The sequence below is a fragment of the Perca fluviatilis genome, chromosome 15 (assembly GCF_010015445.1).
Source record: "Perca fluviatilis chromosome 15, GENO_Pfluv_1.0, whole genome shotgun sequence".
NCBI classification, from domain to species: domain Eukaryota; kingdom Metazoa; phylum Chordata; class Actinopteri; order Perciformes; family Percidae; genus Perca; species Perca fluviatilis.
In genome coordinates, this window is record NC_053126.1 from 3,282,862 (window position 1) to 3,354,950 (window position 72,089).

The 72,089-nt window shown below is 40.7% G+C and overlaps 2 protein-coding genes across 5 annotated transcripts in view; both read left to right on the forward strand.

Annotated features, from left to right (window-relative positions):
- The first annotated feature begins 746 nt into the window (after positions 1-746).
- Positions 747-38,525, forward strand: smarca4a (SWI/SNF related, matrix associated, actin dependent regulator of chromatin, subfamily a, member 4a). 4 transcript variants are annotated; one of them, XM_039824718.1, is made up of 34 exons: positions 747-956; positions 5,411-5,682; positions 6,356-6,478; positions 8,913-9,383; positions 9,925-10,023; positions 12,486-12,741; positions 14,466-14,592; positions 14,746-14,919; positions 16,172-16,345; positions 16,438-16,605; positions 16,696-16,746; positions 18,132-18,262; positions 18,516-18,579; positions 18,673-18,785; positions 19,309-19,456; positions 20,566-20,729; positions 21,569-21,635; positions 23,159-23,269; positions 23,360-23,602; positions 24,683-24,796; positions 25,355-25,462; positions 25,610-25,696; positions 25,797-25,843; positions 26,560-26,726; positions 26,837-27,000; positions 28,973-29,200; positions 30,453-30,530; positions 32,396-32,614; positions 33,795-34,057; positions 35,171-35,276; positions 35,654-35,755; positions 36,893-37,025; positions 37,423-37,562; positions 38,316-38,525. In XM_039824718.1, the coding sequence occupies exons 2-34, from the start codon at positions 5,451-5,453 to the stop codon at positions 38,346-38,348; spliced, it is 4,905 nt and encodes a 1,634-aa protein (XP_039680652.1). In that variant the 5' UTR covers positions 747-956; positions 5,411-5,450; the 3' UTR covers positions 38,349-38,525. The 4 variants fall into 4 exon arrangements, with proteins under 4 accessions (XP_039680652.1, XP_039680649.1, XP_039680650.1 ...); XM_039824715.1 differs by lacking the exons at positions 747-956; positions 5,411-5,682 and having other exon boundaries at positions 6,349-6,478; positions 28,973-29,239; positions 35,168-35,276; XM_039824716.1 differs by lacking the exons at positions 747-956; positions 5,411-5,682 and having other exon boundaries at positions 6,349-6,478; positions 28,973-29,239.
- Positions 38,526-48,142: 9,617 nt separating this feature from the next.
- ldlra (low density lipoprotein receptor a) overlaps positions 48,143-72,089 on the forward strand; it is a 26,192-nt gene continuing 2,245 nt past the window's right edge. Inside the window, exons 1-18 of the mRNA XM_039826329.1 lie at positions 48,143-48,349; positions 56,129-56,254; positions 56,390-56,512; positions 57,776-58,156; positions 58,408-58,530; positions 61,088-61,210; positions 61,353-61,472; positions 62,743-62,868; positions 63,899-64,070; positions 64,161-64,388; positions 65,610-65,728; positions 65,828-65,967; positions 66,834-66,975; positions 67,821-67,958; positions 68,104-68,493; positions 70,111-70,191; positions 70,328-70,491; positions 70,613-72,089. The exon at positions 70,613-72,089 is cut by the window's right edge and continues 2,245 nt beyond it. Of these exons, the coding sequence (XP_039682263.1) occupies positions 48,292-48,349; positions 56,129-56,254; positions 56,390-56,512; positions 57,776-58,156; positions 58,408-58,530; positions 61,088-61,210; positions 61,353-61,472; positions 62,743-62,868; positions 63,899-64,070; positions 64,161-64,388; positions 65,610-65,728; positions 65,828-65,967; positions 66,834-66,975; positions 67,821-67,958; positions 68,104-68,493; positions 70,111-70,191; positions 70,328-70,491; positions 70,613-70,669 (2,811 nt within the window). The 5' untranslated portion in view covers positions 48,143-48,291 and the 3' untranslated portion in view covers positions 70,670-72,089. The remainder of the gene's footprint in view (positions 48,350-56,128; positions 56,255-56,389; positions 56,513-57,775; positions 58,157-58,407; positions 58,531-61,087; positions 61,211-61,352; positions 61,473-62,742; positions 62,869-63,898; positions 64,071-64,160; positions 64,389-65,609; positions 65,729-65,827; positions 65,968-66,833; positions 66,976-67,820; positions 67,959-68,103; positions 68,494-70,110; positions 70,192-70,327; positions 70,492-70,612) is intronic.

Consider the following 72,089-nt stretch of genomic DNA (forward strand, 5'->3'; position numbering starts at 1 on the left):
GGGGTATGGTGAAGGGTATGTGATGATGTGGGGGGTATGGTGAAGGGTATGTGATGATGTGGGGGGTATGGTGAAGGGTATGTGATGATGTCGGGGGGCTATTTTAATTCCAAAGGCCAAGGGAACTTCATCAGGATGCATAGTATCCTGGATCCATGAAATAACTGGCTTTTAAAAATAAACATCTGCCTGCCTCTATGGGAATTTAACATAGGGGTGTGTATACTTATGCCCCCTGTATTTTAAGAAAGAACATTTATTTATTTACGATACATTATTCATTCACAAATAAAATTGGTGTCCTTAAAGGTTGGATTTTTCCTCATTTGTTTAATCAAGGCATTAAGATCAAATTCCAAAAGATGAATTTTTTTATTCCTCTTTTTAGTCAACTTCAGCACGGGTGTATTCACTTATGCTGAGCACTGTACATGCAGTATGGACTTGCAGTATAAGCTTTTATATTTGGGGATGGCAAATATGAGAAAATAGCAGTAGAAAGGGGCAAATTATGAGGTTAAGCACACTCACACAACTACAGGCTGACAATAATGACATATCAAAAACCTTATTTTTCTCTCTTTCGCTCAATTAATATATCACAGCCTAATTAAGTTAGATTCCTTTGCACGTAGGGCTCGTTTTCACATGAAAAGAAAGCCCTGCTAAATGACCATTCCTGCTTTCTTTCCCACAATACCCATCCCCCACGTCGGCTTCTCGCTCTTTCATTCCTGCCTGTTAACGCAGCCCTCACTGGGCATGCGGGAAGTGAGTGAGACGGTGGATGGGGGCGCTGCAGAGTCGCACAGGCCGGTCCCTGTGATACAATCTACCGAGAGAGGGGGGTGAAGGAAAAAAACCAACTGGGTCGGTTGCTCTTTGTTTCTGGCTAGGAGGAAAACCGAGAGACGTTGCAACCGGCGAGGATTTCAACATCAGCGTTCACCATCCGTGTAAGTCAGCTATAAATTGGGTTATTAGTTGAAGAGTTTTGTCTGTGTTTTACGCTGCTATTAAGAGGATGCGTGTGCTTGTATACGGTGTGGGCTTTTTTCTGTTGTTGAGAAAAAAGACCGACATTACAGTAGCGCTGCTGTGGCGCGACTGTGCAATGAATGGAAATTGTTTTTGGAAATGTGCTTAGAGCGGAGCACTGAGCCAAGGGTACGGGAGGCGCGTTGGATCAATCAGCCACAGCGATGAGGGATGCTTTAACCTTTCACATGTCGCCGCATCTGCACAAACATCTCGAAAAACAACACCGTTTTGTGCCTAATTGGCCTGGGAGAGCATGGCCGGCTAGGCTAACACAACTAGCTCGCTAGCATGCTAAGTACCGTCAGCAGCCAGCTTATGTTGTGGTATCAGTACGGGCTTTTACCTAGCTAGCTAGCAAGCTAGCCTGAGTCGGGCTGGTGCTCTTTGTCGCTTTACCAACAATTTTTAGTGTCGTTTTACGGTTGAACCAGGTGTCCAGCGAATGTCAGGAAACTCGTGTTACATTATGTATAACGGGAGCTTCAAATGATGGGTTTACTGTTTTCTGTCGGACATAATGTAACTATTAAATTCGTCTAGGCCTGGCTACCGTTGGTGAAGCTACCAATGCTAATAATAGCTAGCCTAACTGTTATTTGTTTGTAACATAAATGTAAACATTGTAACAGCTGGACCGACACACAGGTTTTACTTTGACAAACTGTTCTCTCAATATGTTTTTAGTAGTCGTCTGTGTTTGTATCAGCAGGGGTTGGAGCTAGTTGAATAGAGACTCGTATACATATTTTTTGAGCATACTTCTGACCCATAAAGTGACAGTTTAGATTCAGTTGTCCCCCCAAGGGGGGTCCTTTTGAGGGGGTCTCCAGCAAAAAGTCGAACTATTTAATTTCACTCTAACTCCATCCATAAGTAACACAATGGCTACACGTATGGCTATTTTGGATATGAGATTCATACACTTTCTTTAATTAATAAATAAATAAAAAATCTAAAAAGCAAAAATCCTGTCAGATGTACAAAATAATCTTATCAAATGGGGGTCCTTGGTCTAATTTGTGTCAGTTTTAAGGGAACCTTGATGTTTGTGAACCATATGTTTAGATGACCTCTTGGAGACTGTGTGTGTGTGAGAAGCTCACACATCCTTAAGTGGCTGGCTTGTTGCTTACAAGTCAGATATGTGGTATCAGTGATGTGAATAAAATGTTTTTTTTCCATTGAGCAATCTGTCACAGTTTGAATTAACCACGGTTAAGGATCGGGCATATTTGGAAGGATGGTGCACCACAAAGACATAACATTTTTTTTTTTTTATCAGTTGTGGTTTAGATGTTTTGGTTTAGATCACACAACAACATCAGGGGTGGGTGGGTGTGTGTGTGTGTGTGTGTGTGTTTTCACTCTGAAAAGCACCAAACGGTACATTTGAAAAACACTGTAGCATCACATTCCCTTTTGACTTAACATTTACAAATGGAGGTTATGGAGAGTTACTTTTTCAGTTCACCGGCAACTAGGGCTGCACAATCAATCGCAATTTTTTTCAAAATCGCAATATGGACTAGTGTAATATCCAAATTGCAGGCTGGGGTGCAATATTTGTAAATGGCAAAATATGTGTCAAACCATCCAAGTACTGTGGTGCTGAGACGTCCAAGCCTACACACCGTATCATACACTACGGAAAACATCTTTGTTTCGTACAGATCCTTGGAAAAAATCACACTATAATCATTTACATTTTTAAATTTTAACATTTTTCAATGAAAATGAGAAAAATCATACAAAAATTATATTAAAAATATATTTCTTCCTATATCGTGAATCATATGGCAATCACAATATCAGTCAAAATAATCACAATTAGATGTTTTCCTCATATCATGCAGCCCTACCGACAACGAGGGCTGCTCGATTATGGTGGAAAAAATCATCACAATTATTTTGGTATATTTGGTGAAGTCGGGATTATTTAACACGATTACTCATTGACTTTTGGAAAGATGTTGCATTTATTGAACTTAAAAGAAAAGTTAAACAAATCAACAGTGAAAACACCTTGATCTGTGACATAGAACTTTTTTTTTTCTCATACAGAACACGAGACAAATTAAGAGTTCACTTGCACAACGTAATGTGCAAAAGTATTTTCTCAATTACATTGTTTTTATGATCGTTAGGAAATGAAATGGTGATCAGAATGACAAATTAAACGCCATCCTGTTTATTCTGTTGATTAATGTTAGGTAACCTTGTTGTAGAATTTGTGCTTCTGAATAAAATGATTCATTCTTCTAATTTGGCCTTCTTAGCGATAAATTAAAAATTTTTTATTTAAATTTTTTTTTTTCTCCGATTCGGGAAAAATATGAATTACAATTTAGAGCACATGGTGCATCACCACAAGCCTGTAAACACAGAGGCTTCAATGAATACAGGAACTTAAGTACATACTGGCCATTTAAGTACAGTAGACTACCAAAAATAGTGACATATAACACAGAACTAAATCTGGCCCTGATACAGGCTTTATCTGGACTAAATATGGCCCTGATACAGGCTTTATCTGGACTAAATCTGGCCCTGATACAGGCTTTATCTGGACTAAATCTGGCCCTGATACAGGCTCTATCTGGACTAAATATGGCCCTGATACAGGCTCTATCTGAACTCATTTTAACATGTCTTTACATCAATAAAACATATTAATGTCAAATGCTTTCAATTAAGGAATTCAAGGGGGGAAAAAAGTCATTTAAAAATTAAATCGCGAGCAGGTGTGAATCGAGATTGCGATTTTATAACGATTTATGGTGCAGGCCTAATGCACATAAGGAGCAACAAGACACACAGACAATTAAAAGAAATCTGAACAAATAGTCGACACAGATTCTATTTGTTGTCTGACTCTTCTAAACCAGACTCCCATACACACAGCGGGAGTTTTACAGCAGTGTGTATTTAAAATAGGGCTGTCCTCGACTAAAGAAATTCTTAGTCGACTAACACTTATACGATTTTGTCGACTAATCGATTAGTTGATTTAATTGTCAGAGCTGTGCGCTTTGAGAGGTGGTTAAGACTAGAAAAGCACAATATAAATGTAGTTAATTAACCATCTGTAAAACTGAGTTTCTCCACAATTAATCCTGCAAAAGCACCACTTTAAATCTTGTGTTTACCATAAATGTGCTCAGAAGTTTCTTGGAATTAAGTAATTAAGCATGAATAAGCATAAATAAATAAATAAATGACTTATCGACTAAAGAAATCTTAGTCGACTAAGACCAAAACGACCGATTAGTCGACTAATGGACTAAGAGGTGGCAGCCCTAATTTAAAACGCACTGCTTTTAAATACACACAACAGGGCTAAATGTAATCATTTTGCCATTCTTTATATGTGTACTGTAAGCGTCGCCGGTTACTTATTTTTCACAGGATTGGTTTGAAATTTGTACTGAACATCCAAGAAACCTGTAGGATAATTTTCAATGTGTAAATAATTGTCGCTGACTGTTTTTACAGTAATCAAATTAGTAAAATATTTTTTTACCCAAACAAAGAATCTTTTAAAATATAATATCTCCACTAGTTTTCACTTTCTTGCAACCACATTTAGATTCTGTGTACTAAGTATTACAAGTTCTATCACATCTAGAAGTTATTTGGTTCCGAGCTAAAATAAACAACAAATTAGCACGCAGCGTGTTTGTACCAAGATCTAATAATGCTGCTGATTGGCTGTCTAACGTTACACATCGTAGAGACACGAAGGAACAACTCTACGTTACACAGAGACAGGACTCGCGTGCTAGGAGCTGGAAAATAAATACAAAGATGTGTGCCGTAATGTGCAATGTTGTCATTTCTTTTGTTAAAATGGATTTTATAAAATAGGTTTTGAAAAAAGTATCGTCCAGGAACTGGTATTGAAGTCACTGTGTTCAGTGTTTCCTCTAGGATTTTTTTTTTTTTTAGCAGTGGGGGCAGGTCCAAACACCAAATTTGGTTTCGGACTATGTAACAAATTTGAGTATGCAGCACAGGCTACTCCATAATTTGGAATTGAAGCAGTACTGCGGTGTAAATAAACAAACATGCATGCTTTTCTGGTCCCGGATGGATTCTGGACATTGCCTTAATTCAGGGTTTCTGCCGGGTCTTAAAAAGTCTTACATTAGTATTGTGTTAAAGCGTTAAAGCTACAGTGCATGGTTTCTGTCGTCCCCAGGAGGAATTCTAAGTAATGACAACAACACTGTAGGCACATCACAGGATACAGGCCTTCCTTGACCGCGCACTGTGTTAAATGTAGCGATATAGGTCTTAAATTTCATTCATAATGCTCTTAAAAAGGTCTTAAAAGTCTTAAATTTGACTCTGTTGTCCTCTCTCTTCACAGGGGTACTTTCTGCTGCCACACACTCCGTTTCCCCTGAGAGATGTCCACTCCTGACCCCCCGATGGGAGGGACACCTCGGCCTGGACCCTCCCCAGGCCCGGGGCCATCTCCGGGAGGCATGATGGGTCCGAGCCCTGGTCCCTCTCCAGGCTCAGCCCACAGCATGATGGGGCCGAGCCCGGGCCCTCCTGGATCTGGACACCCCCACCCTCCACAGGGACCCTCAGGATATCCTCAGGACAACATGCACCAAATGCACAAAGTACGAAACTGTTTTTTTATTCATTTCTGTCCCCTTTAGAGCTGGGTAGCAACACATTTTGATACCAGTACCGTGAATTCAATACTCCGGTACCTACCATTGACAACAAAAATTAACCATTAACAGCCACCGGCGTACATGGTAAGCCACAAAACGCCGTAAAGTCTACGACGTGGAACGTTAGACAGCCAATCAGCAGCATCATTAGATCATGCTGCGTGCTTATTGGCTCACTGACGCTGATGAGATTTACTCCCTAATAGGGCTGAACGATGTGGGCAAAAAAATGAAATTGCGATTTTCCTTCCAGATATTGCGGATACAGATTCTATCGTAGCAGATATTGAAAGATTATGGAATCTGTAAAATAAAATAATGGAACGTCTTGTGAATATCTTGAAATCAACATTTTTTTTTTTATTTTAAAAAACAGTAAATATAATAATGAAAAGAGGAATAGAAACCGCTATAACAAATGTTTCACCAAACACCCCCTCTTTCCCCTTTCCCCCCCCCCTCCTCTCTTTTCACCTTACAGCCCTACCATAACATTTAACTAACACCTATATTACACTATTCTTTTCGAACTGACACACAAGTACCAAGTACTAGTATAAACCGAATGAACACCGGCAAGAATCAATTACAGTAGACATTTCTTATACTTTTTAATCACAAGGAAGCCATGCATGAGAAGGGAATGCCCGACGACCCCCGCTACGCCCAAATGAAGGGCATGGGCATGAGACCAGGGGGACACAGTGGGATGGGACCCCCTCCGAGCCCCATGGACCAACATTCCCAAGGTAACACCCCATAATATGTGTGTTTAATGTATCCTGCGTTGCAAGTTCTAGAGAGATGAAACTGTGAAAGATGATTTTGGGGCATTTTTCAAGCCTTTATTTGAAGAGACAGTAAGACGGAGGGAAAAATGAGAAAGGGCCTGAGGTCGGAGGTCGAACCCGCGGCGCGTCAAGCACTCTACACGGGCCCGCTCCACCAGGTGAGCTAACCAGGCGCCCAAGAGATGAAACTTGAGGAGATACATTCTCGTGTTCTTACTATCTCAACAATATCTACCAGACCAGACGCAGATTTCGGGGCCTCGTTTTGGCTCCACTTAAACGCCCGCGCTGCTCTCTGGTGCTCCGAAACGGACGGTACAGGCAACAGAAATGTCACTGCATACGCGCGTGGTAGGTTTTTACATTTTTCTTTATTCGAGGACAGAAGACGAGCGGTCGAAGCAACACTCCAAAAAGCGATATTACAAAATTTTTGAATTTATAAATAGATTCATTTATATTACATTACTTAGGACCCCCAAGACAAATGAAAACTCATTTCAAGCACCAAAACAAATGAGTGTAGGATTGTTTTCACATGAGACTGGTGAAATATTTCTGCTTCAGGGCCAAATTATCATTGGGCGTCACTATACAGAAAACTGAGTTTGTTCTGAACATTTTGATGTTATATGCAAATACCCTAAAGAGAATTTAAAGAAGAAAGAGAAGAAAAAGGCCCTTAGACCTCCAGAGGGTTAACATTACACTTGGCAGCAGGTAACGTTAGCCTACTGTGCCACCTATTTTTAAAATAATCTCATCTTATTTTTTAAGTACTTTATCTTATTCAGGCACTGTCATTAAAAGTACTTTTAGGACTGCTTTAAAGGCATGCTTTAATTGGTAAAAAAAAAAAAAACACAATACCCAACCCTAGTCAAGATGCAGGGTTGAAGTTAAAATTAAGGATGTAACTGAAAAGAACAGGAAGAACAGGTGTGCTGTGTGTTTGAACCCATCCAGCGGTTTTCTTTTTTTGTTGGCCTGGCAGCTTTTTTAGAGCAGTAGGAGGACAACGGCAGGGACGGGGAACGGGGTTGTGGGGTCTTCCCCTTTCACAGAACAACAACAAAAAAAAAAAAAAGGAATGAGTGTAAGGTATGTGAATGAGGCCCAGGGGTTAAAATATTATCAAATATAAAAAATAATATATTTCATTATGAAAGTACTCTTTAAGCTCAATGCTTGAACAATTTTTTTTGCATACCCAGCATGCATCTGTTCTTTGTTTCCCTAGTTTTTATACAACTTTAAGTTACATTGTTGGAGGGAGCCTGAGACCCAAAATATTCAGTGACATAGACTGCTTTTGTAATTGTTGTGCATTTGACAATAAATAACTTGAAACTAGATCCTGAAATTAGCACGCCAGTGTAGGCACCAACCAAATTGCCTCCTTTAGTGTGCAGTATTGAAAAATGCCTTGTCATTCAATACCAGATTTTAATACCTAAGGGAGCAAATCTCATCAGCGTCAGTGGGCCATTAAGCACGCAGCATGCTTCTACCAAAATCTGATAATGTCTGTGATTGGCTGTCTAACGTTACACGTTGCAGAGACACGCAGGAAAAGCTACGTTGAAAAATAAATAAAAAGATTTGTGCCGTAATGTTGTAATGTCTTTTTGTTACAATGGATTTTATAAAATTGTTATCAACAAAAGCGCCCACTTCGTTTAAATAGCAAATGCACCTGCGCCCATCTTTGCGCTCATGGGCGTGCTGGTCTTACAGGGAGGTGTGTTCAGGTGCATTCTGGGAGTATTGCTATCTTGAGGTAATGGGAAGTGATTGCGCCATTGACCAACAAAAACCTGGTCTAAAGTCAATAACGCAGTGTTTCATTGTTATTTTAACAGCAAATTAGTAAAATGCTCGTGCATAGTGCGCGCACACTATGCTTGTTACACACACAGGGACGCACAGCAGCACACACACACACACAGGGACGCGCAGCAGCACACACACACACACAGGGACGCGCAGCAGCACACACACACACATGCAGAAGATTACAAATAAAAATATGACTGTGTAAATCCTCCATAACAGCAATGCTCCAAGGTCCAAGGCGCCTGGCTTTTAAAGGGAATGGGAGATGATCTCTGATTGGTTGATTGCATGTTACGCCCAAAACACACCTCTGATTAATGAAGACACTAAGGACAACCCTTTAGAACCAGGCGCCCGGCTCACAGAGACCCTTTTTACTGCCGTCAAACTAGCAAAAGTGGATTTGGACACGCCCTAAACACACCTGCGCCAGGCGCTCCACACCGTGTGCTTAGATCGTTAAAATAGGGCCCATAATCATATACAAAACATTGAACCACAATGCTTGAACAGTGTTTTTGACGTACCCATCATGCATCTGTTCTGTGTTCCCCAGGTTACCCCTCTCCGTTGGGAGGCTCAGAGCACGCACCCAGCCCTGTCCCAGCCAACGGCCCTCCCTCTGGCCCCATGATCCCCGGAGGTCCCTCTGGCCCCGGTGCTGGCCCTATGGAGGGCAGCGGGGACCCTAACCAGGGGATGGGTCAACCTAACCGCGGGGGTCCCCAGGGTCCGGGTGGACCCGGCGGCGCGGGCGGTGGACCCGGCGGTGCAGGCGGACCCGCTCCGTTCAACCAGAACCAGTTGCACCAACTCAGGGCTCAGATTATGGCCTACAAGATGCTGGCCCGCAGCCAGCCCTTACCAGAGCACCTGCAGATGGCCGTGCAGGGGAAGAGGCCCATGCCCGGGATGCAGCAGCAGCCGATGCCCAACATGCCGCCTTCTACGGGGCCCGGAGGTGGGCCTGTGGGTGGGCCTGTGGGTGGGCCGGGACCAGCTCAGGCCAACTACAACAGACCACACGGTGAGCTGAGGGAACCCTCTTGTGTGCCTCTTAACAGAATTGTATCCAAACAAATGTGTAACATAAACTTTAAACTAGGGCTGTGCAATTCACTTCAATCAAATTTTTTTTTATCACGATTTTGGCTCCTAACGATCACAAAAACAATGTAATTGAGAAAAACTATATTTTGGACATTACGTTTCGCAAGTAAACTTATTTTTCTCTTGTGTTCTGAATTAAAAAAACTACTTAAAATGGAAAAAGTATTAAGAAATTTCAACAGTTTTTGTTTTCACTGTTGATTTCTTTAACCGTTTCACTGTTTTTTGTCAATGCGTAATTGCGTAAAAATAGTCGTGATTTCAATATTGACCAAAATAATTGCGATTTATGTTTTTCTTTCTTCCCATAATGCAGCAGCCCTACTTTAAACAAAGAAAGCAGAATATTGAATGACTCAGCAGAGACACCTGGTGGCTGAAAATGAATTTATTATTATTATTACCTCTCCCAATATGTACCAATGACGTGAAAAATCAAACTGTTCTTCTTGTATTAGGCATGGTAGGTCCTAATATGGCGCCTCCTGGACCTGCAGGAGTTCCCCCAGGTATGCAAGGCCCGCCTACCAACGGACCCCCTAAATCATGGCCTGAAGGTAAACCCGGTGCTCGCCTCAGTCAGCTCTGTGTATGTTGATTCCATTCAGTGGTGGAAGAAGCATTCACATCCTTTACTTAAGTAAAAGCACTGTAAAAATACTCTGTTACAAGTAAAAGTCCTGCATTGAAAATGTTCAAGTAAAAGTATTTAAATATCATCAGGAAAATGTACTTGTGGTGCGTTCTTTTTGTCTTGTAATCACGACTAGTAGCTCGAGTGTGACGTCCCATCCATGTCGAAAAACGAATAACCGCGGGGTTGTTGCGTTCTGTTTGTCACACAATACTACGAGTCGGAGAAAAGATGGGTTTTTGTAACATTTTTAGTAACATTTAGGATTCTATTCACCCAGTTATTGACATATTACACACATATATTTCACAGTTTGATACATGAAAATTACGTTTTGATTAACGTTAACGGTAGGCTACTGCTCTGCTTTCTGCTCAAGACTCGGCTTAAAGCCATTGTTGTCATAGCAACCGAGCGTCTCTAGCCAACTTCAGCTGCACAAGCTACAAAATAACTAATTGGGTGGTTTTTAAATCTAAAAAAAAAAAGAAACAAAAATAATAAAAAAAAAAAAAAAAATTTTTTTTTTAAAAAAAAAAAAAAAAAAAAAAAAAATAAATATAAAAAAAAAAAAAATTTAAATTTAATATTAAAAAAAAAAAAAAAAAAAAAAAAAAAAAAAAAAAAAAAAAAAATAACTATTATTAATTAAAAAAAAAAAAAAAAAAAAAAAAAAATAAATAATTAAAAAATATATATTATTTTAAAATAAAAAAAAAAAAAAAAAAAAAAAAAAAAAAAAAAAATAATAAATTTTTTATATTTAAATAAAAATAAAACTAAAAAAAATTTATAAAAAAATATATATAAAAAATTATTTAAATTATAAAAAAAAAAAAAAAAAATAAAAAAAATATAAAATACATTTTAATAAAAAAAAAAAAAAAAAAAAACAAAAAAACAAAAAAAAAAAATGCCTATAGGTAGCAGTATACAGCTATGTTTAACTCCTAATAAGACTGTAGAGACATGCCTATAGGTAGCAGTATACAACGCATGTTTAACTCCTAATAAGACTGTAGGGACATGCCTATAGGTAGTATATACAGCTGCATATGTTTAACTCCTAATAAGACTGTAGAGACATGCCTATAGGTAGCAGTATACAGCGCTATGTTTAACTCCTAATAAGACTGTAGAGACATGCCTATAGGTAGCAGTATACAGCGCTATATTTAACTTCTAATAAGACTGTAGAGACATGCCTATAGGTAGCAGTATACAGCGCTATGTGTACGACTTCTTCATTTGGTTACAACAAAGACAAAAGTGTTTAAAATTGTAGAAAACCACAATGTTTACTACGTGTGATGCAACGTAGCCATCTTTGAAAGTGAGCTCGGGGTCCTCTGAGTTCAGACGACTTGACCAGTCGTATATACGACCTCGGGGGCGTTCTTTATGCAACTTCCGGTTCGTAACTCCGGAAAACGACTCGTAGATCGACTTCGGTGGACAAAAAGAACGCACCATTAAAGTATTACAAGTAAAAGTACTCTATGCTGAAAACTCCTCCCATTGTAGAACAAGTAAAGGATCCAACCAGTTGTGTATTTAATGGTCTAATCATCTCAGCTGGACTTATAGGCCTTTATATTGTTGACTAGTTTCAAACATCAGATTTTATAAACTACATGTGTTTTGTGTGCAAAAATCTTAACTTGTAAAGTAACTAAAGCTGTAACAGATGAATGTAGCGGAGTAACTAAAGTAACTAGTAACTAAAGCTGTAACAGATGAATGTAGTGGAGTAACTAAAGTAACTAGTAACTAAAGCTGTACCAGATGAATGTAGTGGAGTAACTAAAGTAACTAGTAACTAAAGCTGTAACAGATGAATGTAGTGGAGTAACTAAAGTAACTAGTAACTAAAGCTGGAACAGATGAATGTAGTGGAGTAACTAAAGTAACTAGTAACTAAAGCTGTACCAGATGAATGTAGTGGAGTCACTAAAGTAACTAGTAACTAAAGCTGTACCAGATGAATGTAGTGGAGTCACTAAAGTAACTAGTAACTAAAGCTGTACCAGATGAATGTAGTGGAGTAGTCCAATAAAGTCCAATATTTCTCTCTGAAATGTAGCGGAGTAGAAGTAGAAAGTGGCATGAAAAGAAAAGACTCAAGTAAAGTACAAGTAGCTCAACATTTGTACTTAAGTACATAGTACTTGAGTAAATGTATTTAGTTACATTCCACCACTGATTACATTACGTTACATGTCATTTAGCTGACGCTTTGCTGCTTTCAACCTTGAAGGTACAAACTCCGGTCAGCAAGAAATAAGTTCCAGCACATGAGCTTCAAATAATAAGAACTGCAGAGAGCCACGCGTGTCGATACGCACACGCAGCGTAACGCCACCTCTTCTGGTTCCTCTCTTCCAGGGCCGATGGTGAATGCTGCGGCCCCGTCAAACCCTCCCCAGAAGCTGATCCCACCTCAGCCCACGGGCAGACCTTCGCCCGCTCCTCCCTCAGTTCCCCCCGCTGCTTCCCCAGTAATGCCGCCTCAGACGCAGTCCCCGGGACAGCCTGCCCAGCCCCCTCCCATGATGCTTCACCAGAAGCAGAACCGCGTAACCCCCATCCAAAAGCCCCGTGGGCTGGACCCAGTGGAGATCCTCCAGGAGAGGGAGTACAGGTGAGACAGGGCGGGGGAAAACTAGGGCTGCTCGACTATGGAAAAAAAACATAATCAAGATTATTTCAGTCACTATTGAAATCACGATAATTTGACACGATTACTTGTTAACTTCTGGAAAGAGGTTGCAATTATTGAACTTAAAAAACAGTGGAAAAAGTTAAATAAATCAACAGTAAAAAAAACCGCATACATCTGTGAAATTTGCCTTAATACTTTTCCTATTTAAACTTTATTTTTTCATTCAGAACACAAGAGAAATTAAGAGTTTACTTGCAAAACGTAATGAGCTAAATAATTATTTTTCTCGATTATTCTGTTTTAGTGATCGTTGGGAGCCAAAATCATAATCACGATTACATTTTGATTAATTGCACAGCCCTAGGGAAAACGCAATAAAGTACACTGTTGTGTTCCATCATCTGCATTTATCTAACAGCGGTTATGTTGGTATTTACACACATTTAACAACTATGCCACTAAAAACCATAAAACCCAGTTAAAGGGCACCCTGATTATTCATAATTGAAGTTAACGTTAACTACACCATACTTTTTTGTTTGTTGTTTCTATGATGGCAAGTATTTTGCTGTCGCTGAAACACCGGGTGCAACTTAAAGTGCTCATATTATGCTTTTTGTCTTTTTCCCTTTCCTTTATTGTGTTATATATATTTTGTGCATGTTATACATGTAGGTTTACAAAGTGAAAAAGCCCAAAGTCCCCCAAAGGGACTTACCATCTCCAACAGAAAACACTGTTCACCAACTGCTCCAAACAGCTCTATTGTAGTCCAGCCTTTACTTCAGAGACAAACGTGGTCACTTTGTAACACACGTTATAATGCTCGCCTAGCTGCTAGCGTAGCACGCCCTCACACTCTGCTTCTGACTGGCTAGTAGTCCTTACCTAGCTACTGTCAGGGCACACCCTCATACTCTGCTTCTGACTGGCTAGTAGTCCTTACCTAGCTACTGTCAGGGCACACCCTCATACTCTGCTTCTGACTGGCTAGTAGTCCTTACCTAGCTACTGTCAGGGCCCGCCCTCATACTCTGCTTCTGACTGGCTAGTAGTCCTTACCTAGGTACTGCACATGTGCGACTCCCAACAAAGATGGAACAGAAGTGAGATGTCTCACTCTGTAGCTAAAACTGAGAGCTCAACACACAGGGTGAAAAGAGGAGCTGCAGCAATGTCTAGTACAAGACAAATATGGTGTTTTTTGATAATTAAACCATATAAACCTATTCTGATATAACCTCTAAATACAATTATGAACATAATATGAGCACTTTAAGCTATGTCTGTGCCTTACATGTGACACACAGTGGCATTTGCCCGTCAGCGGCACACTACCCCTCCAGTGCTGACAGGCTATTCTCGTAACGTGTTACCAATCAGGCGGGACATGGAGCGAAACTACAAAGGTGGGGACTTCAGACGGGTTGCATCAGGGCCAAAGAAGCACAATTTAAAAGGAATTTGATTGATTCCGATAATGATAAAAAAAGCTGAATATCGCAGCCGATAATCGGCCAGGCCGGCAAAAACTGTGTGACACAAAGCTCTTGGTCACAAAGATAAGTTTTGAACCGGTGTGGAGTTTTATCAGAGAAGTTCTTCTACCATTACAATTATTTTTGCCTTGTAATTGTGGATGATCGGCCAGAAGGAGGACAACAGTGGTTTGGAATATAATGATTTTGACATGTATTCTTCAGGCTACAGGCGCGTATTGCTCACCGTATCCAGGAGCTGGAGAACCTGCCGGGCTCTCTGGCCGGTGACCTGCGCACCAAGGCCACCATCGAGCTCAAGGCCCTGAGGCTGCTTAACTTCCAGAGACAGGTAACCATGAAGTTTAGTGAAGGATAGACATCTGTCGCACATTTGGAACCTCTGCTTATTAAATCCCCCTCCAGCATCACGGTTCTGTCATTGTTTTCCCCTGTGGCGTAGACGCAGTATTCAACATGTCCACTTTCTTTGTTGTGCCCACAGCTGCGTCAGGAGGTGGTTGTTTGCATGCGACGTGACACTGCTTTGGAAACGGCCCTCAACGCCAAGGCCTACAAGCGCAGCAAACGGCAGTCTCTACGCGAAGCCCGCATCACCGAGAAGCTGGAGAAACAGCAGAAGATTGAACAGGAACGTAAACGTCGTCAGAAACACCAGGTGGGAACCGATTCCTGTGGGTGGTTTATAGCAGGGTGAAGGCATTCTGTTGGCTGGTTTGTAGCAGTCCTTGATCGTACCTAACTAAAAGTCCTACTTTTAGACATTTGCGGCTTTCTGTTTGGTGCTGGAGGGAGCGCACCCATTGGTAGTTGACAGTGTTCACGTGAATAAACTTTACTACAAAGTCTGAAAACGCACGATAATATCAAACACGTTTGATTTTGTTGGAACGTCCAGACAGGAAAAAGACTGACTTGGACTGAGTTTTATGACCACCTTACACTGACCGGTTGAGACGACAGGAGCCCACTCCAATTATAGCAAGACTCCCGGGATTTCATCCTGATATTGGAAATTAGTCTGAGCCAATGGAATCGCTTGAAAAGTGGTTTGGTGTAAGGTCGGCATAAGTCGTTACTGAAGAAGGCAGAACTACAACGGTAATGTTTCTTAATAGGGCTGGGCAATATATCGATAATATATCAATATCGATATTAGGGCTGGGAAAAAAATCGATTTGATTTAAAAATCGAGTTGGTAGGTCAAATCGATTCATTTTTTTTTTTTTTCAGTCCAAATACAGTATAAATAATTTGGATGTTTAACAATCTTTGTTGCACACTGCACAGTGACTTTTCAGTTAGAGAAAGGGTTTGCCTGTGCAATTTTTTTTATGTTGATGCACTTTAATTAAATACAATAAATATATATTTTTAAAATATATTTACAGTTCGCAGTTATTTTGTTTTAAATGGAAGGGGGTAAAAATCGAATCGTAAATCGAGTTTTTTAGGGGAAAAATTGCCCAGCTCTAATCGATATAAAGTATGAGGTTTGATATCGTCTAAGATTTTGGATATCGCAATATCGTGGTATGACACAAGTGTTGTCTTTTCCTGGTTTTAAAGGCTGCATTACAGTAAAGCGATGTCATTTTCTGAGCACACCAGACTGTTGCCTTTACCCACATAATTATTATATCAACATAGCTGGTGATTATTTATCAGGAATCTCATTGTGTGCATATTTTGTGAAAGCACCAATTGTCAACCCTACAATAACGATATTGAGGTATTTGATCAAAAATATCGGGATATTTGATTTTCTCCATGTCGCCCAGCTCCATTTCTGCAAAGACTGAAAACATAATGTTTAAAAAAGAGAAACTAACAACGGCTTCAGTTCTGTTCACAGTATTTCTAGAAGCTAATAACTGTGGTGGCTTTTTGTGGGTCTTTTCTGTTGATAGGAATACCTCAACAGCATCCTGCAGCACGCCAAGGATTTCAAGGAGTACCACCGCTCCATCACGGCGAAGCTCCAGAAGGCCACCAAGGCCGTCGCCACCTATCACGCCAACACCGAGCGCGAGCAGAAGAAAGAGAACGAGCGCATTGAGAAGGAGAGAATGCGGAGGCTGATGGTGAGACTCGAATCTACAACCCAGACGCCTAAATGCAATAATAAGTGTGTGTTTGCTATTCAGCGTCGAACATGTCTGTGAATCTTCCCCAGGCTGAAGATGAAGAAGGCTACCGTAAACTCATCGACCAAAAGAAAGACAAGCGCCTGGCCTACCTGCTGCAGCAGACGGACGAGTACGTGGCCAACCTCACTGAGCTGGTGCGCGCGCACAAAGCCGTGCAAGCTCTCAAAGAGAAGAAAAAGAAGAAGAAAAAGAAGGTAAATGTTTATCATTGGCATTGCATCTCTTTGTAAGTTTAAATTCCCTTTTGCTTTTCATCTACTTAAAATGTTCCTTCATGTTTTCAGAAGCCAGAGACTATGGAGGGTGGCGCTCCCGCCCTGGGACCTGATGGAGAGGTGAGGAACTACTTAAATAAGATGTCATTTCTTTAAAGGGCAACTACGGAATTTTTCAACCTGAAGCCTATTTTCCCACGTTTTTGTGTGACTGATGGGGACAACTATCTTTGAAATTGGTCCGGTATTAAGAAAGAAACAAGCTGCAATGCAATTGTGCACCTTCAGGTTCTGACCACTAAAAGTTCTGTTGTTGACAGACTCAGATTATTATTCTAAGTGTCTGACAACATTACAGAAAGGATCCCTACAGAGGTAGACCTTTTTGATTAAGAAGTAATGCCTTTTTGTTTAACCAGAAATGGCTCGGCAACTGCCATTGCCAAACTCACTAGACTCCATTTAAATAAACAGTAATTTTATCAACGTAAAACAGACTTCATTCAAAGTCGACAGAAACGAAATAAAACTGTCAAAACCCGTCTTGGTTCATCTCTCCACTGCTCCAACAATCACCCCTCTGGTTTGGTTGAAATAAACCCTTAATTCACCCATTTACATGTGGAGATATGCTGGCTCTATACACGCTAAAAGTCCTGATTATTTACATGGAGTCTGGTGGAGATATACTGGCTCTATACACCCTAAAAGTCCTGATTATTTACATGGAGTCTGGTGGAGATATGCTGGCTCTATACACCCTAAAAGTCCTGATTATTTACATGGAGTCTGGTGGAGATATGCTGGCTCTATACACGCTAAAAGTCCTGATTATTTACATGGAGTCTGGTGGAGATATGCTGGCTCTATACACGCTAAAAGTCCTGATTATTTACATGGAGTCTGGTGGAGATATGCTGGCTCTATACACCCTAAAAGTCCTGATTATTTACATGGAGTCTGGTGGAGATATGCTGGCTCTATACACGCTAAAAGTCCTGATTATTTACATGGAGTCTGGTGGAGATATGCTGGCTCTATACACCCTAAAAGTCCTGATTATTTACATGGAGTCTGGTGAGTTTGGCAATCACGATTTCAGGGCTAATTCACGACCCTACTCTGTAACAGAAAGGTCTATCTCTGTAGGGATCCTTTCCATAATGTTGTCAGACACTATATATAATAATCTGAGTCTGTCAGCAGCAAAAACAGAACTTTTAGTGGAAGGAAACTGACGCTGAACATTTGTCCTGTAGGGTTACATTGCAGCTCAGTTCACGGCTGCCGGTTACAGCGTTCTCGCTCAATACTGGACCAATGTCAAAGATTTTTGCTCACATTAGTCACTTAGACACCATTAATTTAAAAATAGGGTCCAGGTTGAAAAATATAAAAGTGACCCTTTAATGTGCAGTTTGTTGATATACCTTGATGTGCAACACACTTTTATTTCTTCCAGCTTTAATGTTGTTGTTTTTTTCCTCCTCTCTTCTCTTCTCCAGCCTTTGGATGAGACCAGTCAAATGAGCGACCTACCGGTGAAGGTGATCCATGTGGACAGTGGAAAGATCCTGACTGGGATGGAAGCACCTAAGGCTGGCCAGCTGGAGACCTGGCTCGAAATGAACCCAGGGTCAGTGTCAAGTCTGCACAATATCAACTCTTAAAAGCAAGGGAGATATTCACTGTTTGTTGGATTCAATGGTTTAAGTTCTAATGATTATGCTGGAAGTTACAACACGTATCACAGAGCATTACACAAATCAAACACCAAAGCCTTGTTCACGCAGATAACAAGATGTCCTTCGGCAGAACAGAAGAGACGAACCCCTTTTATCTTTTGAAATAGTTTTTAATCTTGTCAAAAACATTTTGTCCCTCTGTAGATACGAAGTAGCGCCGCGTTCAGACAGTGAGGAAAGCGGTTCAGAAGAAGAGGAGGAGGAGGAGGTACGTGACGCAGTGATCTTTACATCAAAGCAAAATGGTCTCTCGTAATTCCCTGCAAACAGTTTTCTAAAATCTCCCTAATTTTTTGGACAGGAAGAGGAAGAGGAGCAACCTCATTCCTCTGCAACTCAAGCGGAGGAGAAGAAGAAGATCCCTGACCCCGACAGTGAAGAAGTATCTGAAGTCGACGTCCTGCACATCATCGAGTAAGATGGAACCGCAGAGACTTTGGTGTTAAAGATCCTCCATCTACACTACTACGTTTTCATATTGAAGCTGTGATTTTGAGACAGAAACGATCTTCGTCCACACGAGTTTTAACTCCAGTAGCAGAACTAATCTCTGTTAATATTAGCACATCTGGCAACACATATCACATGACCCTTCACACACACTGGGCGTGTCCGTGTCGGTGTAAACAGGAAGCAGATTGTGCTCAAATGCCTCAACTTTAGGGGCTCTGAAGTGCCGGAGTAGTGCTGAGGTGTAAACGTAGCAAAAGATTTTTTTTTTTTTAAACCAAAACGTAGTAGTGTGGATGTAGCCTGAGTCTCCAATAACTCTAAAATTATATTTCACAATGATTATGTTACACAGAGATACCTTTTACATGTTAACTCATGTTTATTTTGTATATATGGTTGTTTTTATTTGCTGTTTTTTTTTTTTATTATCCTCCCCAAAACCTAAATCTCACTGTATTTTCTTACAACCCTCTGCTTCCACCAGACACGCCAAGCAGGATGTAGATGATGAGTACGGTAATGCAAGTTTCAACCGAGGCCTGCAGTCCTACTACGCCGTGGCTCACGCTGTCACTGAGAAAGTGGACAAGCAGTCCACGCTGCTGATCAACGGGCAGCTCAAGCAATACCAGGTACACCACCCGAAACTCACGTTGTTCACGAGGGAGTCAGACTTTAATTTGTAGTGCCATTTAACTAGATGGTTTAATGCAGGGGTGTCACAATCAACTTCACTAAGGGCCACTCGTATAACAGAGCGAACACCAAAGTACGCTGGCCCTTAAGTGCAAATCAAAACAGCAAATCATAAAACACGACAGCAAATATGAAAACCCTTCAAGAAATCCTAAAACATGACGTAGGGCCTATCTAGCAGAGGACGGACCCTTCTGATTGGACAGACGGACTGTCTGTCTTTTAACAGACAGTCCGTCTGTTAAAAGTAGGCGCTTTTCCGTGCTTTTCACCTCTCCTGTCTGTTAAAAGACAGACAGTCCGTTGCATGCCTCATATAGCCTTCTAACTTACAGTTTGGTCCACATAAAGCCCTGAAAAAATCAGCAAAGAAAAGTTCTTCAGCCGTCAGAGAATTTTAGCAAATTAAGAAAAACAATGATTACATTTTGGGGCTTCCACACAGAAAACTATGAAAACTCTCTGGTTGTGTGGGAGTCTCAAAATCTGCCAAATTCAGATTTTGAGTGTCGTGTAAATGCAGTTTGAGAACCAGTTTCCCGTCTTTTCGGTTTGGTGCTCAACTAGGCAGGCCAAAATTGATTGTATTGTGTATCAGAATCAGAAGATGTATTTGTCATTGTACAAAATGAACAATTAAATTTTTAGCAGCAGTTCACCCAGTAACGTAAATCTAAATTTTTAAGACAAAAAATACATAGTATAACAACAAATTAGAAAGAAATATACACACAAAATTATGTAATCAAACAAAAATGGAAACCTACACACTAAAAGTACTAGTTACTGCAAATGGTCTGTACGTGAAGGTGTGAATGTGTGGGGGGGTGCTAGTGTGTGTTCAGTGTGGTGACTGCTTGTGGAAAGAAGCTGTTCCCGAGTCTATTTGTCCTGGTCCTGGTTGACCTGTAGCGCCTGCCAGAGGGCAGCAGATTACACAGGGCCGGATCCAAATTTGCGATAAGCGTGATTTGGCCCGCGGGCCATGAGTTTGACACATGGTTTTATGAGTTAAGTAAACTAACTTTGACGTGTTTGTGGTCAGATCAAAGGTTTGGAGTGGCTGGTGTCGCTTTACAACAACAACTTGAATGGCATCCTGGCTGATGAGATGGGTCTGGGGAAAACCATCCAGACCATCGCCCTCATCACTTACCTCATGGAGTACAAGCGCCTCAACGGGCCCTTCCTCATCATCGTACCTCTCTCGTAAGCACTCCTTCTTCAGCTCCTTGGCAGGTTTATCTGTCAACACACAAACTTAAAGGTCCCATGGCATGAAAATTTCACTTTATGAGTTTTTTTTTAACATTAATATGAGTTCCCCCAGCCTGCCTATGGTCCCCCAGTGGCTAGAAATGGTGATAGGTGTAAACCGAGCCCTGGGTATCCTGCTCTGCCTTTGAGAAAATGAAAGCTCAGATGGGCTGATTTGGAATCTAAGGTCTATATAAAAGAGACTTCAGATACAGTATTAGGGGACCACTAAGGTCTATATAAAAGAGACTTCAGATACAGTATTAGGGGACCATTAAGGCCTATATAAAAGAGACTTCAGATACAGTATTAGGGGACCACTAAGGTCTATATAAAAGAGACTTCAGATACAGTATTAGGGGACCATTAAGGTCTATATAAAAGAGACTTCAGATACAGTATTAGGGGACCATTAAGGCCTATATAAAAGAGACTTCAGATACAGTATTAGGGGACCACTAAGGCCTATATAAAAGAGACTTCAGATACAGTATTAGGGGACCACTAAGGCCTATATAAAAGAGACTTCAGATACAGTATTAGGGGACCACTAAGGCCTATATAAAAGAGACTTCAGATACAGTATTAGGGGACCATTAAGGCCTATATAAAAGAAACTTCAGATACAGTATTAGGGGACCACTAAGGCCTATATAAAAGCCTCCAAAAAGCAGCATGTCATAGAACCTTTAAAAGACAAGAAAGTGCTTTTACACAAAGTTGTACATGTTGTCCTTTTCATGTTGATATGTGTGTAGTACAAACTTTCCTGGCGTGTCTCTTGTTTTCAGAACTCTATCAAACTGGGTCTATGAGTTTGATAAGTGGGCCCCATCTGTCGTGAAAGTCTCCTACAAGGTTAGTGGCTCCTACTTGAATGTTGTAGTCACTACAGATGTTCCTATTCCTATATCTGAAATTGTAGTACCGATCTGATACCAGTGAGTTAAAATATGTAAATGTTTTAACATGTACGATATATATATATATATATATATATATATATATATATATAAACTTAAGCTGTATACTACTAACCCTGTATGGATGTAGATAGAGATAGATACTTTATTTATCCCGAAGGAAATTAAGGTGTTGAATAGCTTATACACAACATACATACACATAGGCACACTGACATATGACATCCACGCACACATACTACAAAAATACAAAGTACAAGACACAGAGAAACAAACCATAAATAAATAAAAGTAAAGGGAATAAATAGAAAAGTTGTATGGCCTGGCTCAGGTTAAACCCTTTGTAAAATTAAAAACAAATTCATTCATTCATTCAACCTTTATTTGTACTCGAGAGATCATTGAGGGGCGGCCCTCATGTACAATTACATTGAGTCAGTTACAAAGACAACAACAGAACATCAACAGATGTAACCATTATAAGAAAAATTGAAAAACACTAAAACCTTTTCTAGAAACAACAGTTTTTAAATCGCTCGGTTCAATTACAGCATAAGAGTCACAGGATAATGTCAACAAAACTATTTTTCATAATGTCTATGAACAGAAAAGTTACCCCTCCACAGAAACAAGGTGCTGGAAAATGGAAATTGACAATCCACCATTTTCAGTCAGAGCTAACATTAGCAAACGCCCATTTTATCCAAGTGAAACTATTCCTTTTAAAATAGATTTTTTTGGGGGTCAAAATTACGTGGTATTGGAACAGCATGAAAACCGAGGCACTCTTGTTGAAGAAACTATTAAAAAGCCTTTATTGGTGGCTGGGTTGGCTCAGTGGGTAGAGCAGGCACACATATACTTAGAGGTTTATGCCTCGACGCAGACGATTTCCTGCATGTCTTCCCCCCTCGCTCTCCCCTTTCTCACCTAACTGTCCTATCAATTAAAGGTGGAAAAGCCCAAAAAAATCTTTAAAAAAAGCCTTTATTGATACGGCTGATGCGCGGCAAAAGGTAAAAAATACGCACTAACGTATACCCTTATTCAGGGTGACAGAAGGCCTGTGTGCCACAACGCGTTGGTGCGTATTTTTTACCTTTTGCTATGCATCAGCCGCATCAATAAAGGCTTTTTAATATTTTCTTCAATTTAATGGTTTTCATACTGTTCTGATACTTGGATTACTGCTACACCAAAGAGCACCTTGTTAGACTTTTTTTTCTACTCACACCAAAAAGAAGCACTCCCTTTTTCTGTCTTCCCTTACGTGGTATTGGATCGGTGCATAATCGCATACTCGCCGATACCAGCATTTTAGGCAGTATCAGAGGCATGTAAGAACAACTCTACTCACCAGTCACTTTTTTATGATAGTAAGAGTGTAAAGGTCTCTTACACTTTTAATGATTTATGCTGTTGAAAATACACGCTAAGCAAATTGTGTTCCATTTCCAGGGGTCTCCAGCTGCTCGCCGTGCATTCATTCCCATCTTGCGCAGCGGCAAGTTCAACGTGCTGCTCACCACATACGAGTACATTATCAAAGATAAGCAGGTGCTAGCAAAGGTAAGGAAGCATCTTTAGGTTTAGGTCACATGCCTCAGTATTTCTCCGCCTTTTGCCTCTCTTTTAACTTCCCCGTCTCCCCTCCCCAAGCTTCGTTGGAAGTACATGATTGTGGACGAAGGCCACCGTATGAAGAACCACCACTGTAAACTGACCCAGGTCTTGAACACTCACTACTTGGCCCCGCGCCGCCTGCTGCTCACGGGCACTCCACTGCAGAACAAGCTGCCCGAGCTCTGGGCCCTGCTTAACTTCCTCCTGCCCACCATCTTCAAGAGCTGCACCACATTTGAACAGTGGTTCAACGCCCCCTTCGCCATGACTGGAGAGAAGGTGAGTCCAGGTCTGGGAGGCTGGTTTCAAAACCAGCCAAATGGGTAGTGAATGTTCAAATGATACCAGCCACTCAATAGATTATCTTTAAAAAATTTTTGGCTGGTGAGTGAAGCAAATCTACCAGCCAATTGTATATTTTGCAGGGTGCGCTAGCTAGCTAGCTTGCTGACTAAACATAAGATGAGTCCACTGCCCATACAGCTACAGTCGCTAACAGAAGGCTAACTGTAGCTTTGCTCTCCTCCCAGTTAAATCTCCTTGGATAGTTAGAAGGAAGGAGCGGGGTGCGCTAGCTAGCTAGCTTGCTAACTAAGCATACGATGAGTCCACTGCCCATACAGCTACTGTAGCTAACGTTATTCAATCGTTAGCTAGCCCAGCGCTGTTATCCACGGTCCAAACAATCGTACTAAAAATAAATTAATGGGCGCGTTGAACGTTCTTGTAACCTTATAACATTACCGTACACATTAGCTTGGTGGCTGGCATGAACCACGTGTCATAGTATCACATGGTAGTAAGATATTGACAGAAATGAAGTGAGTATTAGATACGTTGAACGAATACTGACGCCAAACTTGTGTAATCGAGTACTCCTCCCTATCAGGTAGCATTTACAAATACATCTCCACATTTCAATGATATTTATCGGTCTTTTGCTATTTTTGTATTGTGCTATGGACTGTTTTTTGTGTCCTGAATAAAGTAATGAACTGTAGTATTGCATCACTAAGTGTTAGGTAAGACTCAAATACATCACAATACTGTGCAACTTGCACAAACACAGGTTTTACTTACTTTATAAATATTATTTAAGTGGTTGTACATTTTTATTTGCCTCTTGTATATATGTTTGTACATTCTTTCCTTTGTACATTCTTTATCTTTATTTTTGAACAGTTTTTGTATTTTATCCTATTTATTATTTCTTCTGTATTCTGTATACATGCTGTGTATATTTTGCTGCTGTCAGTGGGAAATTGGGAAATGTCAGTGCTACTGCACTGACATTTCCCAATTCAGGATCAATACAGTCTGTGTAATCTAATCCTCGCGTCCCTCTTTCTTTCCCTCAAGGTTGACCTGAATGAAGAAGAGACCATCCTGATCATCCGACGTTTACACAAAGTGCTCAGGCCTTTCCTGCTGCGCCGACTAAAGAAGGAAGTGGAGGCCCAGCTGCCCGAGAAGGTCGGCCTGTTCGCTTTCATTCAGATGAGATTTCATCCGTCACGATTTCATTCCTGCATGAGTGGTTCCCAGTCTTTCTGTGGATATTTATTAAAGGTCCCATGGCATGAAAATGTCACTTTATGAGTTTTTTTTAACATTAATGTGAGTTCCCCCAGCCTGCCTATGGTCCCCCAGTGGCTAGAAATGGTGATAGGTGTAAACCGAGCCCTGGGTATCCTGCTCTGCCTTTTGAGAAAATGAAAGCTCAGATGGGCCGATCTGGAATCTTCTCCTTATGAGGTCATAAGGAGAAAGGTTGCCTCCCCTTTCTCTGCTTTACCCACCCAGAGAATTTGGCCCACCCATGAGAGAGAGGGAGACATCATGGCTTTCAAATGAGCAAAGTGGCAGTTGGTCAAGACCACACCCCCACCCTATACAGTATTAGGGGACCACTAAGGTCTATATAAAAGCATCCAAAGAGCACCATGTCATGGGACCTTTAAATCAAGTAATCGATATAATTCGGTGTCTTTGCTGAATTTTTTCTTCTTCTCTCCGTTTGTTGGTTTGTAGGTGGAGTATGTGATAAAGTGCGACATGTCGGCCCTACAGAGGGTTTTGTACCGACACATGCAGGCCAAGGGAGTCTTGCTCACAGATGGCTCAGAAAAAGACAAGAAGGTAAGAACCAGAAGAAAGTCTTTCAATTTCATCCGTGAAATCATATTTTGGAGACATTTAAAATATAGTGAAATTCTTATTTTAAAGCTCTAAAATAATTAGAAACTAAAAGGTGTTTTTTTCCTCCTCTTCAAATTATTTTCCCAGGGTAAAGGTGGCACGAAGACCCTGATGAACACTATCATGCAACTGAGAAAGATTTGCAACCACCCCTACATGTTCCAGCACATTGAGGTACCAGACAGAAGATCCACCTTCCTCTAAAGTAGTAATAAGAGTAGACACGGTTTCAGATAGAATTCATGGCAACATACACGTTTGTTTTGTTTTCCAGGAGTCTTTCTCTGAGCATCTCGGCTATTCTGGTGGAATCGTGAGTGGGTACGTGAAGCTTGAATTATGTGTGTTTATCCTACACCTGTGTGTCTTGTTCAGGGGGTTGGTGCATATGGAGGACCTCCAGGGACATGGAGATTGAAATAGAGCATGTATTTATCTATTTAATATCTAATTGTACATTAAAAACTGAATTTAATAAATTGGTTTTCAAATCCATTAATTACTCCATTAATGAATAGAGAATTTTTTTTTTAAACTTTAAAACCGTAAATAAATGCATAATTGAAAAAATACTTAAATAATTTCCTAAAAAAAAAAAATAACATTAAAAATCTATTTGAAAATGCAGTTTCCAATAAACAGAAATAATCAAAGTCAAAAAAACGAAAAGAAAAGTACAGCTTTTAATAAGGCATCTGAAAGGACAATTCCTGTCCTTGTCTTTGAATCAGTTTCCTAGCTGCTTTTTCTTAGAAATTGACTTGTAGCCTGGTCCTACCAGACTCTGGTCCATTAGCCTGGTCCTACCAGACTCTGGTCCACTAGTCTGGTCCTGCCAGACTCTGGTCCATTAGCCTGGTCCTACCAGACTCTGGTCCACTAGCCTGGTCCTGCCAGACTCTGGTCCATTAGCCTGGTCCTACCAGACTCTATTTCCATTCTAATTTTGAATACAAATCATTTTGGTGCCTCAACAAATGCAGACAACTGCGCATCCCTGACATGTTGGCTCATTGTTCCCCCTTCTGCCCGTCCAGCCCGGACCTGTACCGCTCCTCTGGGAAGTTTGAGCTGCTGGATCGCATCCTGCCCAAGCTGAGGGCCACCGACCACAAAGTGCTGCTCTTCTGTCAAATGACCTCACTCATGACCATCATGGAGGACTACTTTGCCTACCGTAACTTCAAGTACCTGCGTCTGGACGGTGAGACCTCTGCCCGAGTATTTGTGGGCCTGGCGCTGTCACCTCATCGTACGGAAACGACGAGAGATTCACTTCCTTTTTTACGGTCTGATCTTTCCCCGCCCCCACAGGAACCACCAAGGCAGAGGACCGCGGCATGCTGCTAAAGACGTTCAACGACCCGGCCTCGCAGTACTTTGTGTTCCTGCTCAGCACCAGAGCTGGAGGCCTGGGCCTCAACCTGCAGTCGGCCGACACCGTCATCATCTTTGACAGCGACTGGAACCCACATCAGGTACTCAAACGCAAACATATGCTGTAGGGGTGTCACGGTTTCTATTTTTAAAGGAAAATTGCGCGAAATAAGCTTTCAATTTCGACTATCAAAATCAGAGGCAGGATCGGCAGTGCCCCTAGTATTTTTAGTAGTATTGCCTACTTGTGCACGTCCGAAGAAAAATGACAACAGGCACAGCGTAGCTAGTGTTTTCTCTAAGTTTGTGGAAGACTTGGGTGCACGTATTTGTCCGTGGGGTTTAGAGGTCCGCCGTCAAGAAAACTTTACTTTTTTATTTATTTAAAAAAAACATCAATTTCGACCATTATTATGACCATATCTGTGTCTAAAACTTTGGAAAAGCTAGAGCAGATACAACATAAATAACACTTAAAAAGCTTAAAGACTAAAAAACTACAATCATCCGATCTGAGAGAAGTCATTTAGTAACATTCGTTGGGCTTAGGTGGTGCCCAAAACTGCTTAAGAAGCTCTTGTTGCAACTGTTGTAAATTACCCTTCTGCTACAGTATACTGTATAGTGGCTCTTATTGTGGCATTGAAAATATTATTTTGCTGAAGACATGAAAGGGGAGAGAGAGGGGGAACGGGTCTTAATTTTCCTAAGTCGATGTATATCTACCTCTAATGCTCATTGAAATGTTCCCGCAGCGCTTTAGAAGTTGTTTTATTTTATTCTGTGGTGTTGTAGTTCTTTCTGTCGCGTGCAAATATAATTTTGCTATTTATGACTACAAATGAGACCAACATGCAACTTATATTGCAGCCAATCTAGACACCGGTCCTAAAATGCCAATGAGGAAATCAGGGAATTGTTTTAGACAATGTTTCTGGACTCTGACATCTTTGTTTTTGATGTCGTGATATACAGAAGGTCCTAGATTTTCATTCCTAATGGTCTTAAAAGGGTCTTATATTTGAATTGGTAAAACCTGCAGATAACCTGTTTTAACTTAGTGTGTAAAAGTAACAAAGATTTTCAGTACTGATTGTGTTTCCTAGCCTCGTGAGAGCGTCCTGATCTGGCGAGCTCCAGTTTTCTACTCCCAGATCAGTCTGGCATCTTGAGATAGAGAAAATTTGGAGCCGTTCGCCAAACGACCGACCAATCAGCGTTGGTTTTGAGGCGGGTTTAGGTGTGACGCAACGAGAAGCGACTGTTAGTCTAAACAATGTGGCGGCTTCCACGGATGAGATGAGCGTAGCTGTCGCAGCAAGTTTTATCCAAATTAGAAAGTATTCCTTCATTGGAAGAAGAGCAAAAAGCGGCACTGGAAGCTTTTCTCGGAGGAAAAGATGTTTTTGCTCTTCTCCCGACTGGTTTCGGCAAGAGTTTGATATATAGTTGGTGATAGACAGATGGTTTATCCAATCAGCTAACCAGGATTTTCACCCCTTCCCAAAAGTTCTCCAACCGAAAGTTCCCAGATGGATATGCTGAGCAAAGGCGAAGCGATCCATCTGGTGGAGTCAGGTTACCTTTAAAGTATATAAAGTAAAATAAAATAAAACAATGCAGAAAAATCCTCACATTTTAAAAAAACTGGAAAAGAAAAAAATCTTCAAAAGCATCAAAAAGAGCGTTAAGTGTAAAAAAAAATGACCAAAAAAAGTGCCAAAAGCATCAAAAAGAGCACCAAAAGAAGTAACTAAAGCTGTCAGATTAATGTAACAGAGTAGAAGTAGAAAGTGGAATGAAAGAAAAGACTTGAGTAAAGTACAAGTACCTCAACATGTGTAGGCTACTTAAGTACAGTAGTCTACTTGAGTAAATATTGGCTACTTAGTTCACTTCCACCGCTGGAAATTAAACTAAAAGCAACCAACTACGGGACATGTTCTTAAACCCGTTGGGAGCCACCAGACCACTCACGCGTCAAAAGCCGTGAAGTAAGCAATCCATCTGGTGGAGTCAGAACCACAACCGCTCCATCCACTTGACCTAACCCGCGTGTTTGTGCTCCTCCAGGACCTGCAGGCCCAGGACCGAGCCCACCGCATCGGGCAGCAGAACGAGGTGCGCGTGCTGCGCCTCTGCACCGTCAACAGCGTGGAGGAGAAGATCCTGGCGGCAGCCAAGTACAAACTGAACGTGGACCAGAAGGTCATCCAGGCGGGCATGTTCGACCAGAAGTCGTCCGGCTGCGAGCGTCGGGCCTTCTTGCAGGCCATCCTGGAGCACGAGGAACAGGACGAGGTCGGGGCTCGAGGAGGCTGTCGTACTAGGGGGGCGTGGGTGGGTGTGATCTGAACCTGTCGCCATATTGCCCACCCACCCACATCTGCCTGTGTGCTGCCTCACCTCTCCATTCTTTTCTCTTTCTCTTCATTTCTCTCTCCTTCCCCAGGATTTGTGAGCTTTCATCAATCCAGACTCCTCCTTTCTGTATTTCTGCTTCAAACCTTTGATGGTTACAAAGATACGATGAGACGCTGATATAAAAACATTCCCTCTCTCTGCTGTTTTTTTTCTCTGCAACTATACTTTGTTTCATAGGGATGCATCACTTCATCGGCTAATATTCGTGTTGAAGCCGAACAGCAAATAACATGACGTTTAGCGATGGTAGTGGCCGATATTTATCTGTTGCGTCGCATCAATTTTGCGGCAGCTGAATGTTGCGTTGATTATTAGCGGTCAGACTCTTAACATACTGTAGCTAGCATATGTTGCTACCGCAACCCATTTTTGGGAAGAAGCCACTGGCTAAACACGACTCAGGCCTGACGTAAGAAGGCAATGGATGCTGTGCACATGTGTGGTTTGTTCATAAATGAAAAGTGAAAGAGAATATTACACTGTCGGAGAAAGATCAGCTACTAGAACGTTGTATTGTGTACGAAAAACAAAGTGAAAGATAGGCTTATATAGGTATGTTTCTATAAATCTACATTTAATTTGTTTCACAAAGCTGTGAAAGTACTGAAATGTTTCCTCAATGAGCAGGTAGTTGTATAGCAGCTAAAAATAATCTTTTTATTTGAAGAAGTTTAAGTTAAAGGTTGTTTGATGAATTTGTATGGTTGAATTTGTGCTCATTCAGATTAAAACTGTATATTTTAGTTTATGTAGTTATTTTCTTGAAGATTTCTCTGTTTCCCTCGCACAAAAGAGGGAATAAATAACAAAAACACCTATCGGCCAAATTGTAATTTTCAACATCAGTATCGGCCCAGAAGTTAATCGGTGCATCACTACTTTTTATCCCTCTTATTTTCTCTCTGCTTTTCTATCCTGCAATAATGCTTTTTTTGCCTCCTAACTGTAACAGGACAATATATTTCTACTGATAACTCAAACATTCACAAATACTAAACTATTTACATTGTATTGAATACATTTCCCCCCCTTCTGTGTAGGTGAGTTACTAGTTCAGAGACGTGGCTCTGAGGTGCCACATTAAGCGGTCTACACCTTCTTCCACTCACTCGTCTTTGTTTGTCTGCAGGAGGAAGACGAAGTGCCCGATGACGAGACGGTCAATCAGATGATAGCCAGAAGTGAAGAGGAGTTTGAACAGTTCATGGTTAGTCCCTCTTATCGATTATTAGATACTTTGTCGTTTTATAATCTGACTCCACTAATCCCAAAGTAGCTCACAAAGCAAGCGAGGAATCAGCTTTCAGCTTCTATGCTCTAAGGCTATGTTCATACTTGGCTTTTTTTTTACAAGAAAAAGTTGTCTAGGGTGCTTTTGTAGTAAAAAACTGGCAGCGTTTCTATTCCAAAAAGCAGCTGAGAGCGTCTTTTGTTGCTATAACAACAACTACTCCTACAGTATCCTAGCGAGAGTGCTATGTGGAGCGGTGCTAATGTTACATAAAACAAATTGGTGGAGCGAGCTAGAGGAAGTACAGAGAGAGAGAGAGAGAAAGAGAGAGCGCGAGCGGTGCTAACATTAGATAAAACAAAGTGAGTTCATATCATAACTCTGTGCTCCGATTTTTTCTTATCGAAACAACAGGTCTGGCTACTCCGCTTGTCATTGGTCGGCTGTCAAAAAAGCGCTTGACGTAGGGCGTTTATTCAGAAAAGTTAAACTTTTTTCAACTTCAAAAAGACTCTCCGAGCTGCAGAAAAAGAAGTCAGAGTTGGCGTTTAAAAAAGCGCTCAGAACCTTTTTTGACAACATGGTTTACTCTGTAGGATTATGACATAAAACAAGATGCTGGCAGCCTAAAAAAAGCCAAGTGTGTACATAGCCCAACACTGGAACATCCTGCCCAGTTCAGGGCTCCAGACTGCGACCAAATGGTCGCATTTTGCGACCAACATTTGAGAGTGTGCGACTGAATTTTATATCCAGTCGCACATGTGCCTGTCCTCTCTGAAAATTGACAGACAGCAGAGCTCTGACACAAACACACACTCGCACACTCGCAGAGCTGCAGGCGATGCAAACTACGTCGGCTGCAAACTACGTCGGCTCTGCAGTTTTGTTGAAGTCGCAGTGAGTCACGGAAATGCCGATGAAGTGGTTTCAAGCGTGGTTACAGTTTTTCATAACTTCACGCAGACAGCGTTTGCTGCGATATGATATTAATGGCGAGCCGAACGCGGTCGCGGTGCTGTTGGTGTTACACTTCCTCGGAGACGAGCAGCAGGCACAACAGTGGTTTCTATGCCCTGGTGACTGACTGACAGGCTGAGGTTGTAAGGCAAGGCAACTTTATTTCCACAGCACCTTTCAGCAACAAGGCAATTCAAAGTGCTTTACATGAAACATTAAAGAGCAATTAAAAACGGTCATGATGAAACTAAAACAATAATAAACAAAATATACAAATATTTTTTTTTTTACTGTCATGACAGCAATGCGGCTGTCAGTTTATAATATGTTGCATCTTCAAAAGTGACACTGAATTTGAACCAGCACATTGTCATTTATGCATCTATTATCAAAGTATTTATTCGTAATACAGTGGAAATTATTAGAAATGTGAATATTTGGTTAACATGTTGATTTACGGTGTGTGCCTCTAAATTTTATGGTTGTGCCCCTAACATTTTCAGTTGGGGGCCACTGTGCTCCTAGTGAAAAAAGTTAGTCTGGAGCCCTGCAGTTATATCAGAAACGTTAGCTCGGTTGACTCTTTTAAAACTCAAATGAGTTTCAAAATTACAATACAGGCTTTTTTCTACTTTTAGCTCTGTCCCTTTTTATAGTTTTTTTTCCCTCTTCTTATGAACGTCTCTTATGTATGTTTTTTCTGTAATTGTTGTTTTGTTACCACATTTTAAAGCACTTTGAGCTGCATTTAAATGTATGAAAGGTGCTATACAAATAAAGTTATTGTTATTGTTGTTATTATTATTATTATTATTAATTATTATTATTATTATTATTAAAGTTACTAATCTCATGCTGCATTTTTTGTGTCTTAATTCCAGCGCATGGATCTGGACAGGCGCCGCGAGGACGCCCGCAACCCTAAGAGGAAACCGCGTCTGATGGAGGAGGACGACATGCCCAGCTGGATTCTGAAAGACGACGCCGAGGTCGAGCGGCTAACTTGCGAAGAGGAGGAGGAGAAGATGTTTGGCCGCGGATCGCGCCAACGCAAGGAAGTGGACTACAGCGACTCGCTCACTGAGAAACAGTGGCTCAAGGTGGGACGTTATGTTCAGTTGTTCAGGCTGTTCTCGTGAACCATTCGTATTCGTTACGAAAAGTAATCCGTATGTATTCCACTTATTTAATACTGAACGCACCACATTGGCTGCTGCGGTAAAAGGCCGCAAAGATCCACAGGTTTCAAGACGGGGAGCGGAGTTCGTGTCCCGGAAGAAGTTAAGGGGAAGACTTTCACCTAACTTTCATGCTAATGGCATGTGACCAGTTTTAGCACAAACCGCTAATTAGCTTATAACGCTAGTCGTTGGGGCAGAGGGTAAAGTCAAAATAAATCTCTATTTCTACACCACTAACAAGGCTCAAAATATCACCACACTTCCACGGTAGCATAATGAGGGGCCCTACATGTAAACCCAAGCATGGGAACAAGTCACGATCAGTCGAACGCCGTGCTTGAGCTATGTTACTGGTTACTGGTTGCACAGCGTTCCCAAGATGGCGCCGCCTGTAGAAGTGAACAGTACTGCCTTTCTAAACTATGTTTTTAATAAACTCTCTGTACACTTACAAAGTTCTCAATGCTTTGGTTTACATGTAGGGACCCTCATTATGCTACCGTGGAAGTGTGGTGCTATTTTGAGCCTAGTTAGTGGTGTAGAAATAGAGATTTCTTTTTACTTTACCTTTACTTACCCTCTTCCCCGACAACTAGCAGTTTGGGCTAAAACTGGTCACATTCGATTAGCATGAAAACATATCCCAGAGAACTGTCAACTCGGTACACATGCGTTATTAAACCCTAGGTTCATTTTGCGCCAAATTTGTCCTTTTAAGGGAACCAGTGTTTTCACCTAAACCACAATCTTTTTGTTCTAATCTTAACTAGTCGTTTTGGTGCCTAAACTTAACTTTCATCACCGCAGGACAGTCCCCTTTATGTCTGCTAAAATCAACTGCCACGCCTCTGAAACAACCGTAACGTCACAATGCTTTGTACCCAACCCACAGTCACCTTTATCGTTCAAATTTACACGCGACCGGCTGGCAGTCACCGCATTTTCGTAGGCTATCGTACGAATTGTTGTGCTTAAGTTTTTCGTGCATTAAAAGAAGCCGTTCTTAGAAGGCCTTGAGTGACTTTACATCTTTAGGAGATGGAAGGGAATCAATGTAAAGAAGTTTTTTTTGCTCACTGATAATTTCTCCTCACCACAGGCCATAGAGGAGGGAAATCTAGAGGACATCGAGGAGGAAGTGCGTCACAAAAAGACGACCAGAAAGCGCAAGAGAGACCGCGACCACGACGGCGGGCCGGCCACGCCCAGCTCCAGCAGCGGCCGCGGGCGGGACAAGGACGAGGAGGTGAAGAAGGCGAAGAAACGCGGCCGCCCGCCCGCCGAGAAGCTCTCTCCCAACCCTCTGTCCCTCACTAAGAAGATGAAGAAGATCGTCGACGCCGTCATCAAATATAAGGACGGGTGAGAACAGTGCCGCATATCTGTCAGCACACTAGGTAACGTTAGAGAGTCACTATCATCTGAAGAAGTTATATATTATAAATTATATATGAACGTCCATTACGATCACAGAAGGCTTGTGTGATGTGGACGCGCTGATAGTTTTGTTGTCATTACTTAGAATTCCTCATGGGGGCGACAGACAATACTTATATATAGCTTTAAAGGTCCCATGGCATGAAAAATTCACTTTTATGACCACTAAGGTCTATATAAAAGAGACTTCAGATACATTATTAGGGGACCACTAAGGTCTATATAAAAGAGACTTCAGATACATTATTAGGGGACCACTAAGGTCTATATAAAAGAGACTTCAGATACAGTATTAGGGGACCACTAAGGTCTATATAAAAGAGACTTCAGATACAGTATTAGGGGACCACTAAGGCCTATATAAAAGAGACTTCAGATACAGTATTAGGGGACCACTAAGGTCTATATAAAAGAGACTTCAGATACAGTATTAGGGGACCACTAAGGTCTATATAAAAGAGACTTCAGATACATTATTAGGGGACCACTAAGGTCTATATAAAAGAGACTTCAGATACAGTATTAGGGGACCACTAAGGTCTATATAAAAGAGACTTCAGATACAGTATTAGGGGACCACTAAGGTCTATATAAAAGAGACTTCAGATACAGTATTAGGGGACCACTAAGGTCTATATAAAAGAGACTTCAGATACAGTATTAGGGGACCACTAAGGCCTATATAAAAGAGACTTCAGATACAGTATTAGGGGACCACTAAGGCCTATATAAAAACATCCAAAAAGCAGCATGTCACAGGACCTTTAAGATTCTCTGACTCCATCTTGTTAAATGTGAATATGTTCTAGTTTCTTCTCTCCTCTGGGACAGTAAACTGAATATCTTTTGAGTTGTGGACAAAACAAGACGTGAGGACATTTATATTGGGCTTTGGGGAAGATTTTTTTACTACTCCATTAATCTAAACAATAATCGAGCATGAAAATAATTGTAAGTTAGTTGCAGCCCTAGTCGTTTTAGATTCAGCATTGACTGACCGAGATGCATACTAAGAAACCATCGCCCTTGTCTCAGTAGTAACGGGCGACAGCTGAGCGAGGTCTTCATCCAGCTGCCCTCTCGCAAGGAGCTGCCCGAGTACTACGAGCTCATCCGCAAACCAGTGGACTTCAGAAAGATCAAGGTAGGGATAAAAAGTCACGCCCATGTGTTCTGCATCTTAACATTTTCACCATTTCTTCCTTTGTGCTTTCTCATCTACTGAACATCATGCTACTTGCACGTGTACTATGTATGTAGCTTGTACATTTTATTCTACACTTGCATATGAATGTACATTATTTTCATTCATTCATTAGTTTATTTTTTTCAGTAGTAGTTCTGGCATTGAGATCTTTTATCTTATTTTATTATCTTATTTTGTGTGTCTCTGTGTGTGTGTCCATGTCCCTGTAACTTGCTGCTGTAACAGAGTAATTTCCAAGTCCATCTATCTATCCATCTATCTGAGTATGTACTGTTTGTCTGACTGCTGCCTTCCGTTGTCCCCTCCTTCATCAGGAGAGGATCCGCAGCCATAAGTACCGCAGCCTGAACGACCTGGAGAAGGACGTGATGCTACTGTGTCAAAACGCCCAGACCTTCAACCTGGAGGGCTCTCTGGTGAGTTAAATGTAACTCGGGTATTTTTCAACCTGGACCCTATTCTCCCATGTTTTTGTGTCTTGTGATTGTGTAAGTAAGACTGCGGCGAAACAAGCTGCAATGTAACGTTAATGGGCAATTGTGCACCTTCAGTTTCAGTTTTTGCCGCTGACGGGCTCAGATTATTATTGTAAGTGTCTGACAACATCATGGAAAGGATCCCTACAGAGATAGACCTTTTAGTTAAAGAGTAAGATCCTTTTAGTTTAACATGAAACTGCCATGAATCTCCATCTCCCAACCCACCAGACTTCATTTGAATAAACTGTAATTTTATCATCGTAAAACACACTTTATTCAAAGTCGACAGAAACAAAATCAAAAACCTTTTGTGGTTCGTCTTTTCACTGTTTTCACTGTCCAATGATCTCTGGTTTGGTTGAAATAAACCCTTAATTCACCCATTTACATGTGGAAATATGCTGGCTCTATACACGCTAAAAGTCCTGATTATTTACATGGAGTCTGGTGGAGATATGCTGGCTCTATACACGCTAAAAGTCCTGATTATTTACATGGAGTCTGGTGGAGTTTGGCAATAGCAATTTCAGGGCTGTTTCTGGTTAAACAAGAAGGATCTTACTCGTTAACTAAAAGGTCTATCTCTGTAGGGATCCTTTCCATAATGTTGTCAGACACTTAGAATAATAATCTGAGCCTTTCAGCAACAAAAACAGAACTTTAAGTGGACGGAAATTGAAGGTGAACATTTGTCCTGTAGGGTTACATTGTAGCTCGGTTTGCAACTGCTGGTCGCAGCGTTCTCGCTCGATACTGTACCAGTTTCACAGATTTTTGTTCACGTCATTCACTTAGACACCAATGCATGGGAAAATAGGGTCCAGGTTGAAAATACTGAAATGACCCTTTAAGCCATAAACTCACCAATATTGGATATATTTGGGTGATTTAGATTCTTTGTCAAAATCAGTACAAAGCTTAAAATCACCGGATTTAGAAAAAGGCGACAGTCTGGAAAATGCTTCTCGGAGCAAAGGAGAGATATTATTATTATTATTATTATTATTATTATTATTATTATTATTATTATTATTATTATTATAATAATAAATCTCCTACTGTAAACCCGTTCAGATCTACGAGGACTCCATTGTGCTGCAGTCTGTCTTCACCAGCGTGAGACAGAAGATCGAGAAGGACGACGAGAGTGAAGGGGAGGAAAGTGAGGAAGAGGACGACGACCTGGACGAAGGCTCGGAGTCTGAATGTGAGTATCAGAAACCCTGCGTTTTTTCACACCGAACGCCAAAGCTGTTACTGCATTAGATTAGATAATACTTTATTCATCCCACAATGGGGAAATTCACTTGTTACAGCAGCAGTTTTTCCACAATAAAAACAAACCAACAAACAGACAATGTGCAAAAAGTACTGAATGAATGTAAAGTGGCATTATATAAAGAGTATTTTAAAGTGGCCATAGTGCAAAACATATTGTAATGTAAGTAAGTAATTGATGTGAAATTAGACTGAATATGTAATTAAATAACAGCAAAAGTAATTAACCATAATATAAAAGATATTGAAGTGTGACCATAATATAAATAATATTGAAAAAGTAAGTACTCATCTATTAAACCTGATCTTTTTGGTTTCTGTCAAAGCTCGCTCGGTGAAGGTGAAGATCAAGCTGAGCCGGAAAGAAAAGGGGGAGCGTGGAGGGAAAGGACAGCGGCGGCGGGGCCGCGGCGCCCGGGCCAAACCGGTGGTGAGCGACGACGACAGCGAGGAGGAACAGGAAGAGGTGAGACGAGACGTTCGCACACGGGGACAACGTCCTCGCCGAGGGAGAAACTGAAACTAAACTAATAGACCTTTTTCACGGCAGACATGTTGACATGTCATAGTAGGAAATTACTCCACTTAGGAGAAGTCCTGGTATTAAACCATCACTGATGGCTGCATTCCACTTAGGAGAGGTCCTGGTATTAAACCATTACTGATGGCTGCATTCCACTTAGGAGAGGTCCTGGTATTAAACCATTACTGATGGCTGCATTCCACTTAGGAGAGGTCCTGGTATTAAACCATTACTGATGGCTGCATTCCACTTAGGAGAGGTCCTGGTATTGTGCATGCTGACTCACTGAAATATCTTACTGGGACACTTGATGGAACTGAGCCATTGTTAAGGTTATTAATGTCAGCTGTGCTTTTCCTACTATGACAAGTCAACATGTCTGCTGTGGAAAAAGGTCCATACCGTGTTCCATTTACAAGTCTGATTTTCATAGTTTTCATTAGCTCTAGCCAGTAGGGTGGGGTACCTTTCACATCTGAACCAATATTGGTACCGATACCTGAAATTCGGTTCTGGTACCCAACGGTACCTTTTTTCGGTACTTTCCCTCTGTAATTACAAAAAAAATATTTTTTGTAATTCTGCACAAAACTGCAGAGCCGGCGTAGTTTACTCCGTCCGCACCAATTAATATTCTAACCTTGGTGTGGATAGCCTCTGTGCTCGATAATAATCCAAGTTCTGTTTTGTTTTCAGGAGCGTTCGGCCAGTGGCAGCGAGGAGGACTGAAGGAAACCACTCCTGATTGGACCAACGGCCCACTGAGCCCCTTGACTGGACTTTATATATTTTACTTAGATACAGCAGGGAGACAGTTGGTGGAAAAGGCCTAGTTTTACCTAGACAAGCTGGTTTTTAGTGAGACAGTTGTATTCTCATTAAAGTACACCATTCATTGAAAACCAATTGGGGAGCAACCTAAAATATGAAAGCTATGAACCATTCACTTCCATATTTAAACCATTTTTCCAAGTATGAATAGTAGTGTCTCTTTGCCTTTTTGTTTTCTCCTGTTAAGTGGAAAATTGACAGAGCCTGACTTATAGACTGATCGTGGGCCATAAAGAAAGCTGTTTTTTTTTTTTAAGTGGTATTCATTTTGTCGTCTTTTTACTTTAAGACAAAGCGTACATGTGAACCAGGAGTCACTGCGTTCCCTGAAGTTTTTTTTGAATGCATGTCGTGCGTGTCTGTGGAAATGCACCTGGATGTGTCTTCGCTATTATCTCTGTTTAATTTAAGACTACAAGCGGGATCACGGTACATCCCACCCCTGCAGCCCCTCCCTCTCAGGTTGTGTATGTAAAGGGGGAGGGAGGGATAGGACCATTTTCTCGTGTCGGTGTCACTGGATTCCAAAAAGTACAATAAAGGCATCTCATAATTAATCTGATCAGACTTTTGTTTGTCCAAAAACGCACCACGAACCGTTCATTAACTGCACTCATCACATGTGTACACTAGATGGCCTACTGATGACATGTACAGTTCAGGCCAAAAGTTTGGACACACCTTCTCACTCAATGTGTTTTTTTATTTATTTTCATGACTATTTACATTGTAGATTCTCACTGAAGACATCAAAACTATGAATGAACACATATGGAATTATGTACTTAACAAAAAAGTGTGAAATAACTGAAAACATGTCTTATATTTTAGATTCTTCAAAGTATCCACCCTTTGCTTTTTTATTAATAAAGGACAACATTCCACTAATGAACCCTGACAAAGCACACCTGTGAAGGTAAAACCATTTCAGGTGACTACCTCATGAAGCTCATTGAGAGAACACCAAGGGTTTGCAGAGTTATCAAAAAAAGCAAAGGGTGGCTACTTTGAGGAATCTAAAATATAAGACATGTTTTCAGTTATTTCACACCTTTTTGTTAAGTACATAATTCCATATGTGTTCATTCATAGTTTTGATGCCTTCAGTGAGAATCTACAATGTAAATAGTCATGAAAATAAAGGAAATGCATTGAATGAGAAGGTGTGTCCAAACATTTGGCCTGTACTGTAGCTGCATTCTCGAGGCTTAATTATATCCTGCTACCATAATTTTCTCACCAGTCATGTTTCAGGTCATTTTTCACTTTTATTCCTGGTCTTTGTTGTATTTATTTTGGCTAAGATCAGGGGTCTTCAATGCTTTTTAAGCCAAGGACCCCTAATAACTAGAAAAAAAAGGGCGCCCCCCCTTTTTTCCCCCCTACACCGCCCAAAACCTTTTTTATATATTTTTTTTTTTTTTTTCTTTTTTAATAATTATAATTATTTTTTTTTCTTCCTTCCTCCTCCCTTTTTTTTTTTTTTTTTTTTTTTTTCTCCTCTCCTCCTTTTTTTTTTTTCTTCCTTTTTTTTTTTTTTTTTTTTTTTCCCCCTTTTTTTTTTCTTTTTTCTTTTTTTTTCTTTTTCCCTTCTCCCTCCCTAAATAATTATAATAACTATAATATACAAGTTTCAGGCATGCTGCCACAAAGACGGGGATGTGCAGAGGTATTAGTGGAGTAATTACACGCACACACACACACACACCTCTTCAGGATTAACTATCACTGGATGGCTACCTTAGTGACTACTTTACCTATAGGCCAATAAGCCTATCCTCAGTGGGCATTTATATTGTGCCCTAGTTGAAGACCCCTGGCTTAGATTAGAATGGTTTCCAACCTTTTCTTTAGACATATCCCCACAGCCAGGGTTCAAAATTAAAGGTGCCGTAGGTAGGACTGTGAAGATCCAGGACTTAGCCAAAATATTTGAACATCGACAACTTCTCAGTCCCTCCCCCCCCTTTGCTGCTAAAACCCCAAACAGTCTCCTAAGCCCCTCCCCCCACAAGGGAGGATGAATGCGTGTGCATGAGCAGTGACTGACACACAGTTAGATACCCCCCCCCGGCCCTTATTGGTACATCTGAACAAGGAGTGGTGGATTTTTGCAAAACTCCAGGCTGTAGGTGGAGCCAGAGGAGCTGGATTTATTTTTTAACTGACCTGCTTCATGTAGTTCTACTGGAACATAGGGTCACTTTCAGCAGATATGACAGAAAGGTAGTTTCATAAGGCTTACCTACTGCACCTTTAACACAATTGCAAGTGGCTGGTAGATTAGCTTCAAATAACATAAACAGGATGTTATTTAACTTTACAAAATGAACTGTATAGAAGTGGATATTTATCTTTTCATGTAGTTGAGCTCTTTTGGTTTGGTCAAGTTTTCCTTCCTACTATCACAAATGCTAGTGGCTTCAGTCAGTTATCCATGTAGGCTATCTATTACCTTTTAGCTAACTATTTCAACCATTTACCTATTAACATTAGCTAAGTTAACAGTTAACGTTCTTTTTCATTAGCTTCTTTTAGCTAATGTTCTCTAGTTCATTAGCTTCTTTTAGCTAACGTTCTCTAGTTCATTAGCTTATTTTACCTTAAGTTTTCTAATTCATTACCTTCTTTTAGCTAACTAAGCTATTTAATGTACCTATTTCCACCATTCATAATTTAGGCTACTTTCTGCTATTTCACAACAAAGCTAATATTTTTAGCCCTTTTTTCCCAAGTGTTCATCCATTAATTTTAACTATTTAAACTGTTTATGCATTACTTTTGGATAACGTTATCAATGTCACAGTTTATTTATCCATTAGCTTTGTTTAGCTAACTATTTTAACTGTTTATCAATTAGCCTACTTGCAGCTATTTCACAATATAGCTATACTTTCAGTCATCTTTTTCAAAAGTGTATCCATTACTCAAACCTATTTGAACTATTTGAATGGATTACTTTAAGCTATCTCAACTATCCACTACGCTACTCTTGGCTAAATGTTAGCTAAATATCTCTGCTGGCTTGCAAACTAGTTTACATGCATTTTAAATCACACCATACTGTATGTAGACCTATACTAGTGTATGGATACTAGGCCTATTTGTATTACTCGGCCAAAATATTACACAGGAGCCTCGTGTGTTACAGAATAACTTTGCTAAATCTGGAATAAGCCTGTCCTCAAAAATACATGAGAGTAACAGGGACAGGAGGCTTTTCAACAACTTTCCCTTCACAACCTTTCATTGTTTCTTCCCCTTTCAACACAGTGTCAGTCTTCTCTTCTTTTCCAAGGCCGAGGTGATGAAATCAAATGTATCTTCTTCCAAAATAAAAGGTTATTCACTGAGCAGCACTCCCTATCCGCGAGCCGCAATCACAGCAGAGCGATCCAGGAATGTGTCCCCATGTGCTGAAAGGTAGCAATTTCAGCGCATGATGGATCGCTGAACACTGAAATATTTAATTTCAGACAGAAATCCTGTTTTTGATCCTTTTTTTTTCACTGTAGGAACTAGGGCTGCACAATAAATTGTTTTTTTATCGTCATCGCGATATCAACTGGCGCAATAAACACATTTCGAAAGGTTGCGACATATCACGAAAGACACTCAGATTTTTTGTGTTAGTTGAAAGAAAATATCAGTAGAAAATTGCACTTGTATAGTGCTGCCTTTTATGTTTAATTTGTTGAATAAAAGAAAGTTAAAAATGATTTTCTTTCGTGTGATTTAAATTCAACAAGCCATTTTTTATATTTTACTGAAAGCAGCAGAACTAAGTGTACTTTAATATCCATTTGTTTATTGCAAGAAATATTGTAGGTGTCGTAGATTTTCCTCATATCGTGCAGTCCTAGTAGAAACACACTCTTCGACAGAACGTGTCCCCCCTCCCTGGCTATTCTGGAGCAGAAGCCCAAAACATGCTCAACTGCATCTGGAAGAACCTGATTACACCTTCCACAGAGATTAAAATCACAACTGACACACTGTTTGCTTTGTCGGGAGAAGTGGTTGATTGTGAAAAGAGCTGCTCAGCATACTGGAAGAACCAGAAAGATGTTCCAGAGGCTGAGGGAGGAGAGGAGGGGAGTGTTCCACTCTCAGAGAGAGGATGTTAACCTTATATGCACTTTGGTTTTTATTAATGCTGTAAAGAGATATATCAGGAGTTTCTACTTCTATCGTTTCAATCTGGGGTGAAAGTGTGTGTGTGTGTGTGTGTGTGTGTGTGTGTGTGTGTGTGTGTGTCTGTCTGTCTGTGTGTGTCTATGTGTATGTGTCTCTGTGTGTGTGTGTGTCTGTCTGTCTGTCTATCTCTGTCTGTGTGTGTTTCTGTGTGTCTGTGTGTGTGTGTCTATGTGTATGTGTGTGTCTGTGTGTGTGTGTGTGTCTGTGTCTCTGTGTTTCTGTGAGTGTGTGTGTGTCTGTGTGTTTCTGTGTGTGTGTGTGTGTGTGTGTCTGTCTGTGAGTGCGTGTGTGTCTGTGTGTTTCTGTGTGTGTGTGTGTGTCTGTCTGTGTGTCTGTGTGTGTGTGTCTGTGTGTGTGTGTGTGTGTGTGTGTGTGTGTGTCTCTGTTTCTGTGTTTCTGTGAGTGTGTGTCTGTGTGTTTCTGTGTGTGTGTGTGTGTGTGTGTGTGTGTCTGTCTGTGAGTGCGTGTGTGTCTGTGTGTTTCTGTGTGTGTGTGTCTGTCTGTGTGTCTGTGTCTCTGTGAATGTGTCTGTGAGTCTGTCTGTGTGTTTCTGTGTGTGTGTATGTGTCTCTGTCTTTGTGTGTGTGTGCGTCTCTGTCTCTGTCTGTCTGTCTGTGTGTGTGTCTGTGTGTGTGTGTGTCTGTGTGTGTCTATGTGTATGTGTCTCTGTGTGTGTGTGTGTGTGTGTGTCTGTGTGTTTCTGTGTGTGTGTGTGTGTGTGTCTGTCTGTCTATCTCTGTCTGTGTGTGTGTGTTTCTGTGTGTGTGTGTGTGTGTGTGTGTGTGTGTCTATGTGTATGTGTGTGTCTCTGTGTTTCTGTGTTTCTGTGTGTGTGTGTGTGTGTGTGTGTGTGTGTGTGTGTGTGTGTGTGTGTGTGTGTGTGTGTGTGTGTGTGTGTGTCGGTCTGTCTGTCTGTCTGTCTGTGTGTGTGTGTTTTGGGACCCAGCCAACATCTAATCAGGAAGTTAAGAGGTTAACTCCTGGGCACAATTTAGAAAACTTTTCATTCATGTTTCACAGTCGGGCCCAGTCCCAAAGGACCCAGTTTTAGCAGAGGCCTAAAAATTCCTTGTCACTTCTTATTAAATGTACCACGATGTGCAGTACAGTACCCCGAGGTGGGTGGGTTCTCTCTCTCAGAACAGCCAGCAGTGGACAGAGAATGTGTCTGGACCAGTACATGGCTCTGGGCTTGATTCATTAATGTAACAGTAATGTAATTGTGTTGATGAGTCTTTTAAGGGCGTTCAAAGTGCTGGAACCTAACTCTGTGCATTTATTCAAATACTGTAATTAAATGCAAGTTAGAAGTACTTGACTTTACTTAAAGATCTCTATTCTCTCATAATTTATACCTTACTACATTTCAGAGGGAAATTTCAGCAGTGGAAGACGTGTCCACATAATTTAATTCAGTAAAAGTAGCAATTATTAAGTTATTGGATCCTTATTGTTAATGCATGTAAGCAGAACCTTAATGTAGATGGTCGCAATGGAGCTAATTTTTAAGTGATCTATCTACTTTTATTATTGGTTGAATCTGTAACAGAGCCTCTTATTTTATGGTAAAATGTAACTAAGTACATGTACTCCAGTACTGTACTTAAGAACAAATGTTGAGGTACTTGTACTTTACTCGAGTCTTTTCTTTTCATGCCACTTTCTACTTCTACTCCGCTACATTTCAGAGAGAAATATTGTACTTTTTACTCCACTACATTCATCTGTTCCAGCTTTAGTTACTAGTTACTTTAGTTACTCCGCTACATTCATCTGTTCCAGCTTTAGTTACTAGTTACTTTAGTTACTCCGCTACATTCATCTGTTCCAGCTTTAGTTACTAGTTACTTTAGTTACTCCGCTACATTCATCTGTTCCAGCTTTAGTTACTAGTTACTTTAATTACCCCTTAGCCATTCATCTGTTCCAGCTTTAGTTACTAGTTACTTTAGTTACTCCGCTACCTTCATCTGTTCCAGCTTTAGTTACTAGTTACTTTAGTTACTCCGCTACATTATTCTGTTCCAGCTTTAGTTACTAGTTACTTTAGTTACTCCACTACATTCATCTGTTCCAGCTTTAGTTACTAGTTACTTTAGTTACTCCACTACATTCATCTGTTCCAGCTTTAGTTACTAGTTACTTTAGTTACTCCGCTACATTCATCTGTTCCAGCTTTAGTTACTAGTTACTTTAGTTACTCCCCTACATTCATCTGTTACAGCTTTAGTTACTAGTTACTTTAGTTACTCCGCTACATTCATCAGTTACAGCTTTAGTTACTAGTTACTTTACACATTAGGATAATTATACATACTTTTACTTTCTTTTTTCTCACATTATTAAAAGCAGGACTTTTACTTGTAACAGATGGTGGGCTATTATTAGTTTTACTTCGGCTAGGTAAAGTATCTGAATTCTTCTTCCACCACTGATCAGGTGTTGTGTTTCTTATAGCTGTCAGATAAATGTAGTGCAGTAAAAAAAGTACAATAATTCCCTCTGGAGAAGTATAACGTTGCATGCAATGTAAAAGACCCAAGTAAAGAACAAGTGCCTTGATTTTTGTACTTAAGTACAGTGTTTGAATGAATGCACTTGACTACTTTCCACTACTGGGAAATATTGTACTTTGTACTCCATTATATGTTGTCTCAGATTTAGTATCTAGTGATTTAAAGCTATGGACCTTTTCCACAGCAGACATGTTGACTTGTCATAGTAGGAAAAGCACAGCTGACATTGATAACCTTAACGATGGCTCAGTTCCATCAAGTGTCCCAGTAAGATATTTCAGGGAGTCAGCATGACCAATACCAGGACCTCTCCTAAGTGGAATGCAGCCATCATTAATGGTTTAATACCAGGACCTCTCCTAAGTGGAATGCAGCCATCATTAATGGTTTAATACCAGGACCTCTCCTAAGTGGAATGCAGCCATCATTAATGGTTTAATACCAGGACCTCTCCTAAGTGGAATGCAGCCATCAGTAATGGTTTAATACCAGGACCTCTCCTAAGTGGAATGCAGCCATCATGGTTTAATACCAGGACCTCTCCTAAGTGGAATGCAGCCATCAGTAATGGTTTAATACCAGGACCTCTCCTAAGTGGAATGCAGCCATCAGTAATGGTTTAATACCAGGACCTCTCCTAAGTGGAATGCAGCCATCAGTAATGGTTTAATACCAGGACCTCTCCTAAGTGGAATGCAGCCATCAGTAATGGGTTTGAATACACCTGTGCTTTTCCTACTATGACATGTCAACATGTCTGCTGTGAAAAAGGTCTATAGTGCGTAGTTTCTGTCTCTCCCATGAGGAATTCTAAGGACACACGGACACACACCTGAATGGTGCGTGTCCATTGCCTCAGTTCAACTATGACGAAGACATATACGTCTTTGAAATATCTTTTTTTTTCTGTGCACACTGGAGTAAACACATTATGAAACGGACTAGGTGAGTTCAGATTACTGAGGGTGGTTCCGTGTTATCTGAATGTATAACACTTCACCAGATAGTAAACGGGTCAATGTATTTACATATCACTGTGAAAAACTTCATATTTGCCCCTAAAGTGCTTTGGCTTCGACGTTCCAGTGTCTCTTCCATGAAGGACGTTCAGGAGAAGCCTCCGGATTATTAATCTGATTCTAATTTACATTACATGTCATTTAGCTGACACTTTTATCCAAAGCAACTGCTACAGATGTCAGAGGTGGCACGCCTCTGGGGTAACTAGGGGTTACGTGTCTTGCTCAGGGACACGTTGGTTGATGTATCGCAGTGGGAATCGAACCCAGGTCTCCCACACCAAAGGCACGTGTCATATCCACTGCGCCATCACCCACCCGTTTACCCCAATTTCCAGCTGTTTTTCTGAACTATATGACGCTCTCTCTGCTTGGGTCAAGGTTGTTGTTGTTATGGAAGTTGTATCTCTTCCTTCACGTGTACGTTATCTCCTCCTCTTATGTAAATCCCATCGTAAACGTATCGTATGGTCGCGGCAATGTTTGAGACTTTGAACCTGAAATAACATAAATAACATGTTGTTATGGGAGAGGCGACCGGCCTCACTTCAGGAGGTAGTGATATGAAGATACAACCGGATGCACTAATGACTTTATGGACTGTTGTTAGTATTTTATTAGAACCTTTTACTCACCAGTACACCTTCTGTATTGTGTGTGTGTGTGTCTGTGTGTGTGTGTCTGTGTGTGTCTGTGTAAATTGTATAGATTAAAAGAATGACGTGAAGGTAAATTCACATTACATGTATTTCTTGTGGAAGGTGACAAACATGAGTAGAATAAGAAAATGAAAAAATGTGAATGTTGTAATATGATGGACCTGCTTTGTGTTGACTGAGCTGTTTGGTATTATTTAAATATTGAACGTCTGCCTGAGTAGGCCAGCTGCCAGTCCTATAGACGGTCACAGGCCACATCTGGGGACAACGTTTGGACTTCAAACCGGTCGATTGGGAACATCTTATTTGCTCGGGGGGGGGGATTTCTAGAAAAAAAGTTAGAATATTTTAAGAAAAAAGACGGAACGTTTTGGGGAAACAAGTCAGGATTAACTGATAGTGTTACATGAGAAAAGGTGCATCAAGAACACAATGTCGACTTAATTGTTATGAATAATAATAAGGTATCCTGACAAGCCAGACCTACATCCAGATGTTGGGTCTGGGAACTCACCATTGGCAGGGCTCACAATGGGTCGTTGTCTAATTCTCTTTCAGATTCTTCTGCAATACTCATAGCCAACCATTAAAAAAATATTAAAAAAAAATTAAAAAAAAAAAATTTTCTTTTAGAAAGACTTCGAAGGTGCGTTCTTTGTTCTTTTCTCAAGTTCTTTCTTTTCTCTGGTCCATTAGCCTGGTACTACATAATGTGTAAAATAATAGTTTTTCCCAATTACATTGTTATTGTGATCGTTAGGACCCAAAATCGTAATTGCGATTAAAATTTGATTACAAAGTCATTGCACAGCCCTACATTGAACTGAAATTGAATTGCTATTATACTGACTTTTTCATTGTACATTTTCGACTTTACTCTCAGAATATTTCAATTTCATTCTCGAAATCTCCGATCCCCAACCATGACCATAAACTACTTTGGGGCCCCTAAGAAACACTCATCCAGTTCTCCCAAATCCCTGCTACGCCCCTGTTAAGCATGCATTGTTTGAGCAAGAGGGATCAGCTTCCAGGGAACGAAACGTAACTAATGCATCCAAATGATCCAAATAATGCGTGTGCGCGCGTCTCTCAGCTGCCTCTCTGAAAGGGTTAAACTCAGATAAGATCCATGTGCACGGAGCTCCGCCTCCCAATTCTTGGGGCTGTTTGCCTCAGGAATCACACCACCACCCCAGATCCCGCCCCCCGCCCCCCTCCCCCTCTCGCGCCCCTCTCGGCCCCGCCCACCCGCTGACCACATTGAAATGGGTCTGATTTTGTTGTCAAACAGAACAGTGAGCCGAGCATCCCTCCTCCTCAGCATCTCCGATACAGCAGCACGAGCGTTTGGTGTCACAGAAACCTTATAATATTAAGTCCCATCAGAGACTAACAGGCTGCACAGTGAAGGCAACGTCCAGAGAAGCTGAAAAAGCTGAAAAACATCATGGCACGGCCGTGGCACGCGTCTTTTATGTTTCTCCTCTGCTCCCTCGTCCAGACAAGTAAGTAAAAAGTAAATCTTCATTTCAATTTCAGCATTTGTGTCATTAATGAGCAGTGTTTTTGGACTGGGCATCTGCGTTAAACAAAGGTAAAAAAACAGTCTGTGCGTCAGCTTGATATTGTTTAATAGACATATATGTATTTAAGTAAGATTGAAAGTATGATTTTTTGTGTTTTATTCCGTGTGGGTTTAAATTGCCCTCTTCTGTCCTCTGACAGCGCCCGGATGCAAGGTGGTGGGGGGTAGGGGGGCTGGGGGCGCAATTATTCACACAATGTAGGTCATATCTCTCCCTCTCATAATGAATGTTCTCTCTGCCACTCTGCCTCAGAATTTCCCATAATGAAATCCATGTATTGTTGGCTTGCAGTACAGTTTTATCTTTTCATTTTTGAATCCTTATACTTGCATGTAAGTGTAGAAACATATATCATGAGAACATTTTGATGCATTTTCTGTAGGTTATTCTACCTATAGGCCTATGATGCAATATCCAGCCTGTTTGGATTTAGGCTCTCTCCCATCACGTTTCACCTGAAACGCCCTGTGTTGCTGAAATGAGAGGAAGCCGTCCTCCTCCTCCTCCTCCTCCTCCTCCTTCTCCTCCTCCTCCTCCAATACAAACACAGACATTGTCTTGACATTGACAGCATTCCTTGAGTTTTAGAGTTCACTCACATTGCCAATTCAGCTCGGATATTAAAGAGATTCTCAGAGAACTTAATGCTGGAAATTGTACAAGCAAGAAGCAACCCTCAAATGTTTTTTTTTTATATATATATCTAATGCACCAGGTTAATATTTACATAAAGAAAGTACCCCCTAAATAGTTTGTTTAACCCCTGTGTTGTTTCCAAAATGCACACTTTTTTTGGTGCCCTTTTTTTTACACTTTTCCCCCCACTACCACCCTAGTAGATACACCAGTAACACTTATTCTAGAAATTCATGGTCAACAAACCTCATTTGAATGAAATTATATCTAATTTTTGAGTCAAAAGAGCAGAAATTATGAATTACTTTGACTAATAGTTAAGATCAGAGGATGTTGAGTGAATCACAGACTAGGTTATGTCAAAGTTTAGTCAGGATATACTGTTTTAAAACTATTTAATTATTCTTTTTCAAATGCTATATAATTGAATATAACCCAAAATGTAAAGAAAGTAGTGAACTGATCCTTCATTTGACTTGCGAAGAGTATTGTATGGAACAGTCCGTGTTATTTTTGGGCACTTTGGTTCATGGAAACCCAAATTCTCTGGGATCTGTTTTCATGCTAATCGAATGTGTCTCTAGCTTGAAACAAGATAGAGCAAACCACTGATTAGCTTCTAAAGCTAGTTGCTAATTTAGAAAGACGTAGCGTATACAAGCAGGCGCCATCTTGGGAAAACAGTCTTGATCAGTCGAAGGACGAACGGCGTGCTTGAGCTATATTACTGGTTAGTGGTTGCACGGCGTTCATCGTTCGACTCGGGGCGACAGAAACTGCCCACTATAGCTATAAAAGGACTAATGTTATATCGACATATTTAACTATATTAAAAGATCGGGTTCAGGATTTTTGTATAATCAATATCAGATCACTCAAACAAAGATGAATTTTAATTGGAAATGTAATTATTTGAACCCAGCCCTACATTGCTGAAATGAATGGAAGCCGTCCTCCTCCAATACAAACAGCACACACACAGCATTCCTGGAGTTTTACGCTGCTGTGAAGTCACCGACAGACCTGTTCCCAGTATGTTGGTTCTGGGAAAAGGTGTGTGGTCAAACATGTTGGAACTGGTTGTTTTCGCCTGTGCACATTTCCTCACCAGCCACAGACAGACAGGGCTGGGAATCGCCAATTTTCACAAGGTTCCGGGTGATTACATTTCCGATTCGATATCAATTAGGTTAGGGGAAATGTCAGTTACAATACCCATTGAGCTCGGATATAAAAGCTGTAAATTGTAAAAGCAAAAAGAAACCCTCAAATCAGGTAAAAGTAGGGATCGACTGATACTGGTTTTCAAGGCCGATACCGATTATTATTAGTAATCAATCAGAGTTTATTATAGCACTTTTCATACATAAAAATGTAGCACAAAGTGCTTGATACACACACACACACACACACACACACACACACACACACACACACACACACACACACACACACACACACACACACAGATATACATAACACAATTGCCCCCCCCCTTGTTTGTTATGTTTTGTCAGTCCAAAACCCAAAGAGATTCAATTTAATATGATAAAAAAAACAGAAAATAGCAGGAGACCTCCACATTTGAGAGTCTGAAAACATCATTTTCTGCCTTTCTTGCATGAAAAATGACTTTAAACGATTAATCGATTATCCAAATAGTTGATAGATAGATTATTCTGTGGCTCCACTACACTGATCGTTGCAGCTCTACACAGAACAGGCAACAAACATGTTATTCCCGCAGCAGATTTGTACTCGGATCAATAATGCTGCCATCTCTGGGGACAGGCTGTCCCTCAGGGACTGACCGTACTGAGCCCGTTAAGTAAATAACCAACATGAACTTGGATTTGGGTAACGTGTCATCGATTTCAGGGAATGGGAACTGATCTATAAAGTTGACAAGTTCCATAATTCAGGGAAAAGTAAGGTTTGAAATCTACCTCAGTTAAACAAGTTGAGTGTTTTCTACTGTGTATTTTTCTTTTGTAGTACCTACAAGGATGTCCTTTTGATAAGACCCAGTGTGTCAACATGAAACTTTTTTTATGGCAAGGGCAATAATGCAGAGCCTTTCACACCGAGTCATAAATACATTAGGGATCGACTGATACTGGTTTTTCAAGGCCGATACCGATTATTAGTGACCGATATGCATTTACAGTGAAAATGAAAATCTTTCCCATATTGTAAAAAGTGAGATTTTCATGTCTTGTTTGATTATGTAGAAGGTGGAGATGCTCTATAAATACTTTTCAGTATTAATATGCTCAATCCACAGAGAAATGTACAGTATATATATATATTTATATATATATATATACCCATATTCAGAAACTTTGCATTTAAAAGAGCCATCAGGACTTTCGTACGTTTGTGATGTCACAACTATGCGATATATAGGTGGAAAGTGCCGCTACAGTGCCGTTACAGTCATTCTCCGGCTGAAATGACAGTGCAGAGAGAGCGCAGATGCAAAAGACCTGGAAACACTGACCAATCAGAGCAGACTGGGCATTTTTAGGCCGGGGGCTTAAAGAGACAGGTGCTAAAACGGAGCGTTTTAGACGCAGGTATAATCAGACAGACAGTATGAAAAAATAATTGTTTTTTGAACATTTAAGCATGTAAACGTGTTCTAGTCGAAAACCAAGTAAGATCCTGAAAATGCGGTTTATGTATTTGGTTGTGTTTTGTGTATTTGCCACGTGTTTGCTAAATGCTGCGCATGTGTTGTCAAATGAATGAAGATATTTTCTTAATTTGCTTGTGTTTTGTCTAATACAGTATTGCCACGGAAAATATTGCGATACTATGCTGCATCGATTCCCCCCCCCGCCACCCCTAGTAGAGTTACTTCACAGCCATAACACTGAAATGACTGTTTGCATCCATTTGGAGTCATAAAATACTACTACAGTGGCAAAAAACATTTCCTCAACCTGCAAAAGAAACAAAGCCGACTCTCCTTGTTTACCCAAAGCATCAGCCATGGTGGCAGCAGATGTTTGACTGATGATTAATGTTGTCAGCCATTCATAGCGATGCATAATTCACGATTTGGCTTTTAGGCCACAGACTTATGAAAATGTAAATACTTACACATAAATAGTTAATTAGATTTAAAAAGAAAATCTTCGTTTGTTGCTAATCGTTGATTAATCTGTCAATTAGTATATTCCCGATGAACGGATTAGTAGTTGGGTCTCTAAAATGTCAGAAAATGGTGAAAAATGTGGATCAGTGTTTCCCAAAAAGCCCAAGATAACGTCCTCAGATGTCTTGTTTTGTCCCCAACTCAAAGATATTCAGTTTACTGTCACAGAGGAGAGAAGAAACTAGAACATATTCACATTTAACACGCTGAACTCAGAGAATATTTATGTTTAATTATTTTTTTAAATGACTCAAACCGATTAATCGATTATCAAACTAGTTGGGGATTAATTGAATCAGGGTTTCTGCAGGTTTTACCAGGTCAAATTTAAGACTTTTTTAGACCTTTTTAAGACCATTATGAATAAAATTGAAGACCTACAGTATATCACGACATCAAACAAACAAAAAAAACTCAGATGTCCAAGTCCTGAAACATCGTCTGAAATGTTTTTTTTCAAGCCAAGTATCGCTAAACTTGCACTTCCTCGTAGCTGAAGAATAAATCCTTTTTATGTCTGTGGTACAATCTGTAAGAGACTCGCAATAATAACACTGCTGCAAAGCTGATTGGCTGCAATACTGTATAAGTTGCATGTTGGTCTCATTTGTAGTCTTTTTAATAATTTTAAATAGTAGTAGTAGTAGTTTTTAAATAGTTGACAGCTAACCGATTACTTTTTGCAGCTCTACACTCACTGTATCGGGCTGTTATTCATGCCAATTGCCCAGCCGCTGGAGGTAAACACCCCCCTTTGGACATGTTCAGAAACAGGTGGCCATCCAGGGTTTAGAGCCCCCCAGGGGGTTCCAGAGGGAGGAATGGCCTCTGGTACCTTCTCCTGCCATGCTGTGTCTCTGATGTACAGTCTAATCGCTCCTTCTGGTTCACTGGCTTCATCGGGTCCATTAAAGATGGGGGTTGGGAGAGAGACTCTGTGTCTTCAGCAAATGAACTCATTTCAGATGAGCTTCCGTTTCGGCCAGCATAATGTAGAATAACGTAATAACTGGAAAATGAGATCTCTCTATTGTGTGTTATGAACAGGGTTCAAAATGAACCTTTATTGTCCATCAGCCAAATGGCTGTGTCAATGTTCACATTATTACCAGCCACTCAATAGATTACCAGCATTTGGATGGTGCTAATTTTGAATTATGATTATGGCTGGGTCCCGAACTTTGATCCTTTTTTAGGCACCGGCCGAATTGCCTCCTTACTATAGGGTATCTATAAAAATGCCTCGTCATTCCCCAACACCAAACATCAATACCTAAGGAGTAAATCTCATCAGCTTCAGGGAGCCAATAGGCCTTCAGCATGCTTTTACCGAGATTAATAATGTTTGTGATTGGCTGTCTAACGTTACAGGTCACAGATAGACACAGGAACAACCTTAGTGCCTATTTAGTTTTGAATATTGAAAAAAAATGCCTCGTCATTCAATACAAAATTTAAATACATGGCAGCATGCTTCTACGAAGATATGATACAACTTTTATTGTCAGCCAGGGCTGAAATTCTTTTTGCATCCCTGGGTAGCTCATATAAAAAAGAGGACATAGACATACATACAGACATACATAAGATGAATAACACAAAATGACATACATGAAACATTACCACAAATTACATAAACACACAAGTAAGGAGACAAAACATACATGTATAACCACAGATAATGACGTGAACACACACACACACACAGACAAGGTCTTGGAGACTTGTAACCCTGAATAACTGGATTTAATGTAGCTGGTTTAACAATAGGATAGATTGATGTAGTTTTTAAGTCTGTTGCGATTGAAAGAATGAACTCTAAATTGTCTGTTTGAAGGCAGACCTAATAATGATCAGATCTCATAATGCTTGTGATTGGCTGTCTAACATCTTAGAGACATGCAGAAAAACGTTACGTACAGAGACGGGCTGACATGTGTGTGTTGTTGTATTTTGAGAGGCTTGACTACATGTGTGTGTCACAAAGGGGTAAAGGAGCTGACACAAAAAATTGTGAATAATATGAAAAACTAAAAATACTGTTGAAAAAAAGATTTGAAGCGTAATGTGTAGTATTGTAAATTCTTTTTGTGTCAATGGATTCATAAAATTTGTTTTGAAAAAAGTATCGTGAAGGAACCCGTATCGAAGTCACGGTATTGAACATGTTTTGAAAACTACCCAGCCCGTATTATAGACTGCCATATCAGCAGCTCCCTGATGAAAAGGCTGATAAATGCATGCTTACATACAGTACGTGTCCCTGTTAGACTCCTCATTTGACCGTTTTTATCTGCCTTTGTTAAACAAGTACCGACAGGCACCGGGTGTTTGGATACATGTGTGTGTCAGAGTACTTACCTCCCATCTCCTTTATCCTCTGGCGGCTTTATTAATTACCGTCTGAAGACATGGTCCCTCCCTTCACTGTATTGAAACTCAACTGGGGTTGCCAAAAAGTAACACTACCACTTATGAACTCAGACTGACTTTCTTTGACATGATGAGGCAGTGTTCTGTGTATCGGCTCTGAAAACTGAATGTGTGCTTGCTAGGGATGTAACGATGCAGTGAATTGGTTGTTATATCGATAAATACAGTATATACGTGTAAAGATTACAGCCGTTTGAGATTGTCTTAAAGCTTTGGCGCGTAACTGTTTGATATTAATGAACGTTACATTCAAGCTGTTGCTAAATGAGTTGCTCCAAAGCTAATTAAGACTATCAGCTCCACACAACTATCTCTGGATCTCTCAGTGTGACTATGTTCAGAAGATTTGAGTGAAACTCGGTGAAGCTAATGATCTCTTCTGAAGAGTCCGTCATGTGTTTTTAATCCTCCGTGTCCTCCTTGGCTACTAGCAACTGGGTGAAAGGGAAGGAGGGGGTCATGTAAGGCTTGTATTATGTGAACGCGGCAACAGTTTTGTTGTCATTACTTAGAATTCCTCTTGGGGGAGACAGAAACTACGCACTATTGCTTAAAAAAATTAATTGTGATGCAATTTTTTTTAACTTCCTATTTTAGATTTCATTTGTTGGACTTCAGACGTCACTACGTCTTCTTAGTTGGTTTATTTGAAGATTTGTTTTTCTGTTTATTTAGTTACTTTAATGTGGGATTGAAATGTTGCTTAAGTTAAAAATACAATTTCAGTTTTACTTTTGATAAGAGGACATGTCTATTGTTTTGCACATTTTATATAGATTAAGGAATTATTTCCAGTTGGTTGTCTGCAGCTCATTCTGTTAAAAATCCTGAGAAAACTGAACTTAAAATTGTGAATCGTACCGAGTCGTGAGTAAAGTGTAGCGTTACATCCCTATGTTAAACATTAGCATATTACCATTTTCATTTTGAGCATTTTTCCATGCTAGCATTTAGGGGTGTGCAAAAAATTGAATCGCGATTCGTATTCGAATCGCGATTCAAGGCTCTACCAATTCAAAATCAATTCATAGAATTCAAAAAATGTATTCATATTTTTTTAATTTCTTTTTTTACTTTTTAAATTTTTTTTAAATTGTATGTCTACTGCAATCACATGATAGATAGATAAAAATCCGAAGGGATGTATAAGATATATATATATATTTATATGTATACACATGGGAAAAGTAACTACATTTACATACTGAGAATCGTTTTTGAATTGAAAATCGATATTGAATTGAATCGTGACATTTTCTGAATCGTGCACCCCTACTAGCATTAGCAACTAGCTCAAAGCACTGCTGTGCCTATAAACTTCCCTGAGCGGCTAGCATGTTCTGCAGAATTATGACTTCACTTCTTTTCATTTGCAGCCATGTCTGTGTTTATGAGGAGGTCTTTCTGTATTGGCCCCCTGATAGATGACCCTTTTAGTTGAACTGTGTGTTTCTATCGCTCTGTTACAGATGCTTTGACAACATGTGGAAGCAGCCAGTTCCAGTGTGGGAACGGGAAATGCATCACGGTCAGATGGGTGTGTGACGGCACAGATGACTGCGGCGACGGCACCGATGAACTCCCCGGTACCTGCAGTGAGTATCGCGCGTCGCTCAACACGAGAATGGACCCGTTATGGCTGTGCATTCACACCTGTCCCTACCCACAATCCCTCAGTGTGATGATTATATAGTCTCAGTTAATGTTTTTTCTGTGTATTTCACTTCCAGTGGCCAAAACTTGTAGGCCGACAGAGTTCAGCTGCGCGGACCGCCTTAACCAGTGTGTACCGAGCACCTGGCGCTGTGACGGAAAAGCCGACTGCGAGAATGGAGCAGATGAAGACAGCTGTGGTAAGCCGAGTTAACGACAGGCTGCAGGACGCCCACACATCTGTCTAACTGTTTACTCAGTCGTATATATGTGACTTATTGCTCTCAGAATCCACATCTTCCTTCTCTCATCTCCTTCCTTGCTCCCTGCTATGAAGTGCTCCTGTTGGGGTGTCACGATTTCAGTTTAAAATCGATCGAAATCAGAAGCCGGATTGGCGATTCTCCCGAGTATAGTGTTTGTCTCCACCACCACCTACTTGCACACGTCTGAAGAAATAAAACAACAGACAGTGTAGCCGCGCGGCAACATTTTGCCTTCCACGTAAAGAAGGTTAAAAAAAAAAAAAAAAAAAAAAATGGGTGCCCCAAGGGGCCCTTTTGTCCCTTCCTGGGGCTTCTTCTGGGGAAAAAAAAATGGAGGAATGAATGAATGAATTTTTATTGGTCGTAACCAAAGGGTAGGGTCAGAAGCTTCAGCTTATAGAAAATCAGATATCACGATATTCTTGACCAAATACCTCAATGTTGATATTGCGACGATATTGTAGGGTTGGCAATTGGTGCTTTTACAAAATATTAGAAAAAGAATTAAAATAAAATTAGATAAATAATCATCAGTAATTTGGATATAATGACTAAGTGGGTAAAGGCCTAGAACAGTCTGGGAAGTTTAGAAAATGACATCACTTGATCACTGTAATGTAGCCTTTAAAAACATGAAATGACAACACCTACCATATTACGATATTACTATATCCAAAATCTAAGACGATATCTAGTCTCGTATCACGATATCGATATAATTTCAATATATCGCCCAGCCCTAGGTGCATCACAGTAAACTTACGGTGCAATCAACTGCACTGCGACAAAACTCAATTCAAAATTGTTGTTGCTAAGTACCCTTCTGCCATCTAGTGGCTCTAATTATGGCATTAATGTCCCTGTTAAAAAAACATAAATAAAAGATTTAATTTCCCTTGTAGCTCACCTGGTAGAGCGTGCGCCACCATGTACCAAGGCCCAGTCCTTACCGCAGCGGCCCAGGGTTCCAGTCTGACCTATGGCCCTCTGCTGCATGTCTTCCCCCCCCCCCTCTCTCTCTCTCTCTCCCCACTTTCCTGTCTGAAGCTGTCCTGGCAATTAAAGGCCAAAAATGCCCCAAACATTCTCTTTAAAAAATGTTTTTAAAAATCGAATCGTGGATGTGGAGAATCGTGACACGCCTAGTTCCTGGTCTTTCATTACTCTGACCGCCCCATTACGTGTCCTCCCTCTCAGCGCCGAAGGAGTGCGCAGACACCGAGTTCCGCTGCAGGAACGGCCAGTGCCTGTCGTCCTCCTTCGTGTGCGACGACGAGGCCGACTGTGACGACGGGAGCGACGAGGCCTCGTGCCCGGTCGCCAGCTGCAGCCCCAGGTCCTTCCAGTGCAACAACACCGTGTGCATCCCCCGCCTGTGGAGCTGCGACGGCGACGCCGACTGCTCCGACGGCTCCGACGAGTGGCCCCAGAACTGCGGCACGAAGACGCCCGACTCTGCCGCCGCCCATCAGTGCTCGTCCCTGGAGTTCAGCTGCGGCAGCGGAGAGTGCATCCACGGCAGCTGGAAGTGTGACGGAGGAGCCGACTGCCTGGACCAATCAGACGAAGCTGAGTGTGGTGAGTGTGATTACAAAATCCTTCTTTTCCTCTTGATGTGACACTAGTCATGTTTCCATCAATGTATTTTTATGCGCATTTTGAAGTACTGTGTTAGAAAATGTTGATGGAAACGGCAAAATTCGGAAAAAACTTTCTTGGATTCAGCAGACTTTCTTAACTGCTCAAACATGTCCTGAATTGCTACATACTGTCAATAGTTTCATCATCTCTCGTACTCACATGTCTCTCTGTCTCTACCATCCCTCTAGCACGTTCCACCTGCCGTCCTGACCAGTTTGAATGCGGCGATGGCACGTGCATCCACGGCAGCCGCCAGTGCAACCATCAGTACGACTGCAGGGACATGAGTGATGAGGCTGGCTGCGTCAACGGTACCAATATCTCCCCTACCCTTTTATATCGTGGTTCAAAGTAAAAAGTATCAAAGTATCTTTATTAGTCACCCCAGGGAGAAATTTGTTTTGGACACTGAGATAAATTGCTGCAATAGTTACAACAGAGACACAAAACAAGCACAGGGTTAAAACAATTAAAAGACAAATGTACTCAAATTGCAAATTACCATTTTCTATATGTGCAAAAAAGCCATCCTTCCTACATTCTTCTGTTATCCCGTACAGGCCTTACAAACACTCATTCCTACTTCCATAAGCATCCATGCATTCAGTCAGTCATAAATAAACATTAATTTATCCATTCATAAATATCCATACATTCAGTTATACTTTAAATATGTCTAAAATGTGTCTAAAATATAAAATTTGGTTTTGTTTGCTGATGACACTAATTTGTTTTGTTCTGGCAAAAACCTTGAGCAGCTTTTGGATACAGCGGAAACTGAACTTGATTCTTTAAAACGTTGGTTTAATCTTAACAAGCTGTCTTTGAACATAAATAAAACTAAATACATAATATTTGGACATCGGAATTTTAAGTCGCCTAGACAAATTACGTTAGACAATATTGAAATAGAAAGAGTACAGGATAACACATTTCTGGGAGTTGTCCTTGATCACAAATTATGCTGGAAACCACATGTTAATCATATTAAAACTAAAATATCAAAGTCCATAGCTATTCTGAATAAAACCAGATATATTCTTAATACAAATTCTTTACATTTATTATATCAATCTCTCATACTTCCATATGTAACTTATGGTGTGGAAGTTTGGGGGAAAACATATAAAACAATTACAAATCCAATTTTTGTTACTGCAAAAGAGAGCAATCAGAATTATAAATAGGGCAAATTACCGTGAATCGACAAATCAGTTATTTATAAATTTAAAGGTACTTAAATTTAGTGAACTTGTAGACCTTAAAATAGCATCTCTAATGTACAAAGTATTTAATAGCATGTTGCCAGACTGTATCCAGAGGCTGTTTCAAATAAGAGAATGCCATCATGAACTGAGGGGAAGCTGTATTTTTACTAGACCAATAAGCAAAACAAATGTAAAATATAGAAGTGTCTCAGTGTATGGAGTTAAACTGTGGAATGAATTAGAAATTGACTTGAAAAAGTGTAACACAATCAACCGATTAAAAAACTTATTTAAATATAAGGTGATTAACAAATATAAAACAGAAGTGTGAATACCAGAAGGAGCACAAAATGTATTGGACCTCTTGTGTTGTATTGGGGTATACAGTGTATACTTAGTTTCTGTAACCTTAATTTTTGTATGAAAAAATATAATTTTATGTAAAAAGGTTATAGGTGTAATAAGCTCTGCTTAAGCCTACACCTTTTCGGTCTTCTTTGTTTCTTGTCTCTATGTATGTTTGACTGTTGTGAGTTACAGATGGCTGAAAATAAATAAATAAACTAAACTAAACTAAATATGCATTAATTCCTCCATTCATAGTCATACATACAGTATCTCACAAAAGTCAGTACACCCCTCACATTTTAGTAAATATTTCATTATATCTTTTAGTGGGACAACACTGAAGAAATTACACTTTGCTACAATGTAAAGTATTAAGTGTACAGCTTGTATAACAGTGTAAATGTGTTGTCCCCTCAAAATAACTCAACACACAGACATTAATGTCTAAACCGCTGGCAACAAAAGTCAGTCCACCCCTATGTTAAATTTCCATAGAGGCAGGCAGACTTTTATTTTTAAAGGCCAGTTATTTCATGGATCCAGGATACTATGCATCCTGATAAAGTTCCCTTGGCCTTTGGAATTAAAATAGCCCCCCCACATCATCACATACCCTTCACCATACCCCCACATCATCACATACCCTTCACCAAACCCCCCCATCATCACATACCCTTCACCATACCCCCACCATCATCACATACACTTCACCATACCCCCACATCATCACATACCCTTCACCATACCCCCCACATCATCACATACCCTTCACCATACCCCCACATCATCACATACCCTTCACCATACCCCCACATCATCACATACCCTTCACCATACCCCCATCATCACATACCCTTCACCATACCCCCACACACACCCATACCCTTCACACACCCCCCACATCATCACATACCCTTCACCATACCCCCACATCATCACATACCCTTACCACACACCCACATCATCACAACCCTTCACCATACCCCCACATCATCACATACCCTTCACCATACCCCCCACATCATCACATACCCTTCACCATACCCCACATCATCACATACCCTTCACCATACCCCCACATCATCACATACCCTTCACCATACCTAGATATTGGCATGGGGTACTTTCCATAAGATCATCTCTCAATGCAAATCAAACCAGCTATTAGGCTAACTGACATAAAACCATGCCAATCTCTAGGTATGGTGAAGGGTATGTGATGATGTGGGGCTATTTTAATATATACATTAATGACAGTTAAATGCAAAAATCTCTTGTCTGTGTCTTTAGCTGAATCTTTTGTTTTTTACAGCCACCCAATGTGAGGGCCCGACCAGGTTTAAGTGCCGCAGCGGGGAATGCATTAGCATGGAGAAGGTGTGTGACAAGCACCGTGACTGCAGGGATTGGTCAGACGAGCCTCTTAGGGAATGTGGTGAGCACCGAGGCTTCTCATGCATAACTGTCGGGATAATTACTACTTGTGTGTTAATGAGGGTGTCTGCAGCTTTAGATTGCTAGTTACTGCACATCCTCAGAAAAGAAAGAAAGTAAACCTTTTCCTACTCCCACTGCAGGCTCCAATGAGTGCCTGTACAACAACGGCGGCTGCTCGCATATTTGCAATGACCTGAGGATCGGCTACGAGTGCCTGTGTCCTACTGGATTTCGCTTGGTTGACAAAAAGCGCTGTGAAGGTAACACCCTGCCACACAGTTACACTTAGAAATGCTTTTTATGTTCTCTTAGTCTCGCATTGCCAGCTCTGTCTCCACAGTGCTGGGGAGTAAGGTCTGGCTACACCACAAATGCATTCTGGGATAGGAGAAAAAAAACGCTGTTGGTTGTTTAGATTTCTTTAAACCAAGGCTTCTCAAAGTCCGGACCAAGGTCCGCAATTGGACCGAACAACAAGTTTGCAAAACCTTTCATAAATTGTAACGCTTTCTATTTTTAGATACATCTTTTATTGACCAATAAAGTTAGTTAGTTGTTAGTGACGTTGAACATACAGTAGTGGTGTAGCGGACTGTAGCTGTGGATGCGGGGAGGGGCTGTAGTGGATGTTTTCTTGAAGCAGCAGAGTTTAGTAAATATCAATGATAAAAATGAAAACATATAAAGACTGTTTGAGAATTAAACCAAAGTCTGGTCTTTGAGCATTTATTATATTTTGCAAAATATGAGAATACAGATTCACAAGTACACGCAGTACAACTGAATGAGCATTTCTAACCTAAAATCTAAACATCAAATCATCATATAGTCAAAACCTCTGTTAAGCCACCCCTCTAACTTTATCTTTTAGCCTGGCCATAGTTGAAAAGAGGACATCACCAAAAGTCAAACCATCCTCACCTTCCCCTCTGCTCTCTGTTCCCATAATTAGACTAAACAACAGTTTATCTCAGGAGGCAGAAGGAGACATGGTTTGTGGCCTTCTCGACTTTGTCTGCTAAAAGTTAAACAAATGAGAAGCTAGAGTTAGGCTGAGAGTTCATGGCTGCAGCTGTCCCTCTCTGGTCTTTAAGAGTCTAAGAGGAAGGAACAGCATTTTGTGGAGGTTTAAAACAATCTTAAAAAAACAAATGGTTAAAATCATTAATCAATAATGGTTAAAATAAAATTTGCCACCACAGGGCCCATAGAGAATACCTTTCTACAGGGCCCAGAATTTTGTGCTACGCCCCTGTGGGGACAAAGCCAGACATCACACACCGGATTTCAGGCTTCATTCTGTAAACGTACTTCTGTTGATCCAGACTCATGTTCTCTCAAAGCCAGAACTTGGCTCAGATTAACAAATAATGTTGCAATCTGTTTACTCTGACGCAACCTTTTCCATGTCCTCTGTCTGTGGCGCTAGATCAAGAGGGATCACGTAAATCTTGCAGACACAATGACTCAGCACGCTGTTCTTTTCGTGTGCGTTTCATTTCGTTTTTCTTCCCCTCTTCTTTGAATCAGATATCGATGAGTGTGCCAACCCGGACACCTGCAGCCAGATCTGCATCAACCTGATTGGCAGTTACAAATGCCAGTGTGAGGAGGGTTACCAGGTTGACCCAGCAACCAAAGCCTGCAAGGCCATCGGTAAATATCAGCTCTCTGTGTTCTTATGTCTCAGTGTCTGCTGCATTAATATGTAACATTTTATAGATAATGAATAGCTTTCTCAAATGTTAGTTTTTGAAGATAATATATTGAACTCCCTCATATGTTCCTAGTGTGGATTAGTCTGAGCAAGGCTGCTACAGAAATGTGAAATCGCCACACTTTTTGTGTCACAAAATATAAACGTTTCTTACTTGAAGCTAGAATCAGAGAATTAAAAAATGACTAATCGATTTATTTCGAGCGTGTCAAATTCCACATAAAAAACACAACAGCAGTTTGTTGAAAGCATATCCAACAAAATAGAAAAAAGGGTTGAAAAAAAGAATTCATAATTTCCTTCATTTACTGTGTGTACAAATGTGTAAAAAAAGGAGTAGGAAGTATACACTTATTTAATCCTACCATAATTAAATCATTATTAGTTTAATAGTTGACACTAATCAATTAATCTTTGCAGCTGTAGCTTTTTGAATGTGGGTTGTGTATGTCTGTAAGTTTGTTTAACCCTTGTGTTGTCCTCCTTGAGTCAAAATAAACTTTTTTTCCCCATTACCACCAGTATATTCACCACTAGAACCAACTTATTTACACTAGTTTTACACTTATTTTTGGAATTCCTGGTCAATAAACCACATTTATATGAAATTATCAAATTTTTGTTAGAAAAAAGCAGAAATTATGAATGATTTTGACTAAAAGTTAAGATCAGAGTAATGAAGGTAATGGATTATCACAGATATGTCAAAGTTTAGTCAGGAAAATGCTATAAAATTACATAAAACACACAGAATTCAATGAAAGTAGAGATCAGATCCTTAATTTCACTTGTGAAGAGCGTGTTATGAAACCATCAGTGTAATTTTGGGGCAATTTGGTTGAAAGAAACCCAAATGTCTGATATGAAAAGGATATGTGTGAAGAAAAAAAATCAAATTTCAGGTTGCACTTTAAACAAACATTCCCACAAAAGTACTAAGAAAATCACTTGTCCGCTCTGATTTTGTAGGTACAATCGCTTACCTTTTCTTCACCAACCGTCACGAAGTCCGAAAGATGACTTTGGACAAAAGTGAGTACACCAGAGTGATCCCCCGCCTGAAGAACGTTGTGGCTCTCGACATGAACATGGCCGCCAAAGAGATCTACTGGTCGGACATCTCCCAGAAGAAGATCTACAGGTGAGCGGGAATGAAACCAGAATAAAAGCAGTGTTTTTTTGTTCTTTTCTTTCCTGCTTGACGCCTTGACGTCTTCGCTTTTCAATCCAGAGCTCAGATGGACTCGGCTGAAGACCCCGCGCATCACAGCGTAGTGATCGGTAGCGGCATCGATGCCCCTGAAGGCATCGCTTTCGACTGGATCCACGGTAACCTGTACTGGACGGACAGCATTCGCAGCAGCATCAGCGTGGTCACTGCTGACGGTAGCCGCCGCAAAACTCTCTTCCACCAAGGCTTGTCCAAACCTCGCGGTATTGTGGTCGACCCCCACAGCAAGTAAGTCTAACAATGCCAAGAAAAGCCCAGTGACTACGTTCACATGCACATAATATCCGGTTTTGGCCTTTATTCTGATAAAGACAATAAGATAAGATAAGATAAGATAAGCCTTTATTGTCTCCTATAGGAGAAATTCATCTTGGGCATTCAAGAGAAACGAAATGGCGACACATAAACATACAGTTAACCTACATAGAAACATAATTATCTCATCCAATGCTTCAATCAACATGTAATAACCACACACACAATACCCCCCTACCTTTTTACATTACATTACATGTCATTTAGCTGACGCTTTTATCCAAAGCGACTTACAATTGCTATACTATATATGTCAGAGGCCGCACTCCTCTGGGGAAACCAGGGGTTAAGTGCCTTGCTCAGGGACACATTGGTTGATGTATTACAGTGGGAATTGAACCCAGATCTCCCACACCAAAGGCATGGGTCATATCCCCTGCTCCATCACCCACCCTTTCCTCACAATCACAGAAGAACAGAAGAGAACCCACAACACATCCTCCCCATTGTATTGCACTTCATTTTGATGATTGCACATATTAACTAAATATTAACGACTAATCTGTTTACCTGGCTAATGAAAAGTGAATATTCCACTTTATAAATTATTAATAAGATGTTATAAGGCATTAGATTAAAAAGGGCAACAGTCACCTGTTGCTAATGAGTCATATAATCTAATCATTTACTCACTAACACTTTACAATAAGGCTACCTTTTGGCAGTAGTAGATGTTAGTAAATCATTAATAACTGGTGATGTGTTTCACACTTTATAATAAGGTTCCCTTAAGCCCCTGACACACCAACCCAACGGCTGACCGTTGGCAGAAAAGGCATTATGTTCATGTTGCATCTCTCCCACAGCCATGCAAACTGTTAGCTGGTTGGTTTGTGTACAAACCTGTGTACAATCTGCTGTATACATGTCCAAAGAATGCTTCTAAAACCTGAATAATACCAGAATATCACACATATCGTAATCAGAACATGCTAAATTCAGAAAAAGGCCTTTGGAATATCCAAACGGAAAATGCTGTGTACATGACCTGTATCAAATTCTGATTATTAGTGGGCATGTAAAACTACCCAGTGATGCCTTAATCCTTTTTAGACTGGTCTTTATTTGTGTCCTTTCTAAATGATGTATTTTAGTTTTCTATGTTTTATTGACAACATATCTATGTTCTCCTAGCTTCATTTACTGGACCGACTGGGGGAATCCCGCTAAGATTGAGAAGGCAGGTCTTAACGGAGGAGACCGCACCGCTCTGGTCACTGACAACATTGTGTGGCCGAATGGAATTACACTCGGTAAACTCTAGCATGCATGTCTCTCTGGTTTCAATTTATTTTTTATTTGTATCTATTCATGTGAAAGCCAGTGGTCTGACCTGTGTGCTTCCTCCCCAGACCTGGTGAACCAGCGGCTCTACTGGGTGGACTCCAAGCTGCACACCCTCTCCAGTATCGACGTGCAGGGAGGTGGGCGACGCACCATCATCATTGACGAACACAGGCTGGCTCACCCACTGGGCCTCACTGTGTTTGAGGTACATGTTGTGAAACCACCTGATGAACTGTTACGAATATATGTCAACACAACAGTTCAGTTCAGTGACTTCATTATCTCAGATGGGAAACTTTATTGGCAGTCAGGAGCACAAGATAAAAAAAAGTACAAGTAAATGAAAAGATACACATCCTAAGGAAAGCTCATTGTGGGACTGGCTCTAGTGGCTGTAATTCTGCACCAAGGCTGAATTTCGGGAAAGAGACTTCAGATACAGTATTAGGGGACCACTAAGGCCTATATAAAAGAGACTTCAGATACAGTATTAGGGGACCACTAAGGTCTATATAAAAGAGACTTCAGATACAGTATTAGGGGACCACTAAGGTCTATATAAAAGAGACTTCAGATACAGTATTAGGGGACCACTAAGGCCTATATAAAAGAGACTTCAGATACAGTATTAGGGGACCACTAAGGCCTATATAAAAGAGACTTCAGATACAGTTTTAGGGGACCACTTAGGTCTATATAAAAGAGACTTCAGATACAGTTTTAGGGGACCACTTAGGTCTATATAAAAGAGACTTCAGATACAGTATTAGGGGACCACTAAGGTCTATATAAAAGAGACTTCAGATACAGTATTAGGGGACCACTAAGGTCTATATAAAAGCATCCAAAGAGCAGCACGTCATAGGACCTTTAAGGCGAGTTATTGCACACATAACGAGGGACTTTTTACACTTATTGCTCTTGAATCGAGGTACTCTGAATCTACGACCTAAGGGGAGGGTTTAAACTCAAGAAAAAGTGTCTCGTCACTTCATGCATAAATAGTAGTACTCCTCACTGCCACTACTCTGTCCCCAGTCTCTTACTCTATTTTTTTTTTTTCTCTTCTAGGATAAAGTGTTCTGGACAGACGTCAGTAACAACGCCATCCTCAGTGCAAACCGGCTGACGGGTGAAGACATCACGCCAGTGGCAGAGCACCTGACATCACCAGAAGACATTGTTCTCTTCCATAACCTCAAACAACCTGCTGGTAAGAGACCCAACACTGACACGTACTGTTCAAAAATGTGCTCACATACCAGAGCATGTGAGTGCTGCAGTGTTACCAACTCTTCTCCAGTGAAAGTAGCTAGAACTAGAAGTAAAAAAAAAAAAAAGTTGAAAGATGATAACTCATTTGCATATTGACAACATCATTTCGTAACATTTGCATACAGTTTAGAGGCTGTGGTGGCTGACTGCCTGCTACACAATGCAAGAGGAGAGGGAGAGAGATCCTGTGCTGTTGGCAGAAGAGCCGTGGACTGTGATTACTTCATGGAAATCAGTTACAATTTAATAGTCTGTACATTTGAAGCTAGCCACCTTTTAGAAATAAAGTTGCTAAGAGGTTCTGAAAAGTCCCTTAATCCAGCAAGAAGGTAGCTAAGTTGGCAACACTGTATGCTTATTCTTGCTGAGAGTTTCATAAAAAGATGAATACCGCTCTCATTTCTGCACGTAAATATGTAGCTAAAACCAGCAGGCGCCTAGCTTGAAGAAACGGGGGGAAACAGCTAGTTTCTCTATGTTTCCAGCTAGTTAGTGAGCTTTAGAGGAGCTGGTCGGTGGATTTGATTACCACTGGACAGAGCCAGGCTAGTTGTTGACCCCTTTTCCAGTTTTTGTGCTAAGCTAACCTCCCACTGGCTGATTAGCTAAACTTATTAGTTTACATATAGTGCACAGACATGTAAGTAGTATCAATCTTCTCATCTAACTTGAGCGTATTTCCCAGAAAGTATTGCTTTATTATGATATTGTTGACAATGGCTTCAAAACACGTAAAGCCGTTAAACTAAAGTAAAATGTCATCCTGTTTTTTTTCCATTGCAGGGAGGGATTGGTGCAAGGTATCTGCCTGTGCATTCATGTGCCTGGCAGCTCCTCAAGTGGGTAGACATCCCCCCAAATACACCTGCGTCTGTCCTGATAACATGATGTTAGACAGGGATATGAGGACGTGTGTACCTGGTATGTAAATTATCAAAGAGCAGTTATTCTGTTGAATAAGAAAATGACGAAATCCTAATTTTTGTCTTTTAAATAAATATTTTTGAATAGTTCACACGTTTCTATTTCTGACTCTCACTTCTCCTCTGTTTGTGTTCTTCACCAGCTGTTCCAACACCTGCAGCTCCCGTGCAGCCTCATGTTCCAGCAACCGACCCCCCTCGTTGGCCACCAGTGCCAGCCAGCACCACGCCTAAGCCCCTGGTCCGCACCACGCCTAAGCCCCTGGTCCGCACCACGCCTAAGCCCCTGGTCCGCACCACGCCTAAGCCCCTGGTCCGCACCACGCCTAAGCCCCTGGTCCGCACCACGCCTAAGCCCCTGGTGCGCACCACCACAGTGCCCGTCGTTATCACCAGCACTGCAGCCAAGCTGGTGCCACGCACCGCCAAGCCTCCTGTAAGGACCACCACACCTGAACCAAGGACCGCGTCATCCCAGTCGGTGAACCCTAAAATTCCCCAGACCACCACAGAGGCTCCAGTCACCTCTCCAGGCAAGTACCATAATGTTTTGTTAGATAATTAAGGTCAAATTGTGTAGATGGTTTACATTCCTTATTACCATTTTACAAATTTTGTATGAGTGCATTGTCCGGCAATTGACTACATTTACATGCACATAATATTCCAGTTTTTGCAATTATTCAAGACAATATTCAGACTAAACTGTTTACATGGCTAATGAAAGTGAATATTCCACTAATATTCCCGTTTACATGCAGCCGTGCAAAATAGGAATTTTCCAAAGTTTTCCACCAGTAAAGGACTTGTTCGACCATGTGAATGCAGCGTCCCTGTTGCGATGTTTGTGCATATCCAAAAACCTGTTGAAATCCAAGACTTTCATAATGTTTAAAAGTAGCAGCCCTGCAAACTGTTGGCTGGTTGGTTTGTGTACAACAACCATAGCAACGAACGGACAGAAATGACCGTAAGCCGTAAAGACGCAAGAGGTTGTAAACTGTCGCAAACTGCAGTTAAAACCCTGATTGAGACGCAGATTCCAAATGCAATCCTGTATACATGTTGAAAGAATGCTTCTAAAACCCAAATAATACCGGCATATTCCACGTCTCAATCAAAAAAAAAATGCTATATTTTGGAAAAGGCCTTTTTCGGAATATCAAGATGGAATATGTCATTTACATGAACCATATCAAATTCGGCATATTGTCGTATTAAAGACCTCAGATTATGCTCATTTTCAGGTTCATAATTGTATTAAGAGGTTGTACCAGAATAGGATTACATGGTTTAATTTTCAATAAACACCATATTTTAGTCATACTGCACAGTGCTGCAGCTCCTCTTTTCACCCTGTGTGTTGAGCTCTCTGTTTTAGCTACAGAGTGAGACATCTCACTTCTGTTCCATCTTTGATGGGAGTCGCACATGCTCAGTAGCTAGGTAAGGACTACTAGCCAGTCAGAAGCAGAGTATGAGGGCGTGCCCTGACAGTAGCTAGGTAAGGACTACTAGCCAGTCAGAAGCAGAGTATGAGGGCGTGCCCTGACAGTACCTAGGTAAGGACTACTAGCCAGTCAGAAGCAGAGTATGAGGGCGTGTCCTGACAGTACCTAGGTAAGGACTACCAGCCAGTCAGAAGCGAGAGTAGTGTGGGCGCGCCCTGACAGTACCTAGGTAAGGACTACTAGCCAGTCAGAAGCAGAGTATGAGGGCGTGCCCTGACAGTACCTAGGTAAGGACTACTAGCCAGTCAGAAGCAGAGTATGAGGGCGTGCCATGCTAGCAGCTAGGCGAGCATTATAACGTGTGTTCCAAAGTGAACACGTCTGTCTCTGAAGTAAAGGCTGGACTACAATAGAGCTGTTTGGAGCAGTTTGTTAACAGTGTTTTCTGTTGGAGATGGTAAGTCCCTTTGGGGGGGACTTTGGGCTTTTTCACTTTGTAAACCTATAACATGCACAAAAAAGATATTTAACACAATAAAGGAAAGGAAAAAAACGCAAAAAGCATAATATGAGCACTTTAAGAATAATAGTAGATATGATTTTGAATGTAAAGGTACTCAATGTGGACAGTGCAGGTCAGCTTCATGTGTCATTAAAACATTATTATTATATATTTTCTTGTGTTTATCGTTCCTTCAGATCTTCATCCTGAATTTGCTGCAGCTATCCCCAACCCTGCCTCCGACGCCCCGATAGCTCTGTACATCGCATTACCTCTGGGTGAGTTGCTTTGGCAACCGCTTGCAAAGCCAGCTTCTTCTTCAGATAAATGTAATATTTTTTTAAATGAAAACATTGTCAGCCATCATGCTTAACACCTTCTCTGGATCTCTCTCCCTACGTCTGCCTCCTGTAGCGATCGTTTGTCTGGTAGCCGTTGGTGCCGTGCTGCTATGGAGGAACTACAGGCGGAAGACCACCAACACGATTCACTTTGACAACCCCGTCTATCAGAAAACAACCGAGGACCAAGTGCACATTTGGAGGAGCCACAGCCCTGACGGTTACTCCTACCCAAAAGTGAGTCTAGTTTCACAGTCTACAGTTCAGCCTGTTTGAATTTATAGTTTGTTGTTAATCAGCACACACGGTACGCTACAGTAAAATAATCTGACATCCTTTTTGTTTGCTGTCCTTTCAGAGACAAATTGTGAGCTTGGATGAAGAGGCAGACAATCCAGCCTTCACAGACAACTGAAGCACATCAAGTAGAGTGGAAAGTAGAGCCTCGATGATAAGCTACCTTTGGCGTCCTGTTGTATTTTTACCTCACACGGCACAAAGATATGGAAGTCAAAGCCAGTATCAGAACCACTATATCCTCAGAGACGAACTAACGCTCTACAGTGGAAAAAAACAGGGTCAAACATATTTTTAGTTTTTTTCCCATCAAGTTCCATTCTTCATCAAATCATACCAAATCAGAAGATGATGGATTCCTCAATCCAACTTTTTTTTACTCGTTATCCTAACGTTTTATGTGTGATAAAACTGGAGAACAGGTCACTGTTAAAGGGGCTGTACTCGAAATACAGAAAAATTTTTTTATTCCCGTCCATATGTACGAACATGCACACACGCAACTAAACCTGGAAACAAAGACCAGATAACCTCAGGTTACAACACACACAGAGGGTGTGTGACTTCATTTTCTGCTCAGGACGCCATTACTCCACTATATTGTTACACAGCAAATATTGGTTTGCTGCTATAATAATGTTTTGAATGTCGAGTACAGCCCCTTTTAACCCTTGTGTTATCCTCCCGGGTCAAAATTAACACTTTTTTAGAAACTGTCGCTTTTATTTCCATGTTTTGCTTATATCAATCTTTGGTGGCACTTTTTTCCCCATTACCCCAGTATATTCACCACTAGAACCAACTTATTTACAGTCGTTTTTACACTTATTTTATGGAATTTCTGGTCAATAAACCTCATTTATATGAAATAATCAAATTTTTGTGTTAGAAAAAAGCAGAAATTATGAATGATTTATAATAAATAGTTAAGATCAGAGGAATGAAGGTAATGGATTATCACAGATATGTCAAAGTTTAGTCAGGATAATGCTATAAAATTACATAAAACACCCAGAATTCAATGAAAGTAGAGATCAGATCCTTAATTTCACTTGTGAAGAGCGTGTTATGAAACCATCCATGTTATTTTGGGGCAATTTGGTTAAAAAGAAACCCAAATGTCTGATATAGAAACTTTGAAAATGGGTCATATTGGACCCGAGGACAACAGGAGGGCTAAACCACGTAATGTCTTATTTTTCATGCAATAACTTTAGAGTCCGACATGTGTAAGGTAGAAGTCACACATAAGTGTTGTAAATATCACTGTTAATTATTTTTGTTCATGGAACATTATCAAAACCGTATTTGCCATTTTGGCCACTCTCATGTCTGTATGGTAGATACAAGGCAACCATCCTAGACTGTATAAAATATGGATTTAGTCTCCGTGACCTCACACGTGGGTTTCCAAAGAGCCGATGTGAAACTCAATGTGGGCTCCGGCTGCTACGGTCCGTGTTGGCTTTATTTATCAGCCCCGGAGTTTACTGCTTGGCTACCATGAGGAGACGGTTAGCTTAGCTCAGAGACTGGAA

Bases quoted from the DNA above. Each gene is read 5' to 3' on its own strand.
- smarca4a (XM_039824718.1), top strand. From the start codon at position 5,451: ATGTCCACTCCTGACCCCCCGATGGGAGGGACACCTCGGCCTGGACCC. The intron at 26,727-26,836 runs GTGAGACCTCTG...CCGCCCCCACAG, and splicing joins CAAGTACCTGCGTCTGGACG to GAACCACCAAGGCAGAGGAC. The intron at 35,277-35,653 runs GTAGGGATAAAA...CTCCTTCATCAG, and splicing joins TGGACTTCAGAAAGATCAAG to GAGAGGATCCGCAGCCATAA.